Raw genomic sequence first — 72,089 nt, forward strand, 5'->3', positions numbered from 1 at the left:
GGAGAAAATATTTGCCAATCATATATCTGATGAGGAAATTATATCCAGAATGTATAAAGAACTCTTACAACTCAACAAAAAGACAGACAAACCAATTTAAAAATAGGTAAAAGGTCTGAATAGACATTTCTCTGACAAAGATATTCAAATAAACAATTAACGCCTGAAAGGATATTCAACATCATTAGTCATTAGGGAAATGCAAGTCAAAACCACAATGAAATATCACTTCACACCCATTAGAATAGCTCTAATCAAAAAGGCAGACAATAACAAGTATTGACAAAGATATGGAGGAACTGGACCACTCATAGATTGCTGGTGGGAATGTAATAGGGTGTCATGATCTTGGAAAGTAGTCTCACAATTCCTTAAAAAGTTAAACATAGAGTTACCATATGATCCAGCAATTTCATGCCAGGTATAGTATGCCCATGATAGTTGAAAATATATGTCCATATGAAAATTGGGACATATCAACATTATGTGTAATAGCCAAAAAGTCTGCCAGCTGATGAATGGATAAAGCATGGTATATCCATACAATGGAATAGTAGCCTTAACAAGGAACAAAGTACTGATACTGATAAACATGGATGAACCTTAAAAACATTATGCTAACTGGAAGAAGCCAGACCCAAAGGTCACATACTGTATAATTCCATCTACATGAAATGTCTATAATGGGTTAGTCTATAGAGACAGGAAGTAGATTAATGATTGCCTAGGGCTGGGGGTTGTGGTAACATGGGGCGTGACTGCCAATGCACGTGAGCTTTCTTTTTAGGGTGATGAAAATGTTCTGGAGTTAGATGATGGGGATGGTCACAAAATTTTGTAAATATACTAAACACTACTGCATTGTATACTTTAAAGTATGTGAATTATATGGTATGTGAAACAGATCTCAATCAAGCCATTAAAGAAAAAGGTGGAAAAAATTAACTGAGGAAATTGAAAATTTGGGCCACCAAGAGATATGGAGGCCAGTCAGAGTTTTTCTGTTGTTCCCTTTTTCTTGATACAAAATGATATTACATTAAAAATGATATTATACACTAGGTGCAGTGGCTCATGCCTGTAATCCCAGTACTTTGGGAGGCTGAGGTAGGTGGATCACCTGAGGTCAGGAGTTTGAGACCAGCCTGGCCAACATGGGGAAACCCCATCTCTACCAAAAATATAAAAATTAGACGGGCATGGTAGCGCGTGCCTGTAATCCCAACTACTCAGGAGGCTGAGGCAGGGGAATCACGTGAACTTGGGAGGTGGAGGATGCAATGAGCCGAGATCATGCCACTGCATTCCAGCCTGGGCAACAGAGTGACTTTGTGTCAAAAGAAGAGATATTATGCATTCTTAAATGTTGTTACACTAGTTTTAGCTCTCTAACTGGTAAGTGTATGATGATCAGTTTCTGAATGGATCGTGAATTATTTTTTCACACGTCTGACCAGCACTGAACACTTCCCTCTACCCTTTCAATATTTGGTTGTTTACTTCAGGAGGCTCCAAGGGAGAACTGTTTTTTGCCTTTTTCAGCTTCTAGCAGCCACCTATATTCCTTGGCACATGACTCCTTCCTCCATCTTCAAAGCCAGAAAAGCATCTTCCAATCTTCCACCATCTATCCCAGAATTCTGCCACCATATTGCCTTTTCTTCTTCTATAGTCAGCTCTCTCCCCCGACCCTCATATTTGTAAGTATCTTATAAGGATCCTTGTGATTCTATTTAGAGCCCACCCAGATAATCCAAGATAATCTCCCCATCTCAAAATCCTTACCTTAATCATGTCTGCAAAACTCCTTTTGTAATGTAAGGTATTAATAACAACTACAAGTTGTTCTAGAGGACAACCCTGAAAATCCATGTGAGTCATTATTCAGGCACCCACAGAGGTGATGATATCCAGTTGTAAGTCCAAAACCCCACTGAAGACCCGTGGAATGGGTGAATCCCTCTCTGAACTTTAGTTGCAATTCTACAACCAGCTGGCATTACCGTTGGACAAAGGTTTTCCTAGGAATTTTGCTTGTACTGTTGTTCTGTTTGTGGCAATCACATGAAATTCATTTTTGTGTGGCAGGTGCACACAGACCTTGCCTGGATCTTTGCGAAATCGGTGGTGGATGGCCAACATTCATTTCCATTTATTTCCCTTGCAAAAGGCAAAGTTGTCAGCTGTTTGGTGAATATTTCAGAGCTCTGGCCTAGAAGAATCTCCTGGAACCCTGGCTGCCTTGATAAGCCACAGTTGAACTGCTTCTCCACCCAGTGACTCCAGCTGCTGTCCTTTGATCTCTGATGTTTACTCTGTGCTGATTTTCTCTTGCCTCACTCGCTGTCTGCTGTCCACACATCTCGATGAGCCAGCTGTGCCTGCCTCTGTGAGGTCCCCACATTCCTCAAGTTTGTAGCTTTTATTGTGCTGTCAGGACAGGGAAGCAGCTTGTACCATTGTGGGGAAAATAGAAACAGATAAGCCTTACTGAAGGCCCAGGGAAAGGGCCTCTCCTTTTCTCTCCTTGCATATTGTAAGTATACCTTGAAATTTCTCTTTTGACGCCTGAGATATTTTGCAGACTTACTTCCACATTTTCTATAACCTTCCGGATACCTGAGGTTGCCAGATCGCTGGATTGTGAATAACTGAAGCATCCCAGCATCAATCATCCTCTAAGTGAACCCAATGCCCCGAGGCCTGCTTCTGTTTTCAGCTTGTTCTGGCTACAGAGGTAATAAGTCTCCTACTGCATCTTCATTATCAAGATCATTCTGAGCCAGGAAAAGAGAGACAAGAAGGGAATGGGAAGAGTTCTGTAGAATTTGAGCCTTACTTTTCTTGAGCTCTTTGTTCTGAACAAAACTAAAGCAGATGTTTTGCCATCTTTGTCGTCTGTTGTGGCTCCAGATGATGCATCTCAGAGGTTCCTGTGATATTTTCATGTGTGCTGAGCTCCTGCCTCCCACTGCCTGTGAAGGTTCTTCCACAGCAACACTCCTAGGCAGCAGCACACACTTCTGCAACCACCGTCCAAATTGGCGTGTACAAGACTTCATGGTCGGAACTCATTGCTGTGAACTTCCAAACCCTCTATCATCATAACAGCTGCCATCTCTGGAGTGCTCAGCATTGGGCTGAGGGTTAGCCACTCGTCTCTTCTACCTGTGAAAATAACCTTATGAGGAGGTTACTAATATTCCCATTTTAAAGATCAAAAAACTGAGGCTCAGAGAGTTTACTTTGTCAAGAATTCTAGTTATTGAGTGGCAGATCTGGGATGTGAATACACCTCTGTCTGGTTTCAAAGCTCATGCTCTTACATAAGCTGTATCTTTGGGTGAGACCGCTTCTTAGGACCAAGGGTAACTCTGGAGAGGGGCTCAGTAAGAGGCTACAGTAGTATTTACCTCTTGCGGCAGTTGGGGGAAGCAGCAATTACATACTATTTCATGCCCAGCAGGTGTAAGCCTGCCATTTGTGTGTAAACCTGGTGAGGTTTGCCATCGTAAATCTAGAACCCATGATTGCCTTCATTAGACTGCCTTTGCCAGCCTGGTATACCTACTCAGAAGATGTATCTGAGCCAACTGTGAACTGAATTTTGATCAGGACTTTATTTATTATCTGGGTCTCATATTCACCCCTTCTAATGGAGTGTTCAATCATGTTTCGGGTCCCCAGGTATCAATGTCAGCAACAACCCATGTCCAACATCTTCAAAATGTTAGCATTCACCCTTCCCCAGAGTCCAGTTACCCAAGGAAATGGCTGGAGGTCCCCCTGGAGGAAGGCCTGGGAGATTAGCTGCTTCTTCAGTCAGTCTTGCCCTCAGCTTCCTGATGAGCCATCCTTGATTTATTTCAGTTGTAGAGATTGAGCAATAATACTTTGTTGGCTGCCTGTTTTTTCCCTCGAAGGCAAATGTCTTTTTATCATTCCCATAGCTCTCTTTTGGTTAGATCCCACTAGCTATCACACCCACTTTGCTGCCCCTTATGATAATTACATTATGATAACTACAAACACTTTGCATTGAACAATAAGTGCTCCCTCGATCAGTCCCATTGTTACTAGGGAGCCCAGTTCTATATCAGCTACTTTGGATATCCTGCAATAGTCTTGACCTTCAGAGAAGAGGCCCCACTGAGCTTCTTCATGACGCGTGCCCTCTCACTGGCATATTCTTCTTGCTTTGGCAAATACAGAGTTCTTCTAGGCCCTCTTGTAAAAAAAACTTTTCAGCTGTTCAGTTCTCTGGCCTTGTGTGGTATATCCACTCTAGCTTGCCTATTTTCTGAGCCTTTCCATCCCTTCTTTCCCCATCCTCCATGATCTGACATCTCCATTAGACTTGGCATCACACTTTCTAAACTTTGAACTCCTGGGGTTCTTGCCAGGATGTTAAATATTGCATCAAAGGAGAGTGCTTCCATAGCAATACATTTTCCCCATCCAGCTTTGCATTTCATCCCACTTTGTCCAGCACTCTCTCTATTCCTTCCTGCACATGCGCTTGTGGCCCTTGTTGGACATGTTGGCTGGATCCCACAGCTCTCTGGGTTATAGTTCGTTTCTTCCCTTAGCAGGTTTACACTTTTCTGGCTAGATTATGTTGTGGCTTGACCTTACTTATGGGTCTGGTGGTCAAGAGTAGATTTATGGGGGGAGGAGGGAGTTGTCACGCATTGTCTTGCAAAACAGAACCTCATCATCATCATTTTCATGCAAAAGCAGGCATTAACCTTTAGGAGAAGAGTAGGATACTATTCCAGGCTTAGGGAATTCCAGAGGATCTGGGAACTGGAGAACTTGAGATGTTTTAATATAGCAACTCAAATGTCCCCAACCCACTCTTTCCTAATCATAGAACTGACTTTGGTCTAGCAGACCTGCCAGGACTAAACTTCAGTGTTGCTTTGAACATTTCTACTCTTATAATTAAACCTGGGGCCTGCTTCTCACCTGTATCTGCCCTGCAGTTGCGGAGGATAATAGTCTTTTCATAGGCTTCATATAAAAGCCAATAGGTCCTCTGGTATGTATACCTTGCCTTATATTGGTGTTTAATCACTTAGTCTTTTTAAAAATTTCTCTAATGAATTAACAGCTTCTAGCAACAGCCATCTGATTCCATAGTTCATACAATTACTATTTCTCCCAAAACTCTTAAACACCTGAGATCTCGCATCTGCCAGAGCAGTTTCTTCCCAGGTATCATGTCCTAGTTCACCACCAGTGAAAATTTTAACAAGAGAATCACAACCGCAAGTGCCTTCCACCAGTGATGAGGTCCTTATTGCAGCAGCTAGCAGATGACAGCTCCAACATGCTGCTGAGACCAGCGTTCATAGGTCAAGTTCCCCAGCAAACAGACTGTGTGTAGGAGGTTTCCTGGGAGTGGTCTCAGGACCAGCCCCTGCAAGGGGTGAGGGAAGCAGAAGTGGGCAGGGGGAATAAACTATGATCCAGTTGCAACAACAGACTCAGCCAGTCCTGTGGGGAGCTCTGGAACCGGACTCTTGCCAGTTGAGGCAAGAGGGCTGGAACCCTGTGCCCCTTCATCAATGAGTAATAGAATGCAGGCTGCCACCAGGTAAGGGGTGTATCTTTGGGTGAGACTGCTTCTTAGGACCAACAGTAATTCTGAAGAGGGGCTCAGCAAGAGGCTACAATACCTAGGTCTTGCAGCAGCTAGGGGAAGTAGTGCCCCTATTCTGATGGCACACCTGGGCAGCATGTCCCTTCACTTTTTCTTTCCAATGAGAGAGAGAAGAAAAGAGATTAAAAATAAAATAGCCCCTTTGTTTTATATTTGAAATGATTGCTCTTGTGATTATAATTTGCAACCTTAAAATGCACCGAATTAACCTCTACCACGTCAGGTACGTGGTTTGTTGTTGTTGCTTTTGACACGGAGTTTTGCTCTGTCCCCCAGGCTGGAGTGCAGTGGCGCCATCTCGGCTCACTGCAAGCTCGGCCTCCAGGGTTCACGCCATTCACCTGCCTCAGCCTCCCAAGTAGCTGGGACTACAGGCGCCCGCCACCATGCCTGGCTAATTTTTTTTTTTTTTCTATTTTTGGTAGATACGGGGTTTCACCGTGTTAGCCAGGATGGTCTCCATCTCCTGACCTTGTGACCCACCTGCCTTGGCCTCCAAAAGTGCTGGGATTACAGGCGTGAGCCACCGCGCCTGGCCCAGATACGAGGTTTTAATGGTATATTCAAATTTACCTCTTCTCCATCTTTGGTGCTACGATGCCATATATTTTACTTCTACACATGTTATAAACCCCATAAATCCCATAGCATATTGCTATTATTTTTGTCTTGAACAATTACCTTTCAAAGAAATTAAGCAATGACGAAAAACAGCCTTTCATAGTTACTCACATATTTGCCCTTTTGGGTGCTCTGCATTTCAATATCAGTGGAGATACCTTGTTGATCTTGTCAGTATTTCAGGTAAGAAGGCGTTAAGCTGCGATTCCAGATGCCCTTGGTTCCTTGTGAGGTAAACTCTGGGCTTCTGAATCCAAGCACCACAGGGCATGTTTTCCAGTTTCTCTTCCACTGCCACCTCCTCAACAAAATTTGGGACTGGGTGTGGTCTAGGCAGGCTGAATTACTGGGCTGAGTGCTTTGTTTGGGATGCCTCCAGATGCCATTCACCCCGCCAACTGGCACAGTCAGGCTCAGTTGAGCTCTCCCCATCCCTGCAGAGTGTCCTCGGCTCCAGGAGGACCCTTCTCCATCTTGTAATTCGGGGATCTGGCTCCCTCCCCCAGGTATGGAAGCTGCTCACCATAAAGGGCTCACTTCTCTCTGGAGTTCAGGTCATCCAAGATTTCTTGCATCCTACTGCTCTTAACCAGCCTGGTAGGGAAGCACACTTTTTATTTTGTTCCAGTTTTTCTTGCGGTTCTCTCAAAAACAAAGGTCCCTCCCATTCTCTTATATTCTAACCAGAAGCAGAGGTCCTCTGCCTGCTTGCTGGCCTTTGCTGTCTTCTCTCCTGCATCAGTGGATTGCTGTGAGGAGCTGATGTGGATCATATTATATTATGAGCCAGGAAGGTCACAGGGTTCTGGTTTACCCAAAGCCAGTAGCTGGGATCTCGATGGGTCACTACTACATCTCCCTTCATCTAAAGGGAAACAGCAGTGGAATCACCAGAGCACATGCAGCATTGTGGGTGAGGACAGCTGGGTCTTACCTGTATGTGTAACATACACATACACAAATCACTGCAGGGTCTAGAGTTCATCACAGACTCTGTAGACTTCCATGTTCTCATTTGCAAAGTGAGGAGTTCCTGCTATGCTACCTTAGGAAAGAATTCAGCTGGAGCACTTTAAGATTCTAGATCAGTTTTTGCATGAAAAAAAATGAAAAGGGGCTGGGCGCAGTGGCTCACGCCTGTAATCTCAGCACTTTGGGAGGCTGAGGCAGGCGGATCACTTGAGGTCAGGAGTTTGAGACCAGCCTGGCCAACATGGTGAAAACCTGTCTCTACTAAAAATACAAAAAGTAGCTGGGCATAGTGGTGCATGACTGTAGTCTCAGCTACCCGGGAGGCTGAGGCAGGAGAATCGCTTGAACTGAGGAGGCGGAAGTTGCAATGAGCTGAGATCATGTCACTGCTCTCCAACCTGGGTGACAGAGCAAGACTCTGTCTCAAAAAACAAAACAAAATAAAACAAAACAAAATAAAAAGAGAGAGACAAAAGAAAGGAAAAAAGAAAAAGAAAAAAGAAAAGGGCATTTGGTGATATCTGAATTCCGGTAACATGAGTGGTTTCAGTCATGCTACGTCCCTCATTAACTTGTGATGAAAATGTACGCACAAGGCACTAATTCTTTATTTTCACAAAATAAGGTGGTGGCTAATTTGATTTGAATGCTCCAGTCTGTGAGTGCGCTTAGTGATTTTTAATCCAATTAGTGTTGGAGATACTTCTGATTCTAAGGGTATCCGGTTTCTGCTTATGGTGTAAGTTCTATTTCCCAATGACTCATGTTTCAAGAAGGGAGAATTTGGGGCCTCTAGTCAATAAAAGGGGTCTGTTTATGTGATTGCTTTGTTTTCTGTTATTAATCCCAAGTGGCAGAAATCATAGGTCTTGCTTTTAGTTCAGATTTCAATAAGCAGCAGAAAACCCACAGACAATTTCAACTTGAAAGTTTGCCATACAAATTAGAATCATTTCTCAACCGGGTCTCAAAACATCCTGCTTGAAAGTAAACAAAAGCTGCCACCATGACCACCATGCTGGGGAACATTCTGGAAGTCTCAGTCCAGAGGTCAGCAGTCAGTAAGCAGTGGACCAGCTCTTGATTCTATCTGAGTTGTACAGGCAGATAAACTTCAGGGCCTGATTCAGCCCATCCTTGCAGCTTTTCTCCTTCTGTTAGAACACAAAGTCAGCCTGGACCACTATCCAAATAAGTAATAGTTTCACCGAGAAAATCATGCCCCAAATCAAATATTCAGCTCTGTTTTAGTTGGCACTACGTCCATTTAATACCCTGAAACTTCTGAAACGAAAGCGTGTTTGTAATAACATCGTGGTACAATTTTCACATTTAAATTTTTGTAATCGATAAAACTCTTCATCACTCTCAGGGTAATTTAGTAATAAGAAACTTTCTTCCGTCCTTGGCTGTTGTTGATAAAAGTCGCACAAAACCATCTCAGACATAACAGAAGTTGTGCCCTATTGCCCCTGAGATAAATCAGCCTATGATCCAATTTTTATGTGACAGGAAAGTGAAAAGAAAACAGAGAAAAGTGAAAATGATCTATAGGAAAACACTTTGCAAGAGCCCATCTGTTTGAGGACATGTGTTTTTGAGCTGTGATCTGGCTCATATGATTGGGGAATAAAGTTTGTCATGAAGCGCAGTCTTGCTGAGCATTGTTCGGGGGGAATGTCGCTAAATCCTTTTGGTGTTATTTTGCAAGATGGAACTTAATATCTCTGCTGCTCAGACTCTCAGGTGACCAGGAAAAAATTGGGAAGATGAATCTTTCATATTTCCAGCAGGAAAAAAATGCCTGGGACATCTTTACTCACATTGCTCTCTATAATGAATCTGGCTCTGTATGTTCAATTAATTATGAAACATACACGAGCCAATCATAATACTATACATAAATTAAAAACAAATACTGTCCCATCCGTGAAGAGTTGTTGTGCAGCATGAACAACACACCTCTGTTAAGAATGTGGAAAACAGGGTGACAGGGAGTGGCCTTGAAATCATTTTTTTTTTTTTTTTTTGGAAGGCTCTAGGAAAATAAAAAGAATATTGAACATTGGATCTGGGCTCATGACAAGGGGGTACTGACAAGATTATTTCTTCTTGGTGCTTCCAGGAAAGGGAGTTAATTGGATCTGTGGTTTTTAGATATAGTTGGTGCTTCTGGCATGGCTGCTGGATGGAGCGGGTTCTTGGGTTCATTTTCTTACTGGGTGCTGTGCCCAGTTCTACAGTATGAGAGGAAAAGATTCTGCAGTTCTTCAGTGCGCAGCATGTTTTGACAGCCTGATGCAATGAGACACACAATTATTTCAGCAACACAGAAAATGTAAATGCCACCAGGCACCAGGGGAAAGATCCTTTGGGAAGACCCAGATCTATACTGTTATCTACGCTATTATCTCAAGTCCAAAAGGCAAAGTGAGGAGGAGAGAAGATATGGTTAGAAAATGAAGAATACAGTCCAGGCACAGTGGCTCCTGCCTGTAATCCCAGCACTTTGGGAGGCCGAGGTAGGCGGATTACCTGAGGTCAGGAGTTCAAGACCAGCCTGGCCAACATGGTGAAACCTTGTCTCTACTAAAAATACAAAAATTAGCTGGGTGTGGTGGTGCACACCTGTAATCCCAGCTACTTGGGAGGCTGAGGCAGGAGAATTGCTTGAACCTGGGAAGCGGAGGTTGCAGTGAGCCGAGATGGTGCCACTACACTCCATCCTGGCCGACAGAGCAAGACTCTGTCTCAAAAAAAAAAAGAAAAGAAGAAGAAGACTATAAACTCCAACCACATAAGTCAGGTGACCTGAACTGGATCTTCATTTCCTTACTAATAAAGGGATACAGCTACAAGAGATCATCTCAAAAATTACAGTCTCCCCCTCCTGCAAATCTCCTAGTCTAGAAATTGATGAAATTTTTTTTATTAGAAAGTTAAGCTGCATGTTTATTAAATACCCTAATGTGCTAGCACACCTGTATTTATAAATTGTAGACTTTAATTGCCCTTTATAGGGCTAATTCAAAATTCATGATTCCAAAAAAATGTTATAATTCATTGAAAATATAAACAGCTAATGGGCATCTTGACTGCATCGAAATTCTTGGGTTAGTTGGAGAAATGAGAAAATTCTATTCGTATTGCTAGTTTACAATTTGCACAATTAGTACACTCTCTCCCAGGTGTGAGTGACTAACTTATCCAAACAGTTCAACCCTCTAAATTTCCAACACAAACCAAACCAACCAAATACAAGAAAAGAAACAAACAACAATAATAAAGCAAAACAAGGGGGAAACAAAACTGAAATTCTTGCCTCTTACATCACCTTTAAACAAGAGTATGCCTTCAGCTATTTCCTTTAAAAATTCAGACATTTCTAGTGTTTAGCATTTGATCACTGCAGATACTGGAGAGGAATAAGAATGGTAAAGATGGTTTCCCTCCAACTTATCTCTTTCAAGGAGATTCCAGCAGGGCACCTGGTGGAGTTTCAGCAAGAAGCTGACTTTCCATGACTCTTTCCCCTTTTTTTCCCTCCCATATCCTTGGTTTTACTGCAGAAAATAGAGTATGGCATGATTTATCTTTGAGGCAGCCATGAAGAAAATTTGGAGAAAATTGTAAGACTTAGGATCTAATTCCATTCAGGAGCTATGTGGCTTGGGGCAGAGATCTCTGAGACTCAGTTTCCCCACCTGTGAAAGGAAAAATGGAATTACTTGAACGATCCCCAAGGTTCCATCCAACTCCAAAATTCCTTGGCTCTGATTAATTTTCTATAATTTTTTAGCAAGTTTCTCAGAGATTTTATCTTGTTTGCAGAGCTAGAACCTTCTAGAAGGGTTAAGAAAAAAAAAAAAACCCAGAGATACCAATTTCATCTTATGTAAAACTATAAGTTTGGAGTAGTCTTTGGTATATCTCTTCCCCTCATAAATAAAAATCTTTAGAGATAATTATGATTTGAAATAAATTATTGAGCTAGTTTAACGTTAAGAAAAAAAAAACATATCGGTACTAAATATTTGCTAATTCCAAGATGACCGAGGTTTTAAATATTTAACTTGTAAATATAGTGATTCAGACAAACATAACTTTATTAACAAGGAAGTTTAGGAGATTAAAATCCAGGAACACCATGCTGCAGTCAGGTCACGTTACACATTGTGCAACCTCGTGAACTCATATTCATTGTTTGGGACAAGAGATTCCCAGTTAAGAATGCACGGCTTTGGATTGTGGTAGCCTGTTTCTTCAGATTGCCCTTCATTATTTTTCCTTCCTTTGCACTTTAAAAATTCTATACCTATCTTTGGAGAAGCTTCCCCAAATATCAACAAGTCCCTTGGGCCACTTTCAACAGGATTTGGAGTATTGATACAGATACTTTAGTTACCTTAGTAGCATGAGACTCTCACATTAAGTACAACTGTGTGTCATCCTGTGCCAGTTATTCATGCCTCTCAGCTCCAGATTCACCCTTCATTGCCTGCCCTTGGAGATTGGAGAGAGGCCTTTAAATATGTTGCCCTTTCCAGCTGTTATAATACAAGGCTGTGTTAGTGGAAGGTGCTGGAGAGACACTGTAGGAGGAAGAGGTTTTTCTTACTGGTTCTGGCAGCTCACTTGTCTCGTGCACCTGGCAGGGTTTCTCTAGCACCAGGTTTCTGGTGGTACAACGGCTTCAGCAGTGTCCAGCACCTGCAGTAATGGTGACTTTCCCAGTCCCAAGCCCCTCTGGGTACATGGTCAGCAGTACCCAGTGGCCAGGAGCTTTGCCTTGTCTCCCCACAGGGCAATCTCATAGTCTAGTGTCTTGTGTCATAGAGACACCACTCTGTGAACAGCTTTCCCTGGCACTCTCGAGGGCAGGTTTCCAGCAGGTTCTTCTTGCACAGCACCACAGCAGCTTCCCCGCCATCCAGTGAGCCATAGCCATGCCTTCTCCAACAAGGTCTGGAATTCAGCCCTGAGGCTGAGGTGGGTGGATCGGGGGCTCTACCTTGGGCTCTCTCCATAAGCCCTAGGTATGGTGACTGCTCCTTACACCTGCCATTCCTATGTTTCTTAGAGTTCTTTTTATCCAGTAGTAGCCCATTTCCCATAACTCCAATCTAATTTTATAGTTAATAAATCTCTACATTAAACTTTTCTTATTTAAATTACTGTGTGGTTTCTGTTTCCTGATTGGACCCTGACCGGTAAACATCCCAAGGTGAAGATTGGCTTGTATTTATGGGAAGCTTTAGAGAGAGAAATATTTTAAACCATAACAAATATAGTTAAATTCATTGTTCATTTTTTAATGTTGGGTGGTTAGTTTTGGTGTAAGCTCTCTTCATCTTGTATTACTGTCAATTAGTTTGCTAGGGCTGCCATAACAATAGACCACAGGCTGATGGGCAGGAGTGGGAGGTGAGTAGGGAGGCTTAAGCAATGGAAATTTATTCTCTCACAGTTCTGGAAGCTAGAAGTCCAAGGTTAAGGTGTCAGGAGGTTGGGTGTCTCCTGAGGCCCCTTTCCTTGGCTTGCAGATGTCTGCCTTCTTGATGTGGTCCTCACATGACCTTCTTTGTGTGCCCACATCCCTAGTGTCTTTCTGTGTATTGAAGTTTTCTTTTATAAGGACACCAGTCAGATTAAGGTCAACTGTTTCAGCCTCATTTTAACTTAATCACATCTTTAAGGGCCCTGTCCAAATACAGTCATATTCTAAAGTACTAGGGGATTAGAGCTTCAACACACAAATGTTGGAGGGACACAATTCAGCCCGTATCATACTGTTTTTCCTTTTCTAACTTTGGTATTAGATGTCAATCATGCAGAAGTAACTCTGCAGTAGTGAGAAGATCATCAGACTTGGCCTTGGAAGACCTGATTTTGGGCCAAAGTTCCACTACTCACCAGCTGGGCAAGTGGTTGAATCTCTTGAATCTCTGTTTTCTCTTCAGTTAAAGAGGCTTAAAGGGGCATAACAGGGATTCAATGAGGTCATGCCAATGAAAGTGTTTTAGAACCTACAGAGGACTTTATAAAATGCAAGGCATTCCTTGGTAGGTGTATGAAATCACACATTTTCTAAAAACTCTCCCATTACATTTCATACTTGATACTTATGAAAAGGCATCGCCAACCTATTAAACAAGTGTTAAATATAAATGATTTGTATAGCCAAAACGTCTTTGGTTTAATGACCATAGGAAAAATTTCTTTGGTCTCACAATTGTCTCTGTACATTCCAGGTCATCTTAATCAAGCCCAAATTTTGAATTAGTTATTGCATTATCTCTTGTTTTCTCGTTCTTTTGCAGAAGTAATAAGTAATACTTTTAAAGCCTCATGAACTTATTTAATTGACTTAGCCTTAGTTTTTGGAAAATATAGAAACTACATGGTCTTTAGAATGACAGCCAGCAACATTTTTGGCAATTACAATATTCACTATAACCTGGTGTTCATTTTACCCAATATCATGGCATACCCCTCACCAAGTAATTCAGTGCCTGCAGTCAGCCATCTTGCACAGTGAGAAACTGAGGCACCAGGTGTCATTGTCTTGTTCAGGTCCCAAAGAAAAGGGAAACTCTCATTTGTTGAGGAGTTTTATGTGCAAGGCATATTGCACAGATATATAATTTAATCCTTACAACAGCCCTAGGAAGCAAGTATTATTATTAAACCCATTGTACAGATAAGGAAACTGAGCTTCAGAGAGAGTAAACAATTTGCCCAGAGTCACGTGGCTAATAAGTAATAGATCAGAGATTAGAGCTCCGACCGGCCTGACTCTGCTCTGTTACTATGGGTCTTATCTCTTCCTTTAGTAGCCAGAAGTTATTTACAATGGTCTCAATTTAATAGCACTACTAGTGGTATAATTGTCACTGGATTCAAAGCAATTAGCAATTTTATCTAATTGAGTTTGAATTATACAATTCTCCAGTGATTAGCTTCATAAGCGTTCTCAGGCTATGTCACAAATATTAAAAGTTAAGTGCTGAATCAAAAAAATGTTGGCAAATATTCAATCATGTGCTATAATAGCACCAGTTGGCCATTTGACTCTTGTACATACATAATCATTATCTACAGTAATATTTGTTTTGTTGCCTTTACAATTTTCCCTCTGCCATCTGTGTATGCGTTAACTTCATCTGTAGAGCAAGTTGTGTTCATACATTTACCTAGTAAAGGAAAAGGCACTTATGATAACTATTTGTTTTCCTTTTCAACTTTTATATCAGACTCAGCAGCTGAGAAATAGCATACTTTTGAAAAATTTAGTCTCTTTCAAGTTTGTGCTAGATCTTTAAAAGGCTTGACATTTAACCCTCCATAGCTTTACTTTGAAATCTTGTTGGAACAATCTGAAAGAGCGATCTAATTTCAAAAGGAAAACAGGAAAAAAAAAAAAACCAAATCAAACTTCACTGAAATTGCAGAGACAAGTCATGAGGCTCAAAGAGAAACTGAATGAGACTGTCATTGCTTTAATAATGAGAGGGAGGAAATGATGTCAATTTAGTAGGACCATTCATGGGGAACCATTCTCCTTTGAGGTGTCTCTCTTGGAGTTCTTCCCTTACAGGGCTTTGCAGTTCAGTTATTTCAGCACTAACTTCACTCCTTGATAGATAGGCTCCTTAAGATCAGGAATTGTTTAACTCAACCATATCTCCTATTCATTATCTTGTCTCAATTGCCTTAATATGGGTAATCACTACCTCTAAATGGACTATTACAGTGGCTTCTAGAAGAGCTTCCTGCCTCCAGTATCTTCAGCATCACCTCCTGTCCACACTGCAATATGATCCACTCCTAAAACTGCCCCAACTGATGCCAGATTTCTCCCCAGATACCATCTGAACTCCATCACTGACACTCAAGTCCTTACAAAATTTGGCCCAAACCAAATACTTTGTTAACCATGCTTCCCACCATTTCTGCTCTTTTCCTGATGCTGCCCCCTGCAACCTGAGAAGTAAACAAACAAGAGGATGTGATATTGAGGAACATCCAATGGCCTGGTGGGAACTTCTCTGGGCTGAGTGCTCAGAGGAGACCTCTTTGAGGAGGTAGCATTTGTATTGAGATGTTTGGGAGCTGACCACATGCAGAAGTGGGTAAAGAACATAAATAGGCAGGCAGAAGTTCAAATGCAAAGACTGTGTGAGAAGACAGAGTCTGGTCTTTTTATATGGACATGATGGAGACCAGTGTTCCTGGAGTATATTAAGAATAGGAGCTGCAGATTAGGCAGGAGACAGGTTCTGGAGGAGCTTTTCAGCCTCAAGGAAAGGACAGTGGGGAGACCTTCAAAGTGGGACAGTGAGATGACACAATCCACATTTAGAAAAGACCATCTTGGCTGCTGGGCAGAGTGAAACACAGGGGGCTCCAGTTCCAAACAGCTGTTTGCCTAAGTCACCTTCCTGAACACGATTGGTGTATACATGAGGGATTATTTCTTGTTAGTAAATTGTGAGGAGGATCACGGTATCTTTCTTTGGGTCTGCATTTTGAAATTTCCATGGAGTAGGCAGGTGTCAAGGTACTTCTTCAAAACTATGTTGTAGTTTTGCTAACATTTTACTTAATAAAGTCATAAAGCCATTACTAGCACTTTGCAATCCAGAATTAAACATGCATTAAGTACCTACTGTGGACCAGACATGGTGCTTGGAGGATACAGAAACAAAGGTGATTCTTATCCTAGAGAGTCTTAGAGTGTAGTAGGTTAGCGTTGTTCCCAGAGGCCCATGTTAAAAGTTCTGTTGATACCTCATCTTAAGACTCTTAATGAACCATGCATTTTAGCACTTCGTAACATTATGAGATTATATTATTCATATCAGCTTATAAAATACTATGACCACCAGATGATATTTTCACAGCACAGTCACATATTTTTCCATATTTTCCAATCCAATCTATACAGTTGGTTTTTCGTTTCTCATACTTGGCCTCAATGACTCATTCTTCTTGGTTTTGGTGACATTTCTAAGGATATTCATAAAATTGAATCTTAGCTGAAAACAGCTTAGGATCGCTTTAGAGAAGTGTTTCACCACATAATGAAAAATGCTGTTGATTAAGTAGTTCCATGAGTGTGATTGACTGTGGTGTCTCTGTAGTAGTATGATAGGTTTCTTCTCCATCTTTGCAGAACTATAGTTAGAAAGTGATCAACTTTAGTCTATTTCTTTAAAGTGGGACTGTACTTGGGTTTGAGAACAGACTCAAGATTTGCAAGGACTTTGGAAATTCTGAGGTATGTGCCCCACAGTTAAAAAACCATACCTTAGCTGAATCTTAAATTCAGCTGATGAAAGAAAAAAAAATAAAAAATAAAATTATACCTCATACAAGTAGCCTATTTTTAAGGAGAACACATAGCCTTCTATTCACAACCACATTTGTTGCATTTGGCTGTAGTTGGAAAAATTAAAATCTGTGTTTGTCAGCAGTGAGGCCAGGATGCCTATACCCCAAGTTTAAATATCCAGGAATCATCCAGTGGTTTGCTTTTATTGTTCATAAAGTCAGCAGAGACAAACCACCTGAGTAGTTCCAGATGTTGAATCAACAAGGCCCTACTCCACAGATCTACATGTAAAAAGTACATTTATAGGCCCAAGAAAAGGCTGGGAGGACTGTGCTGTTTAAGGATAGACAGACACTTTCATTCTTAAAACAGATTAAATGTGGGATGTCTACCCTTGCTGATGGCAGGGGTAGGTGACATTTACCTTTCTTTGGTCACTTGAGGCTTCATGGTGTAATGCACTCCTCTCTGCTCTGTTTGTTAAGGAGAAAGCCCACCGATTGGTGGGCCAACTCTGGAGGACAGGGCTGTTTTAAGATAGCAAGGCTCTCTAAAATTTTAACAAGATTACTTGAGGGTAACACGGCAAAGGAAAATTTCTCCACATTGGCTCAAATGCTGGAGAATATAGAGACATAAATGTGACTTACATTTATTAAAGTCTTTTCCATTTCACTGGTATTTTGGCAATGAAGCTAACATCATTCCAGGCACCTTGCTTTGTGAGTTGGCTACCGAGGGTAACATTATATAGAAGTAAGAAACGTAACTTGCGTGGGCCTGGGGCTGGGGGTTAGAATTTGATGCCATAAATCTTAAAACCACTGAAGGTATCTTATATTTAGGTTTATCTGGCACAGCCAAAAAGTGAAAGTTCTGATATCCAGAGTTCCTACATGGCTATAATACATAACTTTACTGAGTGGCAAAGAATTTTTATGGCCACTGGCAAGAATCCAAACAAAGATTCAACTATCTCCCCACAAGATATTTCAGCGGAGTGACCTAAGTTATTCAAGGAAGGTTCTGGCTCATAAATCTGAGGTTGGAATAATAACATTATTCTATGTCCTACATATTACATTACAATTAGCAGAAGATGGAAGCATCTATATTATTTGTACAAAATGTTACTCCATTGTCAATCGATGAGTTATCATGATGATCAGGTAATCTCATGTACTGTGCAGTAGCTAAAATCTAACATTTCTTGAGAGGTGATGATGCGTCAAGCATGGTGGTGAGTGAGCTTTAAACATTATCTTGTTTAAGCCTCCCAAGTCACATTATGAAGTAGGTGCTCTTGATAAATGAGGAACCTAAGGCATAGAACAGTTTTAAGCAATTGCCCAGGGTAACGAAGTGATGGAGTTCTCATTCAGACCAGCCCCATGTTTTCAACCTACACACTGTATTCCACACTCAAGGCCTCTGTCAACAATGATAGCAATTAAAAAAATCTTGAGCATTTATAAATATTAAAGACATTTAAAGAATCTATCAAGAATAATGGAAGGCGTCTCACATAGCCACCCTCCACAGTTAAGAAATAAGTATTGCCAGCACAGTTAAATCCATCATGTATACCTTCCTCAATCACCTTCCCTGCCCTCCTCCTCTTCCAGAGGTAACTCTTAACCTGAACTAGATTCTTATCATTCTCATGCATTGCTTTCTACTCTCACTACATCAATGTATATCCTTACGCTATACATATAGTATGGTTTTATATGTTTGTATGAATGATATATCATACCTTATGTGTTCTTTTACAACTTTTTTTTTTGCCCAATATTGTATATGATAGTTAATTTTATGTATCAACTTGACTGGATGAAAGATGCCCAGATATTTGGTTAAACATTATTTCTGCGTGTGTCTCTGAGGATATTTCCAGATGAGATGAGCATTTACATTGGGGGACTCATAAAATAGACTGCCCTCCCCAGAGTGGGTGGTCATCATCTAACCTGTTGAGAGCCTGGATAGAACAAAAAATGGAGGAAGGAGAAATTTGCTCCTCCTTTTTTCCCCTGCCTCACTACTTAAGCTAGGACATCTCATCTCATTTTCTGCTCTGGGAATGGGGTTTACACCATCAGCTCCCCCAGTTCTCAGGCCTTCAGATTCAGACTGATACTATACCACTGTTTTTTCCCACTGGGTCTCCAGCTTGCAAATGGTAGGTGTATTAGTCTGTTCTCATGCTGCTGATGAAGACATACCCAAGACTGGGTAACTTATAAAGAAAAAGGGGTTTACTGGACTCACAGTTCCACCTAGCTGGGGAAGCCTCACAATCATGGGAGAAGGCAAAAGGCACGTCTTACATGGCAGCAGGCAAGAGAGAATGAGAGCCAAGTGAAAGGGGAAACCCTTTATAAAACCATCAGATCTCATGAGACTTATTCACTGCCACGAGAACAGTATGGGGGAAACTACCCCCATGATTCAATTATCTCCCACCAAGTCCCTCCCACAACACATGGGAATTATGGGAGCTATGATTCAAGATGAGATTTGGGTGAGGACATAGCCAAACTGTATCAGTGGTTCATGGGACTTCTCAGCCTCCATAATTGTGTGAGTCAATTTCTCATAATACATTTTATACGTACACACACACACACACACACACACAATATGAATATACATATATAATACATGTGTATTATATTCATGTGTGTATATGCTATGTGATATACATTATATGTATGTAATGCATATATGTATTATGTATGTAATTATACATGTATATATTACATGAGTAATTATATAATGTTACATAGCACATATATAATATATGTATTAACAATAAAGAGAGCCAATATGGTATATATACACATGTAATATTTCATACATATATATCATATACATATAGAACGTATTGGTTCTCTTTCCTTGTTTCCATAGAGAAATCTGATTAATACATTGTATTATTTGTATTTGGGGGGTTTCTTCATGTTGATGTGTGTGGCTGTAGCTCTATCTACTTTCACTATATGAGGACACCCTCTTTTCTTCATTTCTCCTATTATAAAAGACACCTTCCCATGAAGCAGATCAGTGACCTTCACACCACCTTCTGTATTTACCGGGATTGATACCAATGTCACTGTTTTATTGACAGAGAAACTCGAGCTTAGTTCAGCGCCTTCTCCAAGGCCTCATAGCCAGAAAGTGGCAGGACCAACCCTTGAACTCAGTTCTCCATGGTCTGAGGCTTTCTCTTCCACTGAATGCCGACCTTTCTTGGATGGTGCTCTAAAAGCCCACACTAATGCCCCTCTGCTAGAGCTTTTTCTGGCTGTCTTTGAGTATATTTTTCTTTCTGAGGTTAGAACAATATAAGGAATCCCACTTGGGGCCCAGGTCCCATGATGCCTCCTCTCCTATGCTCTTGAAGGATGCTGAAGGTAGAAGCAGCATGTAGTATCTTATCCCAGTCATTACACCTGAAGATCTTAATAGCTGTGTAGCAGTAAAGACAACACCTTCCTACCTTCCCTCAGGTGGATCTGGGGCAGGGCACTCCATTTGTATTTGTAAAAGATTCCTTTAAAAAATCCAAAAACTATATATATATAATATATATGTATATGTATGTGTGTATATATAGTTTTTGTATATACATAGACATAGTTTATGTATATATGTGTGTATATACACACACACACACACACACACACACACATATGGCTAGGACATCTCATTTATCTTCTGCTCTTGGTACTATAATACAATAGTACTAGTCTGAATCTGAAGGCCTGAAAAACAGGGGCACCGACAGTGTAAACCCTAGTAAACACATATGATGTAAATATGTATTTCTATATATGTATACATATATAGATACATAGATCTTGACAGGGAAGGTCTGCAGAGTGCTTCCAGTTGGCTGTAGTGCCGGGATGAGGGGTGTGGGGGTGAAGTTTGAGAAATTTGTTACATTTGGTCCTAATGTTCAATACTTGAGCCTTTGGAGGACATGTAAACCGATCAAAACAACAACAACAACAATAAGAAGACACTGACAGCCAGAAAATATCATGGGAGTCTTTGTTTTGAAGAGGGTAGAGACTGATTAATAAAACTAGAAGCCAATTATTTCCACTGGTCACTTTCCTTTCTCACAACAGGTAGCACCTCGGCAATGAGGATCATTTAGAAACAGAAAGATCATCATTGTTTTGTTTTTCATAGTAAGCATTTCTAGAGAAATGCAGTTGAATATTTTGGGAGGAATAAAATTTAAAATGTTTTATTATTTAAAATTTGAGCAAAGTGGTAAAGTCCAAATCAGATTGTAGTTTAATAGTATCGTACCAATGTCAGTTTTCTGGTTTTGATATTATACTATAGTTATGTAAGATGCTGTCACTGAGGGAAAGCAGGGTGAAGTTACTGTCTACTATGTTAGAAACTATATGTTCAGTTCAACAACATTTCAAAGTAAAAAAGAAAAGGTTTTTATTTTTCTCTTTTAAAAAGAGAAAACTTGAGCAGCACTGTTTAGATTTTGAGCCAGGCAAGCCTCATCAATAAGGCATTTTATAGCAATGTGCTTAGGATAAGTGGAGAGTCAGAATTTTGAAACAATGTTTAGCAGTCAGTAAACTGACTGGAAGGCAAGGTTAGTGTTTGCATAGCACTTTAAAAAGTTTACAGTCATCCAGCCTGTTAGGACTTATGCTGTCCCAATCCCTCCTCCCAAATGTACTGTACCTTAGGGTTTCTGAACCATGGTACTGTTGGCATTTTGGAATAAGCGATTCTTTGTTGAGGGGGGCTGTCCTGTGCATGGAAGGATACATACATATATATTGGTTTCATGATTTCTACCCTCTAGATACCAACAGTACCCTGCTCCTCCCAGTTGTAACAACCAAAAAATATCTATGGGCATTGTTAATGTCCCCTGGGGGGCAAAATTGTCCTGGTTGAGAATCTCTGCTATACTCATAAAACAAATCTTTTATCTGCACTTTTAAAAGAAAATGAAGGGCAGGCATGATGCCTCACACCTGTAATCCCAGCACTTTGGGAGGCCGAGGCGAGTGGATCAAGAGGTCAGGAGTTTGAGACCAGCCTGACCAATATGGTGAAACCCCATCTCTATTAAAAGTACAAAAATTAGCCGGGCGTGGTGGTGCGTACCTGTAATCCCAGCTCTTCAGGAAGCTGAGGCGGGAGAATCACTTGAACCCGGGAAAGGGAGGTTGCAGTGAGCAGAGAGCCGAGATCGCGCCACTGCACTCTAGCCTGGGCGACAGAGGGACTCCGTCTCAAAAAAAAAAGAAAGAAAGAAAATTAAAACTTGGTGATTTTATAGATTACAATGACAGTACCCTCCCACCCATCCTTCTGTTGGCCTTAAGGCACAAACTCCTTGAGTAGATATTCTGAATGTTTTGTTTTGTTTTGTTTTCTGAGATGGAGTCTTGCTCTGTCACCCAGGCTGGAGTGCACTAGCACTATCTTAGCTCACTGCAATCTTTGCCTCCCGAGTTCAAGCAATTCTCCTGCCTCAGCCTCCCAAGTAGCTGGGATTATAGGCACCTGTCACCATGCCCAGCTAATTTTGGTATTTTTAGTTGAGATGGAGTTTCACCATGTTGGCCAGGCTGGTCTCGAACTCCTGACCTTGTGATCTGCCCACCTCAGCTTCCCAAAGTGCTGGGATTATAGGCATGAGCCACCGTGCCCAGCCAAGATTCTGAATTTTTTTAAATGTGCAGTCTCACCCATTCTTTAGTGTCATGAACATGTATGGTGGTATTCAAATAGAGATATTTTCTGTTCTTAAAAAACTGTCTGAAACAGATATGTCAGGAGAAATGTACATAAGATCCCAAAAGAACAGAGTGTGTACAATGTTGGCCTTATTGAGTATCATGTAGACTCGTAATTTCACACGTGAAGGTAACTTGTTACATTAAAACCTTCACAGGCTTTCGTTTATTTAAGCCTCTGGGGTGAACACAGCACATTTCTAAATATTATGGGTTTTGTAAAGGTGCATGGTGAACAAGCAGCCTGCCGGTGCACTGGAAAAGTGATAAAAATCTGCGCAGAGCTTAATCACGGCTTTCTCGGGAGTGTATATTTATGCGGTGATGTCAGCATGGTATCCTGTAACTGGCTGGAGGTCATGTTCTGTGTTCATCTGCACGGGATTTAGAAACTCTCAAACAGACTTGCTGAAGAAAAATGGCCAGCCTAGTTGGAGCATGGTGGCCCCTTCCCAGTTTGTGTTCTCCTCGAGCAAAGGAACTGAACAAAGAAATCCATCTTTAAATGAATTCAAAACCACAGCGGCTCCATCTTTTGTCACATGAATTATTTGAGTTATTGAGGCTGGCTCCAGTGTCAAGCGTGTATGTTGCCTTAATATATTTATGTAACCCAGGACTGCCGCAGAGAAGGCAGACCCACCTCAGCACGTGAAGGTCTACGACAAAGGGAACATTCAGACCAGATCCTGTGTAACAAACACATCAGGAACTCTGGACGGGGAAAGATGTTGCAAGCCCAGCACAATGCTGGGCTTTATTCCCCTTGTGGAGTCAGGCTGTAGTCAGCCAAACTGTAAACTGCTGTTGACTGAGCAGACCCAGCCGGATGGCTGACCTGGAGGGAGAGGGGGCTCCAGTCCGGCTGCTCAGAGCCCTGATGGGGGTGCAGACACCAAGTCTGGGGCTGTCAGCGGCTTTGTATTTCCTGTTTGGGCTCAGTATTGACTGCAGGCAGGGAGGTGGAGTGAAAGAATCTAGAAGCCCATTATCATCACACTCTGTTCCATAAACCCACACAGCAATCTGGCCCACTCGGCCAGGTCCTGGACTCAGGCAAACCTCACTCTGTATCTGGAAGGGGAGCACTCAGGTCTCTGAACATTGCTGGCATGTACAACGTCCTGTGGTTATGATGACTCTGTGGATGACACACTCACCACGCCAGTCACAGATTAGGGTAATTCCCATGGAAGGTATTGGGTTTGTTTTTTCTTGGTTGGTAGATTTGCCAATTGGGATGCAGTTCAATGCCTTTGGGTGAAAGTAGGAGCCCAGCTCCCATGAGAGATAGTTTTGTCTTTCCATCAAATCCACCTGAGATGCCACCCATGAAATCCAAACTATTGACAGGGACGCAATTCAAACTAATGTCAGCAAAAAATAATTACCACACATTTATTAATATATGCCAGGCACTGTTCTAAGTCCTTCCCAATATCAATATATTTGATCTTCACAACAGCTCTGAGAGGTAAGATTATCATTATCCTCATCTTATAGATGAAAAAACTGAGGCACAAAGAAATGAGGCAACTTGCCTCCAAGCCACACAGTTCTTCAGCCACAGCTGGGATTTGTACCCAGGTAGACTGGCTGCAGCATTCACTCTTGAGTACCACCTGATATAGCAAACAGGAAAATGCACTAGCTCAGGGGCTGGTCTGGGTGCTGGAGTGACCTGCAGACACACTGGAAGAGCTGCAGGGACTTTATAGCACCTGGCTCTTTCTTTCTGCATGTGTCGGATCCACCCCCTCCTCTTCTTTTTGAATACCTATTCCCTCCTGCAGCAAGTAGTGAAAAACATGGCTCCCTGAAGCCTCAGTTGGTCAACCCAGTGGAAAGTGAGCTTCCTCCCCACTTTCTAAGCCTAGATCACTGTCCCCTGTGGTGAGTTGTGGCGCTCACACTTCCCTGTACCCACAGCCTTTTCCATGTGATTTTGCAATCCTCCCACAAGTTCACCTCTCCACCTTTTCATTCTGAGTGTGGCCATGTGATTCCTCTGGTCCATCAGACATTAATAGATGTGACACAAACTGAGGTTTAAGAAGGCATCTTTATACTTCTGCTTCTACTCCCAGAGCTGTGTCATACCATGAGAACATGCCAGGCCAGCATACTAAAGGTTGAGGGACCTGTGGGACAGGACCAAGATACCCAAAGGCCCCTACAATGGCCAGACAGCCCCTAGATTGGGAGAGAACCTAGCCAAGAATAGAACTGTGTGGCCAAGCTCAGACGGAATGATCTACCTGTAGACACATGAGCTAAAGGAATGTCCTTAAGCCTCTGCATTTTGGTGTGGTTTGTTGTGCAGCAGCATTCAAGGCAGAAGGAATGGGGCATGGTCATTGATGCCCCTACCAGGACTATGAAGAGTCAGGGAGTTGATCCTCAGAGGAAAAGGGGAGCTCTTACCAGACAAAGGGCCCTAGGAATGCATTCTAGACAGAGAGCATCAGAGCTTTGTTCTCCAAAGCCCCTACTTTTTCTTTCATTTTAGGAATCTTGTTGAGATACTATCTGAAGTCCCTTCTGCAATAAACCTTATGAATTTTCCTTAGATTTAAAAGCCAAAAATCTTTTGATTTTCTTTTCTTTAACAACGTACATTTTAAAATTGATTGTATTTTCCTTTTTGCTTTGACCTCTAAGAAGCTTAAGGCCAAAACTGTGGACCAAAATTAGTAAATTTTTGGACCTGAAGATATGATTTTGTTTCGCTAAACTTCCCTCTTATTTCATTTTACCATTTTGCCTTTACTTTCTGTTCTCTTGATTTTAAAAATGGTGTTTCTGTCTCTCTCATTGTTTTGTGTGTTTATCAAGTTATCTCAAGTTCACTCTGAGATCGGCAGTGATATAAAAATAAAAACTAATAACACTGTTATTTTTAACTTCAGGTGAACAGTAGTTCAGATAAACTCAAAATTTATGATCCCAGTACCTTTGACATGACAGGAATTACGGTTTCTTTACATCAAACTGGATTATTAAGAAGTAAATAAGATCTCTTAATAAGATAAGGGAACATAAAAATTGCAATGAGATTAGCATAGATCAAAAAAATTGGGTAAGTCAGTCATCTTGACCACAGGAGAAAGTTTCTGTCATGCATTGCTATAGGAGTGCAAATTAGCACAACTGCTGTGGAGAGCAATTGGGCTATGTCATTTACCTTCAATGCATCTTATTTACCTTAAATGCATCTTATTTATCTTAAAATGCATATATCCTTTAGCCAGCACTTCTGGGAATTTATTCAATTTTATTTATTACAATAATACATTTTAAATTTAAATTTTAAAAGTGAAATAAATGTATTTACATTTTACGTCTGGGAATTTATCTCACAGCTGTTATAGAGGGTAAAATGATATATGGATAAGGAAATTTACTGTGACTTTGTTAGTAATAAAACAAACATTTGGAAACAACATAAATGTGCCTTAATGGAGGATTGGATAAGATAGTACAATTCATATAATAGTCATTTAAAAACGAGAATAATATCTATGTCATAACATGAAAAGGTCTTTAGGGCATAGCATTAAATGAACAAAGCAAAGTGTAAAACATTGTGCGAAATGTAGCAACTTCTGTGTGGGGCAGTGTGTGTAGACATGCATAGAAGTACACATTTATTCTTATGTGCCTACAGAAGATCTCTGGAATCATATTCAAGAAGTCTGGTAATAGCTGTGAGTTCTAGGGATGAGAGCTGGGTGCCTAGAACCAGAAGTGGGAGACTTATTTTTAATTTTACATCCTTTTGTAAGTTTTTAAAAGTTTGTACCATATTTGTGTGTAATTTAGTTTTTTAAAAAATTTTTAAATTGAATTAGTTCTTACTGGTTTATTGCATAAGGAATTACCACAATTGCTTCTTAGTGTGATAAAAGAAAATAAATCTAGCTCCTCTAGCAATTTTCTACATCAAGGCAGTTGTGCCATTTATTGAATGACAGCTCAATGATCTGAAAAAAAATAAGTAATATGCATGTCCCCAAAAGAATGGCTGTGGCTCATGGAACATAGCCTAATATATAGCACTCATCATTACATTAGACACCACATCAATCCAATACGGCCAACATTTACTGAGGGCCTCTCATCAGCCAGGTCTTTTGTTGGGAGCTAGAAACAAACACAAAAATCATACAACTCTCTCTGTCCTTAAGGTAGTCACATAGGTGACTAATATACTGTGGTGAATTCTAGTGTCCTTGAAGGCAGGAGCTGTTGGACTCATTTTTGTATCTCTAGCATGTAGCATATGGTAGATACTTCCAGAAAATTTGTAGAATGAATGAATGAATGAATAGGTGCTGCATTGAATAGGCTGAAGGAGACAAACTCTAGTTGGGGAGGCAACTCGGAAGTAGCAAGTTGGGTCATGAAGAGTTGCCAAAGTCCACAGCTTCATTATCCAGCACCAAGGCTATTGCAGTTAAGTGTCCATGCAAAGGGTTAATCTTTATTGATATAATGAACTATAGTGAGTTGGCAGGTGGATGACTTCATGGTTTTCTGGAAAAAGCATGAGTTTGGGGCCAGAAAGACCTTTGTTAGGAACCAGAATCTACCATTTATCAGCTAAATGACCATGGTAATCTTTCTGAGCCTTAGCCTTCTCATTTATAAATTGGAAATAATTATCCCTAACTTCCAGATTCATTGTGAGTGTTGGGAATCATTTCTTTATTGAAGAACTTCAATTTATTGAAGAATTTGTGGGTGCCCGACACCATGCTAGCCACTGAGTAATGAACAAAGTCAAACACTGTGGTTAGCACCCAGGAGGTATTCATGCATGGAACCCCTTAAGATTACTAATTTTGTTTGGTGTGATTGGACAATGCTTCTTCCCTCTGATCAGGGTGAATTAAGGACACTTCCATTAGGGTGGCATGAATGGAATGGGGCATCACAAAGAAGATGAAGATGAATGAAGGGATAAATCTGTGTCTGGACCAATAAGTTCAGAATTACTCAGAGAGATTCTGACTCTCAAAGGATTCAACAGGCTCTTTCAGCAGAAGTCTCATGCTCCTGGTATAAGTTGTGTTTTTCTTTCTTTCTTTTTTTTTTTTTTTTCAATTTTCCAGACATAGTAAGGGGCACCAAAGGAAAAATCAGGAAGGGCACAACGAGGAGTAAATGATCATCTTCACCAGCCACACACAGCTTCCTGACCCAAAGCTCTCCCTTCCTTCACCTGGCTGAGGAGGGAAGGGCTTTCTTCACTCAACACTGAGCCGGGGATGCTGCAAGTACCAACAGGACAAGCCACTTGCTGACTTTTGTCTGGGGGTGAGACTAGCCAGAATAAGAAGGGATGTGGGGACATGTGAGAGGAAGAGAGTTAAGCAGGCAGAAATTCTGGAGGGGAGAGAGAGTAGAGAGGTGTTGGGGAGAGGGGTTCCCTACTAGCAGAGGGAAGGCCTCTGAGATGACATCCTGAAGGCTGGTTGATGATACCTTTCTCTGTGTTATAAATGGTGATAAGACAGACCAAACAGAGGATGTCTGATTTTTTCTAACTCCCACACCCAACCAGTAGTGTAGGTTTGGATGAATGACTGTAGTCATTAAATAATGATCTGTTTGAAACTTCTGTGTGGAGGCCCGCATGTGTGTGCATGTGCTTTGGGAAGTGTGAAACAGACGGTCATAACATGCAGGGGAAGAGTGTTCATGTCCATAGAGGTATCTTCAGAGATGCTACAGCTACAAGGAGACACATACATAGATGCCTCCCAGTGCTGAGATGCTCCCAGGGACCAAAGGTGTGGGACTTATCACAGGGGTAACACTATCATAAATCAGCATTGTGCCCTGACCCCCACAGCCCCAACAATACATCTCCTATCTCCTGTCTCACTCCTTCACCTTTGTACAGGCTGCTCCTTCTGTCTTAAACGTTTTGCTAACCCCATCATGTCCTTCAAAGTTCAGATTGGGGTTTCTTCCTACAGGAAGCCATCTTTGGTCATCACTTCTTTTCCTACCCCTAGGCCAGTCCCCCAGTGTCCTGAGCATAGCTGATCACATGACCTTCAAGTTGTCTATTTCTCTTCCTCTTCTGCTAGACTATGGACTTGAGTACGGGTATAGTAGTTCATCTATATGTGATTTTGCTTTCCATGGTTTCAGTTACCTGCAATCAACCACGGTCTGAAAGTACTGAGTGGAAAATTCCAGAAATAAGCAATTCATAAGCTTTCAAGTGCATGCTGTTCTGACTCAGTTCACTGCAACCTCCACCTCCTGGGTTCAAGTGATTCTCCAGTGTCAGCCTCCCAAGTAGCTGGGATTACAGGCACCAGCCACCACACCTGGCTAACTTTTGTATTTTTAATAGAGATGGGGTTTCACCATGTTAGCCAGGCTGATCTCAAACTCCTGATCTCAGGTGATCCACCTGCCTCGGCCTCCCAAAGTACTGGGATTACAGGCATGAGCCACCGCACCCGGCCCTGTCACTTCATCTTATTATGTAGGCTTTTTGTCATCTCACAAGAGCAGTAGGTACATTACAATAAGATACTTGGAGAGGGAGAGAGACTACATTCACAGAGCATTTATTAAAGTGTACTTACAATTATTCTTATTAGTTATTATTGTCAATCTCTTACTTTGTCTAATTTATAAATTAAGCTATCATGGGTATGAATGAAGAGGAGGAATGTGGTACATATAAGATTCGGTGCTGTCTGTGATTTTAGGCATCCACCAGGGGTCTTGGCGTGTATTCCTGAGGATGAGGGGGATGACTGTAATGGACGTTATATCTTCAACTCCTCACCCTACAGCAGCATTTGGCATATAGTAGGGACTCAAAAAATGGTTGATTAAATGAATGAACTAGCTATTGAATGAATTTAGAAAACTCAATTACTGTGGGAATATTGACAATTCTAATAGGTTTCCTTTCTTTTTCTTTCTTTATTTTTATTGTTTTCAAGTTTAAAATGTTCCAGTGAGGTGACAGAGTATCATCTAGGCTTAACCTCTAGCAGGGTGTAAATGAGGGCACAAAGGGATCCCTCTTGCTTTTCTGAGGAACTCAGGGGTGTGAGAATGTGCCTGTCATCTAAAGCAAGGACAGAGCCAAAAGGGGTCCATAGAGTAATCGGTGGTTTTATGAATTGTTCCCTAGAAGTGATATTTTCATATGCCAGTTCCCAATTCTGGTATATCCTCTTTGGAATGCTTCTTGAAAAGCTTTTGTTCAATAAAAGAGAAGTTACCCCAGTTAGAAACACAGGACTTCACTGACAGGAAGCGTTTCTTCTGTTCTTCACCACGTTTAAAGAATAGAAAATTCAACTCCATTCGTCTTGAAGATTTAGAAACAGATGTGGCTCTCATGGCTCATCCACAGTCGCTGAGCAAGAGCCAGCTTCTGGGTGGTTCACAAGGAGCAGCTTGTCTATCAGGAACCTACCCCCAGCCCCTCCTAGGGCAGGAGCCCAACCAGTTTTCCTACATGAGGTCATCACTTTACAATGGGGTTTAAAGCTATTTGTTTTTTTAAACAGCTGGTTCAAACCTTGCACTAGAATCAAAATGTAAAATTGCAAAGCAAGTACTAGCATTTCACGTCTGATAAGTGCAAATAATGGGGTCAGATCACAGGCTCAGACATGGATTTGACTTGCCCTGGTCATCACCACTGCTGAACTGAGAGGCCAGACAAAGATGGGGCAGAGAAGCTCTGATGGAGATTGGGGGGTTTGTTCTTGGAGTGGTTTTGCCCAGACCTCAAGAAAAGGATTCCCATGGATGGGTCTGGAAGGCTGCAGTAGAGTGATTATGCATCGAGAAGGCTGGATTCCTTCTGATGACGTCACCTCAAGGATTAGGCTTGTAATGACGCTGAGGCTGCTTAATTTAGGAATAACAGATAAAGATAAAATCAGGCTAATTTTTTTCAAGATCAGGTTGACAAAAATACATTTTGGTCAGCTATTGATAATGAGGAGAAGAAACAAAGTATTTGGCATTGTCGGGCTTAGTTTCCAAACTCCAGTTCTATCACATAGAACTGTATGAACTGGGTAAATTATCTAACAAGACAGAGCCTTAGTTTCCTCCCATTTAAAATGGTGACTATGAGACCTACCTTGGAGAGTTATTGTGAGGAGTCAAGATAATGTCCACAATGCACAGCAAGGATGGGGCATAAATAGTGATATTAGTAATGCAGTATTTTGCTTTGAAAAACAGTCTCTTTTCAGGTAACCCAGCAACCCACTCCAAGTATAGGAAAGAGAGAAAAGAGGCGGAGGCAAGATAAAAATACTGACAGGGCCAAGGTAATGAAATCCCATTTTATTAAAGAAATGACAAGGTGCAGATGGCCTGGTCTAGTGCCTTCTTCTCTGTGGGTTCCTGCCAGGATTATGTACTTTTTCATGTGTTGGCTAAGGTGGGGCTAAAGGTCTGTCCATATTCGTAGCCCAAGAAAACTGGATCATTTCACTGTCAGATGGAAGGACAGCCTACTCAGAAGGGAGGCTTATTTGATCTATACTCCCTGAAGCTTCAACTTCTCAAGGGAATTCCATTCCATTCCCTTCCTCCCAGAGCATGGAGCTTGGTCCACACAATCAGTCTATCTTTTGGCACCTGAGAGATGCCTGAAAGGCAGGTGTATCTGCTTAGTATCCAACCTGTTTTTATTGCCAATCCCAATGACACAAGTGAGTTCAACTGGCCATGACTTTAGAGGAGTCAGAGGTTGTCATTGTTCCAAGAATACAGTTTCACAACAGCCATAAAATGAGGACTGTTTAGCCCAAGGATAATGAAATGGGCTGAGGATTTCCAGCTGTGAAACTGAAAACGATGAACTTTCCCACAAATTGGCAAGAGTATTGTTATACCCATCTTTTGTCTTTGGGGAGGTCATAAAAGACATCACTGCACTTCAGTTACACAGAAATGAAGATCTCCCATCCCCTGACCCTTGCCTCAGGGATGCCTTCTCTGTGTCTCCCAATACTCAGACTAATAGTCTCAGAAAGTTTAAAAAGGGCATTTTATAAAATCCTTTTGATGTAAAATGCTGAAAGGACAAATTGAAAGATGTTAACAATAAGCTGTGGCCCCAATGTCCTGAGGACCAGTCATTTGCTGCCTGGTCCAGTCTGGGTTCAGCACAAACCAATACAGCCACCTCTACTGTGGGCATGAAAACAAAGACCCCTAAAACTACTTCAGGAGTGACATGGATGCTACAGAGATTCACCCAAAACGGCTGGCAGAGTTGTGGAGCCACCTCCCTTCAGGGACAAAGAGCATCTTTTGTTTACTGCCACCCAGGAGTTCCCATTAGGGAATCACTCCTTTACTTAATGTCAGTCCACGTGGTTCTGGGGAAAGCTGATTTCATCCTTGATTCTGAAGGTTGAGGGATCCAGGCTTAAAACAATCAACATGTTGCATTTTCTGTGGCCACTTTGATTGGTTGAGACATGAGCATGTGACTCAAACAGAACCAATGAGATGAGATGAAATTTTCACGGGCGGGGGGTGAATTCTGACAAACTCTCACAGCCTCTGAAGCGGGAAGGAGGTGAGTGAGGCCTGGGCTACTGCAGGGGGAAAGCCAGGTAGTGAGCTGAGAGAGAGAGGGAATGGGGCGTGAGGTCACCGTGGAAGCCCTGCCCCAAGCCGAGCCTCGGTCATCCCTCTAGCGCTTTTGGCGGTGCGAGTCAATGACTTCTCTTTTCTGTTCCAGTGACTTTCGGTAGGAAATGTTGCCATTTAAACTCCTTTATTGCCCCCATTGTGTCTTCTTTTGCTTCTCTGTCACTTCCTCTTTTACTATTTGTAGTTTTCTGATTAGTTTTTTTCTCATTCTAAAAACAATCCCTACTTATTTCAGAAAAAATCATAAAGACAAAAAAGAAAACAATGTGACTTTCCCAAGATCAAGCAGCTCTCAGGTGGCTGATGCCAGAGGCAGAGTTCCTGATCCTACTAGCTACTTTTAGCTTCTCACAGACCTTTGCAGCATTCTGATGTAAAGCTTTCAGTCTTTTCCCCCCGTGGTGTTTTTTGTTTTGTTTTGTTTGTTTTTGTTTGTTTTGTTTTTATTTTGTTTTCTAGATGGAGTCGTGCTTATTTTTAGTAGAAATGGGGTTTCACCACGTTGGCCAGGCTGATCTCAAACTCCTGCCCGCCTCAGTCTCCCAAACTGTTGGGATTACAGGCGTGAGGCACGCGCCCGGCCCCTTTGAGTATTTTTTATGAACATATATTATTATTTGAATAATAATAGGCCGGGAGCGGTGGCTCATGCCTGTAATCCCAACACTTTGGGAGGTCGAGGCGGGCAGATCACGAGGTCCGGAGATCGAGACCATCCTCGCTAACACGGTGAAACCCCGCCTCTACTAAAAGTATAAAAAATTAGCCGGGCGTGGTGGCGGGCGCCTGTAGTCCCAGCTACCCAGGAGGCTGAGGCAGGAGACTGGCGTGAACCCGGGAGGTGGAGCTTGCAGTGAGCCGAGATCGCGCCACTGCACTCCAGTCTGGGTGACAGAGCGAGACTCCGTCTCAAAAATAAATTAAAAAAATAAAATAAAATAAATATAAAGCTCAGATGATATTACAAATGCAGTTCGTATTCTTTTTTAAAACTTAGTAATATATCATTGACATTTCCCCCAAGTCAATTAAATATTTTGCGGGAACATGATTTTTAATGGTTGCATAATATTTTAGTTGAATTAAATATATCATAATTTATGTAAACATGCTCATATTGTTGGAACTTTCTATTTTTTTTCTATTTAAAAAGACAGATGGAGCGCAAGGAATTTTCAGGACACTGTTCTGAATGATGCGGTCATGGGCTGTACATGTCACAGATTTGGGAAAACCCATAGAATGTACAACATAAAGAGTGGGTCCTAATGTAAACTATGGACTTTAGTTACTAATAATGTATTAAGATTGGGTCATCAATTGTAACAAATATACCACACCAATACAAGATGTTAGTAATAAGGCAAACGTTGGGAAGGGAGGAGCATATGGGAACACTTTATTTTCTGCTGAATTTTTCCATAAACCTAAAGCTTTTCCAAAAATGTCTATTCATCAAAAACAAACAACAGAGTAAACAAAAAACAACGTAAATATAATTTTTAAACCAATTCTGATTATTTCCTTAGAATGAATGTCTAGAGGTGGAATTATCAAAACAGAGGTAAAGATATTTTAGACATATTGCCATAAGTTCTTTTCAGGAAAAAATGTAACATTTTACATTCTCACCACCACTGTATGAGAGTGTCTTGCTCGTTGTATTTTTGCCAACACTGAAAATTATTGAGTTTTTACATTTTTGTAAATTTAATAGGAAAAACAATACCTAATTCCAATTTGCCTGCCTTTGATTATTAACTATAAAAATTAAAACAGTGTGATACAGGTTAATGGTGTAGAATGAATAGCTTATAAAGATAATTAAGTTATTGAAAAGGGGAACATCACAAACAAATGGGACTGGGGAGAGTAATTTTTCAGGACAAAGGAAGACAAAATGAGATCCACATCCCATGCCTTCTCCTAGTGTACTCGAATGTGAGTGTGCGGAGCTTCTGAAAACACAGACTGCTAGTGCCGGCCCCAGTTTCTAATTCACAGGACTAGGGTAGGGCCCAAGATTTTGCATTTCTAAGGAGGTGATGCTGATGCTTGCTGGTCCAGGGACCACACTTTGAGAACCATTCCCTTGTACAATAAACTAGATCAATGAAAGGGGCAAGTGAGAAAAAGAATCAAGCTCTAACCTCTCTCAGTCCTTGACAGATGCCATATATGCATATTACATGTGTTACATTATCACATTAGAGAATGTATGCTCTTTTCAAGTACTTATGAAACAATTACAGATCTTAACGGTGTACTCAGCATAAAATCCATATCATTCCATAAAGGCAACCTCAACATAGCTTAAAATGTAGGAAGAGGAAAGATCACATTTTCTGACCAAAATGCAATAAAGCTAGAAATAAATAAGTAGAAACAAGCAAACATTAACTTCCCAACCATTTGGGAAATATACTAGTCTCTTTAAAATACCCGTTTTGCCAAAACAACAATAAGACTACTGTACACTAAAATGTATGTGTTGAAGCTAAACTTGTCCTTAGGCAAAAACTTACACCTGTAAGTTCTGTCATTACTTAACAGAATGAAATAGAATAAACACAAAACTCCAGGATGCAGGAAAAGATTATCCACCCTAAAGCAGCAGAAAGAAAGAATAAATATGAAATGTGAAATAGAATTTAAACTGGAAAACCCAAAAGCAATAGAATTGTTTAATTAATTCAAGAGATTTAAAAAAATAAAATAAGAAAACAAATCATATCCTATGTTAGTCAAAAAAGGGAAAAAGGTGGGAAAATACAAATGCCCAGAACTAGTCAAAAGAAAAGATAGACAACCACAGACGCAGGAGAAAGTTTTTAAAGTATTAAAGACAACTTTGTGAAACTGTGCAAATAAATTTTAAAACATGGGTGATATAGATGATTATTTTAGAAAAATAAGTTCTCTATATGAAGTAGAAATAGGAAACCTAAAATAGGCTATAAGATGATTGTGAAGAACCTTATCCCAAAAGCGGCCAGGCCCATATAGTCTACACAGATCAAACCATCAATGCATAGATAACATAGGAATTATTTACATTATTTCAGAACTCAGAGAAAAAAGAGCTACTCCTTTATGCTTTTCTTGTTTTTATAAAGCCAGCGAAGCATTATAACAAAATCTATCAAAATTATACTAAAAAGAAAACTACGGCCCTCATTTCATTTATAAACCCTAAACAAAATATTAGCAAATAGAACCCAGCACTATTAGTGGATCATTATCATCACTGATACATAATGTCTGTCCAAGCCAGCACAATAAACCAAACTAAGTGGTGTAAATATTGGAAATGAGCAAGCAAAATTGTCATTATTTGCAGATAAAATGATTATATGCCAGAGAAAATCCGAGACAATAAACTGAGAAAACTATTAGAAACTATATGAAACAGTGGTAATATGACTCTAGTTCCAAAATAAATGTACAAAGAAGCAATAACTTTCTTTCATACTAACAATAACCAGTAAGAAAATATAATGAATAAAAATTCTACTCATAATAACAATTTATATATAATAACCAAAAGACATGCGCTATACAGAGAAAACAACAAAATTCTATTCATGGGCAGAAAAAGAGATTTGAGAAAATGGAGAGCTGTACCTTTTAGATATGCTCTCTTAACTTTATGAAGTGGGAGAAAATTATTGTTAGTTTTTGAACTACAGTTCTTTTATATTCTTCTATAGTCTAAAGAGAAGATAAGCTCTTTTTTGGAGCCTAAAATGGTTTTGTTTAGCCAAACAAATGATGAGCTGGTTAAGTATTGGAAAGATAAGTCCTCATGCATTGGAAACTATAATGGACTAATTAAGATACTGAGATTTGACTAGAGTTGAAAAACAGGGAGGAGAAGGGACGAGATCAAAGTTAGGGGCCCAGCTGGGCTTAAAGAAAGAGAAGGGACCATCCTTTTGTAATAAGACAAGTAGAAGGAGTTTCAAGAGTACACTTCCAATATTCAGTTTATAGTCATTTGTTGTGGTGTGTTATTAGGTAACCCATTTCCATAGCCTCCAAACCTTCAATGATAATGATAACAGCTCGTGTTTATTGAGCACCTACTTGCCAGACACTGCACTGAGCACTTTAACTCTTTAACACTTTAACTTTCTATATTTAATTATCACAAAAATCCTATTTTCCTACCTTATAGATGAGGAATTAAGGCAGAGAGACATTAAGTAACTTGATCAAGTGCATAGCTTCCAAGTGTGAAGTCGAGCTGTTGACCCAGACATTCTGACTCCAGGGCTCAGATTTGTAACACTACCCTGATGTTGTCTATCTACCATGCACATGGCCTTGAGTTAGTGCCAGTGAAAAGATCAGATGGTTTCCAGTGGAGTGTTGTGGACTGGAGAAAGGACAGATGTGCAGGGGTCAGAGCCAGACTGGAGATCAAGAATTCCATGGAAGCAGGAATATGGAACTGACTCCGGGAAAAATAAACACCAACCCCCTCGACTGCCGTGATACCCCAGAGAGCCTGGAAATCGTGCTGAGACTTCTATCAGGTGTGACTTGGGATGTTGAGACAATTTTATTACATCTTAAAGTAAATGATTACTTCAGCTGACTGGATAACTTAGATCCATCCCAGGAGTTGAACTATGGCTTTTAATGCATTAAAATGCTAATGCTCCCTAAATGAATCGAAAAACAATGCAGACATACCCAAATTGAAGTGAGAATTTTTGATTTGGCCAAACTTCAAAATTTTATTTAATAGAAAAAATTATACCAAGAAATAATTTTAAAAGACTTATCAAGAAGAACTTAACCTATGAAATAATAAAACCTATTATAAAGCTATACAAGTTAACACAGTGTATATTTCAAATATTACTCTCCCTCCAAAACCCCTCTAAACAAACTGTAAAGAGATTTAATTTTTCCTAACACATAAACCCACAGGGACAAACAGACTGGGGAAAGGGCAACTGTAACAAAATTCTGGATTCTGGAAACAGATGGACCAGTGGCAACTGACCCAAGAAAACTGACTCCTAAAGATGAAATGGGAAAAGGCAGGAAACAACCTGACTTACAGGGAAAAATGTGCCAAACTTGGCAGTGTCAGGTACCTCTGGGAAGGAGGGATGAAGACAGCACAAAACACTGAGTATTTAAGAAGCGATTAGTTTCCTAGAGCCATTGCCACCATCGCTACCGCCATAGCAGAAATCTTGAGCTCTAGCTAGGATGGAAAGTGGGGGAACACAAGAGAGAGTTGAAGGCTGGAGTGGCATTCAGGGAAGTTAAGTAAACATTTACCTAAATGAATGAAAAATTGGAATCAGTCTCTAGAACTCTGGTGGGCAGAACTATTACCTCCAGGCAGAAGATGGAAGATCCTTCTCTAGAGAGTGTGAGTGGCCCAAGAGAAAAGACCTGAGCACCTTGCAAGAAACCTGTCACTTTCAAACCTCATTCCCAGGCTTAGAGCTTCCAATCAACATCTTTTTCCTATTCCCAGAACAGTGCTTCATCTCTCCACTCCCTTCCTCCCCGACAGCTCCCGGATATCCCATCAGCTCCCTCCTTTGGAGTCAGGGACACTGGCCCAGGGGAACTGGCTTCTCGGCCCCGAGAGCCTCCCTGTTCCCCTCCACACACCGACTCCCAGCTTAGCAGCAGGCAGCTGTGGGATTTACAGCTGTCTTTCCAGCCTTGGCCTCTGCCCTTGAAGGTGGGGGATGAGCCTGGCCTTGCTGCTGGCCAGCGCTGCTCCATGGGGAGTTCCCGCTGCCTCCCACTTTGCTGCTGAGCCACTTCCTAAAAACCCACAGAAGCTGAGGAGCTGTCAAGTCCTCCAGGAAAGGCTGCGGCAGGTGGTACCTGGGCTGGCAGGGTGACATGGTGGCTGTACACACGTGCTTTTGAAGTCCTGGATCCAAATCTCAGCATTGCCCTTCTAAGTCCCAGGACCTTGGACAAGTCACTCACCATCTCAGAACCTCTGTTTCCCAGCTGTAAAACTGGGAAAATACTAGCACTGTCTCCCTGGACTGATGATTGTGGAATGACATGATACTTGTCCACAGCCCAGTGACTGGCCTATGTCAAGGCACTATAAATGTCTTCTTAAAATGATCAAAACCAAAATTTTAAGGCACACAATTAGACCAAAGCCACTGTTCAAATGGTATTGTGTGTGGGTTGACTGTGGTTTTCAGTTGCTTTCCTCCAGTGACTAATGATCTCAGGACCTTCCAGGGCCTTCTACTGAGTTTATGGCCTCTTTATATATCTTCTTCTGTGCAGAGTCTGTTCAGGCCTTTGCTCAATTTTTTTTTCAAATTACTTACATTTCTCTTCATTAAGCATCTATATCTCAAGTAGAATGTCATTGAGTAATGGTGGAGTATATAAAATAAATAAAGTTGCTCAATTTCCATGCTACTGGGTTTCTGGACATCCCAGAAAATGTTATGAAAAAAGCAGAAGCAGCGGCAAGAACACCTTTCTCCATTTTTAAATTAGATTATTTGTCTTTTTATTACTGACTTGTAAGAATTCTTTATGTATTCTGTGTCTAAATCCTTTGTCAGATATATTTGTTGTGAATATTTTCTTCTAGTGTGTATTTGCATTTTACTTATTAATGGTGTTTTTAAAAGAGCTGAAGTTTTTTATTTTGAGGAAATTGATTTATTAACTTTTTATGGTTCATGCCTTTGGTGTCCTATTTAAGAAGTTTTTCCAAGATCAAAAAGATTTCCTTCTATGATTATAGCAGTTTTATTATATAATTTTAGATTTTATGATTACGTCGATGATCCACTTAAAGTTAGCTTTTGCATATGTGGGCAAGTAAAGGCTGAGGTTCATTTTGTTTTCCTGTATGGATATTTAGTTATTCCAGCATCTTTATTTTGCATAGACTACGCTTTCCCCCTTTGAATTACCTTGGCATTTCGTCAAAAATTAATTGACCGTGTATGTGTGGCTCAATTTCCGTATTATCTTTTTCATTTGTCAGTGTTTCTAAATAATACCACACTGTCTTAATTGCTGTGGCTTTATAGGAAGTTTTGAAATCAGGCAGTGTAGTCCTTCCGATTTGTTGCTCCGTTTCAAAGTTATGTTGTCCAATCAACTATTTTGAAACAAAGTTTTGCTCCTGTTGCCCAGGCTGGAGTGCAATGGCACAATCTCGGCTCACTGCAACCTCCGCCTCCTGGGTTCAAGCAATCCTCCTGCCTCAGCCTCCTGAGTAGCTGGGATTACAAGCACGCGCCACCACACCTGGCTAATTTTGTATTTTTAGTAGAGATGGGGTTTCTCCATGTTGATCAGGCAGATCTCGAACTCCTGACCTCAGGTTATCTGCCCACCTTGGCCTCCCATTAAAAAGCCAATCAACTTTTAATGCCCTACTCTTAGTTGTGAGAAGAAAACTAGAATCACCAGACATATAAGGAAAACCTGTAACATAAAAAGAAGTTGACTTCATGAAGTAGAGAGTAAAATGGTGATTGCCAAAGGCTGGGGAAGGGAGGTAAGGGAGAATAAGGAGGGGGAGAGGTTGGTCAATGGGTACAAAGTTAGTCAGATAGTAGGAATAAGTTCTGGTGTTCTACTGCTGTAGGGTGACTAGGGACTATGGTTAACAGTATTGGACTCTATACTTCACAATAGCTAGAAGAGAGGATTTTGAATGTTCTCATCACAAAGAAATGACAAATCTATGAGGTGATGGATATGCTAAATATCCTGATTTGATTTTTACACAAGATATACATATATGGAAACATCACACTATATACTGCAAGTATGTACAATTGTTATGTGCCAGTTTTCAAAAGTCAAAATAAAAAACAGCAAAACAAATGAGAGGAAATAGAAAAAATTCAGGTAGAAGACTTCAAAAGTAACATTAATATCCCCAGAAATATGATAAGATATTGAATCCATGAATGAAAAACAGGAGAAAATTTAAAAATAATATCCAGAGAATTAAAAGAGCTCTTAAATATTTACACACACACACACACGCACACACGCACACACACATACACAAGATTTCTGAAACCCAATAGAAAGGTTGGAAAAAAAACTTAAGGAAAACTTCCAGAATATAGAGCAAAATGCAGGAAGATAGAAAATATAAAAGAGACTAGAAAATTAAAGACTGGTTCAAATAATTCTTCATCCAAGTTTCAAAAATAGAAAATAAAAGCAAAGAAATTAAATATAAAATAATTCAAGGATATTCCTTATAATAAAGAATATAAATTTCTACATTGTCATGATTCCATAAGTCTCCAACACAATGGTTTAAAATAAGCCCAGATTGATTATTTTGAAATATCAGAATACAAAAGAAAGTTTCCCTAAGATTTCCGAAGGGCGAGGAGAATATTCCTGCAAAGGATCAGGAATCAGAATGGCTTCAATCTTCCAAATAGCAACATTGGAAACAAGAAGGCAATGTAGCAACACCTTTAAAATCTTGAAGAAAAGCTATGGGCATCCTAAAATCCCATATTCAACCAAAATATCAAACAGATGCGTTAATAGAATAAAGAGACTTTTCAGATCTCTGAGATTCCCCAACTATTGACCTGCCGTGCGTCCTTTCTCAGATACTTACTGAAGATGTGCTTCACTAAAATGGAAAGTAAACAAAAAAAAAAAAGAGGAAGTTATGGGATAAGACAGCAGAATCCAACACAAGAAAGCAGCAAAGGGAATTTCCAGATACAGTTGGAGGGAGGTCCCAGTATGGCAACTGTGTACCAGGACTGGAAAGGCAGCCAGTCCAGATGGGTACAGGTCAGGAGCTCTAGAGGAAATTTCTTCAAGATGGAATTGATAAAATATCTCATGCATCCATTCATATTGAGGACATGTTTAGATGGTAGGAAGTCTGGGGTCTCAATAATGATAACTTCTTAGAAAAGCAAACAGAGTATAAAAGAAAAAACTAACAGTAGTGGAAACAAAAGCTACAACAGATAACAGCAATCATAGTGTACTACTGTTTATGGCTCAGTTGTGCATGGTATTTACATGGTCATCTTAATGACAGCACCATATGTTTAGCTAAGTAAAATGTAAAAACCACATTTCAAAGAGCAGGGAACAGAGAGGATGTGAGTATGTTTGTTGTGTGTATTGTGTTGTGTGTAAATTATGGGACTATAGGTAGGGTAGGTTGAAAGAGAGATTAAGCCCTCATATTTTAGAGTGTGAATTCTATAGGTACTGTAATGCCTGAAATTGTGGAGAAAATCAAGAAATACCAATATAAGCAAGTTATGTAGATATAAGGTAATAAGTGCCAAAAGAATGATCTTAAAACAGTTGCCTTTTACTGGTCAAGAAGTCAAAGGGTGGGCACTGGGCACTGCTCTTTTTGTGACATGGCTTCTAGTCTTATTTGAGTCTTCAAACTATTATGTAGATGTAATTTTGACAAAAGTTTAAACTCAAAAAGGAGAACAGATAACTTGTAAATTGAGATGAAAAGCTACTGGCAGCACATGTCCCTCAAAACAATTTGCTCTTCAGTTGACCTGGCCTTCATCACCAGAGGCATGGTGCAGTTCACAGAAAGAGCATGGAGAGATAGGGGCCCGGAGGATCACAGATACAAAACTTAAATTGCAACCAAGAAACCCATTGAAGAAAACCAATACTATGAAAGAGAAACCACAAACTCAATAACAAAAAGCTAAAAACTAAATAAATTGAGCTAATAGAACAAACAGAAGAAGACTTTTTAAAAATATGTACTATTCAGAGGAGTAGGAGAGGACATTACATCTTTAAAACAAGAACACACTGTAGAATAAAACAATTGGAGCTCTTGGGAGTTAAACCATGATGATCATAATTAAAAGGTTTAACTGACATTTTACTCTTTAAATAGTAAGCTGGAAGATCAAATGGAAGGACTTTTTTTTCAGAACACAGTTCAAAAGGACAAAGAGACAGAAGGCACGAGAAAGGAAAGAATCTTTGAGGATAGATTCTTAGATCTCCAAAGGAGACCCACTCTTTCTAATAAGAGACCCACAAAAGAGAAGACAAACCTTTCAGTTTGGAAATATTTTATATTTCCCAGGGCTAGAGAAAGACATTAGTTTTCAGACTGAAAGGGCCCATTGATTTCTACTCATGCTACGGTTTCTCTAAAGATTTACAAGGCATCTTAAACTCTTTGAAAGAACTGGCCCTATATCTACCCTATTTCTTCATATATTTAAGTTGTAATTACTAAAATCTTTTATGAGTTCTCTTGTACATCTTCTATCTCCTGGCCATTCTACTGTCTGTCCTCTCTTGTCTTGCTTCCTGACTTCATGTGTAGAACTCTGAATTGCTGTGATTTGCCCCTTAGGCTTTGCCTTTCCAGTTACCACTGCAGATTGAACAGCTGCAATTTCATGTCTTTGCATTTTAGTCTGTGCAAAGCACACTGATATGAGTTTGAGGAGAGACACATGACCAACAGGATGCTCTTTCTAACTGTGTACCTTTGCACTGGAATGTTCTTCTGGAATCTTAGAGTATCCATTACATGGATCATTTCTGCCAGTCTCTGATGTGCCTCTCAGGAAATTATCATTGCCCATCTCATGACCGTTGATTTGGTACATAGCAGTAGGAGTCCATGTGTGTGCATATGTACACATACATCTCTGAAAAACAAGATAGTGTGAACTTCATCTACACAGTATACTCATTTCCAAATTCGAACCATATATTCAACTTCTTGCAGGATAGATTTGCTCTGTGGGTTCAATACAGGTCCCAGAATTTTTTTTTTTTTTTTTTGGCCACCATAGCATTTTAAAAAGGTTTTAATTGGTTGTGGAAAACCAAGGCCAAGTGCCTCTAAGACAATAGTAATGACTATTCCCTTTGACAGGGTATATGCTTATCCTAACCATCATGCACCAACAGAAGGGGGAGCAAAGCACTTCTAACTACATTGTCTTTAATGAGAATAGTAGCAAACTACCCCACACTCACCTACTCAAGATATTTATTAAGTATCTGCTATGTGTCAAGTACAGTGCTTATCAAAAGAGATGCAGAGATGGATAAGACCACAGGATATTTGAGCAGGAAGGGACTTAAGAGATCACCTTCATCTATTTCCTGATAGAGAAGTCAAGGCTCAGAGCTGTCAAAAGCCTTACCCATGGTCAAATATCAAATTATGTCAATGCTAGAACAGAAAGCCAGTGCCCTTAACATACTCTAATATTGTTATATGTGGTTCATTTATTTGCACTTATTCTAGTCTTGTCTTTAAAAAGCACAGTGAGAAAAAAAAGGCAAGCTGATATTATAAAGAAAATGTAAAAAGTAAAAGTAAAAAGGTGGGGGCGATTTTTTAATAAATAGTACTTTTTGTGACCTCAGTTCCTTGTAAAATGTCTTGTGGAGATTACTATTCTACTGCTAAAAAAGATATTCTATGTACATAGAAACTTGAGTATTTATTTCTTTCAAATTATATCTTTTTTAAAGGACAGGTGAAATTTACAAACATCAAGGAACTCAATATCGAGGAGGAATTTGGATTCTCTATGGCCCCTTCTCACCACTTGGAAACAGAATACTCCTTCCAGTCCGAGGATCCCTGGCTCGAGACACTTAGGGCCTCTGCCATGTGTCAAGTCCTTGATTCCTGAGCTCTCTCTTGAGTTACAGAAAACGAAGGAGTTTGTGGAGGTGGCAGCCACTTAAGGATCTAGGAGGTAAGGCTTCGGATTGTTGTGGTAGAGCCCAGTCTACTAATTGGGTATTTGTGTTACACAGGATAAAGAATTAATGTTAGTTTTCCTTATTCCTTTAACCATAACCTTTTCTCGCAGCCAGTCCACTTTGCTCCTGTCCTTCAGAGATATCTTATAAATCCTCACCTCCACCCCCAGTGTTTCCCTGCTCCCCTTATTTCAGCCTCACTGGGTATTCATAGTTTCCTAAAGCCACCATGCACACTCATACCTTTCAGCCGTTACGCATACTTATCCTTGCTAGTGTTCTTTGTTTGGTGTGGTGTTCCCGACCCTCTACCTACAGGGAGACTTGATCTTTCCTCGCTTTGTGCTTTCACAATGCAAGCTTCCTTCCAGGTTACTTATAACACAGCATTCTGGACTCTGCTGGTCTGTAACTATGCTGGTCTATAACTATAGACCAGAGTAGGAGCTTCTTGAAGCCAGGGACTATTTTATCAATTTTTGAATCTTCAGTACTGGCATATATAAAGTCTCATTTTTAAATAAATAAGAATATGATTAGCAAGAAGTGAAAATATAGTCTAGAGGTTGTTCATAGGAATTTCCAGTTGACTTGTTTTCCAGTTGACTTCTTTTCTGAAAACTTTTCTGATTTCTAGGGGTCAATCCTTAAATTTAAGAGATATTTCTTACCCCAAATCATTGTCAATTTTCACAATTTCACTAATTTCCCATCATTAGAGCAAAAAGAGGAATTTACAGTTTTACTATCTAGCATCTGCCTCTCACTGGATTTTTTTTGTTATGGCCTTTAATTTTTATTCAACAACATTACTCAAGTAGTAGTAGGCAGAACATTGGAGAATATAAAACTAGCTTGAGAAAATGTTCAATTATGTTTTCATCTTGATTTTATTTCACATATGAATGTCTTTCAATATTGCTACTGGTCTCTGATTTAGGATTTCTGATGGAATTCTAATGCATTCACTTTTAAACAATATTGGTATATAGAATCACACAGTTTAAGACTTGGGATATTTGAGTTTATTTAGTTCACAATCTTTATTTTGAAAGGAAACTGAGATGGAATGAAGTTAAGATTTGAACAAAGTTATCTAGATAGTGAAATAAGTAAATGTAGAATCTGAACTTTGCAAATCACTATCCAGTTTCCTCCCTTTGGTTTTGGACTTCTCTAGCTATTCTTTAATCAATGACATTAATTTTTAAGAGTAGTTGTAGGTCCACAGCAAAACTGGGCAGAAAGTACAGAAGTTCCTATATATTCACTTACCCACACATGCATAACCTTCTCAGTATCAACATCCATACTACAGTAGTACATTTATACAACCAGTGAACCTACATTGACATGTCATTATCATAAGTACATAGTTTATATTAAGGTTCACACTTGGTGTTGTACATTCTATGGGTTTTGACAAATGAATGGCATGTATCCACCACTGTAGTGTTACACAGATTAGTTTAACTGGCCTGAAAACCTCTGTGCTCTGCCTATTCATCTTCCCTAACCACTGGCAACCACTCTTCTTTTCACTGTCTCAGTAGGTTTATCTGTTCTGTAATATCATATGGTTGGAATCATAGAGTATGTAGCCTTTCAGATCGGCTTCTTTCATTAGCAATATGCAATAATTATTACTTTGCATTATTTGATTAAGTTTTCTCCATGTCTTTACATGGCTTGTTAGCTCATTCCTCTTTAATGTGAGATAATATTCCATTGTCTAGATGTACCACAGTTTACCCATTCACTTACTGAGGGACATTTTGGTTTTGACAGCTATGAATAAAGCTGCCATAAATATCCATGTGTAGGTTTTTGTATGGGCATATGTTTTAAATTTACTTGGGAAAATATAAAGGAGTGCAATCACTGGATTGTATGGTAAGAGTATTTTTAGTTTTCTTAGCAATTGCCAAGCTATCTTCCAAAATGGCTATACCATTTATACATTCCCGCCAACAACGCATGAGAGTTCCTGTTGCTCCACATCCTCATTGCATTTGGTGATGTCAACATTCTGGATTTTGGCCATTCTAATCAATACATTGTGGTATATCATTGTTGCTTTAACTTGCAATTCCCTGATGACATATGATGCTGAATAGCTTTTCATAAGTTTATTTCCCATCTGAGTATCTTCTTGGGTGAGGTGTCTGTTCAGGTGTCTGTTCAGGCCTATCATTTAACTGGTTTGTTCATTTCCTTCTTTGTAAGTTTTAGTTGTTCTTTGAATATTTTGGATAGTATGCCTTTAACACATGTGTCATTTGCAAATGTTTTCACCCTGTGGCTTGTCTTTTCATTCTCTTGACATTGTCTTTCACAGAAGTTTTTAATTTTAGTGAAGTCCGGCTTACCATTTATTTCTTTCAAGGACTGTGTCATTGGTGTCGTATCTAAAAAGTCATTGTCACACCCAAGGTCATCTAGATTTTCATCTATGTTATCTTTTAGGAGTTTCATAGTTTTGTTTTTAAATTTAGGCCTATGTTTTATTTTGAGTTAATTTTTATAAGGGTGTAAGGTCTGTGTCTAGATTCATTATTTTTACAAGTGGATATCCAATTGTTCTATCACAATTTGTTGAAAATTCTATCTTTGATCCATTGGTTTTCCTTTGCTGTTGGCCAGCTGTATTTATATGGGCCTATTTCTGGATCTTTTCTTTTCTGTTTTATTGATTGGTTTGACTGTATTTATGTGGGTCTATTTCTGGATAATTTTTTTTCTGTTTCATTGATTGGTTTACCCGTTCTTTCACCAATAACACCCTGCCTTGATTCCTAGAGCTTTACAAAAGGTCTTGAAGCCTTGTAGTGTCAAAGCCATCTTTGTTCTCTTTCAATATTAAGTTGGCTCTTCTGGGTTTTTTGCCTCTTCATATAAACTTTAGAACCAGTTTGTCAATATCCACAAAATAACTAGCTGCAATTTCAATTAGTATTGTGGTGAATTCACAGATCTACAGAACTGGGAAGAACCAACATATAGAAAATATTGAGACTTCCTTTTCATGAACTGAACATCTCCCATTTATTTAGTTCTTTGGTATCTTTCATCAGTTTTGTGGTTTTCTTAATGTAGATCTTTTATTTTGTTATATTTATACCTAAGTACTTTGGGGGATTGCTAATGTAAACAGCAGTGTGTTTTTAATTTCAACTTCTACTTGTTCATTGCTGCTATATAGAAAAGTCATTGACTTTTGTACATTATCTTTGTACCCTGCAACCTTGCTATAACTACTTATTAGTTCCAGGAGTTTTTTTGTCCATTCTTTAAAATTTTCTACATAGATGATCATGTCATCTGCAAACAAAAATAGTTTTCTTTCTTCTTTCCTAATCTTCATACCTATTTCCTTTCTTATTTTATTGCACTAGCTAGAATTTCCAGTATGATGTTGAAAAGCAGGGGAGAGGTAATATCCTTTTCTTGTTTCTGATCTTAGAGAGAAGTTTCTTGTCAATGTTATTTATTAAGTTAAGGAAGGTTCCCTTCTTCCTACTTTGCTGAGTTTTTATTATAAATGGGTGTCAGGTTTTGTCAAATACTTTTTCTGTATCTGTTGATATGATTGTGTGATTTCTTTCTTCTTTGGGATGTTCTGTGATGAATTATGTTAATTGATTTTCAAATGTGGAACCAGCCTTGCATATCTGGAATAAATCCCACTTGGTCATGGTGTATAATTCTTCTTACAAATATTTGGATTTGATTTTCTAATATTTTGTTAAGGGTTTTGCATCTGTGTTCTAGAGAGATACTGGTATACAGTTTTGTTTTCTTGTAATGTCTTTGGTTTTGGTATTAAGGTAACACTGGGCTCACAGAATGAGTTAGGAAGTATTCTCTCTGCTTCCATCCTCTGAAAAATATTGTAGAGAATTAGTATAATTTCTTAAGTGTTTGGTAAAATTTACCAGTAAACCCATCTGGGCCTGGTGCTTTATGTTTTAAAATGTTATTAATTATTGATTTAATGTATGTAACAGTAGGTCTAATCAGATTGTCTATTTTTCTTGTGTGAATTTTGGCAGATTGTGTCTTTCAAGGAATGCTGTGGTTTAGATTTTTGTCCCCTCTGTATTGAAGGTCCCTCTGTATTGAAATTTGATCCCCAGTATTGGAGGTGGGGCCTCATGGGAGGTGTTTGGATCATGGAGTTAGGTCCTTCATAAATAGATTAATGCCTTCCTTCAGGAGTGAGTTCTCCCTCTATTATTTACTGTGAGAGGTGGTTGTTAAAAAGAGCCTGGCAACTCTCCCCTCTCTCTTGCTTCCTCTTTCACCATGTGATTTTTTCATATGATCAATCTTGAACTTTCCAGCCATCAGAATCATGAGCCAAATAAATTCTTTTTTTTTTTTTTTCTTTTAACAAATTACCAGTCCCTGGTATTCTGCTATAGCAACACAAAATAGACTGAGACAAAGGAATTAGTTCACTTTACATAGGTTATCAAATTTGTGGATATGAAATTATTCATCATATCACTTTATTATCCTATTAATATCTATGAGATATAAGGTAATGTCCCCTCTTTAATTTCTTTTGTATTTTATTATTATTTTTAATTTTTTATTTTATTTAAAGTTCCAGGATACATGTGAAGAAGGTGCAGGTTTGTTACATAGGTAAGCTTTTTATTATTATTATTTTTTTAGAGACAGGGTCTCACTCTGTTGCCAAGGCTGGAGTTCAATGGCATGATCATAGTTTACTGAAACCTGGAACTCCTGGGATCAAGTGATCCTCCTGTCTCAGCCTCCCAAGTAGCTGGGACTACAGGCATGTGCCAACATGCCCAGCTTAATTTCTAATATGATTAATTTCTGTCTTCTTTATTTTATTCTTAGTTAGCTTAGCTAGAAATTTATTGATTTTGTTGATCTGTTCAAAGAATGAGTTTTGGGTTTTGTTAACTTTCTCTGTTGATTTATTGTTTTCAATTTCATTGATTTCTGCTCTAGTTTTTAGTATTTCGTTTCTTCTGCTTACTTTGGATTTAATTTGTTCTTTATTTCATTTCCTAAGATGAAAGGTTAAATTATTATTAATGTCAGATTTTTCTTATTTTCTGCTATATACATTTAATGTAATTTTCCTCTGAATGCTGCTTGTGCTATATTCCACAAGTTTTGCTAAGTTGTATTTTCTTTTTGCTTCAAAATGTTTTTTTAATTTCTCATGCAATTTCTTCTTTGATCCATATGTTATTTGATGGCCGGGTGCGGTGGCTCAAGCCTGTGCTTCCAGCACTTTCGGAGACTGAGGAGAGTGGATCACGAGGTCAGGAGATTGAGACCATCCTGGCTAACATGGTGAAACTCCATCTCTACTAAAAATATAAAAAATTAGCAAGCGTGGTGGTGGGCACCTGTAGTCCCAGCTACTCAGGAGGCTGAGGCAGGAGAATGGTGTGAACCCGGGAGGCGGAGCTTGCAGCGCGCAGAGATAACACCACTGCACTCGACCTGGGCAAAAGAGTGAGACTCTGTCTCAAAAAAAAAAAAAAAAAAGAAAGAAAAGACAAAAGACTAAAAAAAAAAGTCTTGCTTCATCTCCAAGTATTTTGAGATTTTTTTCAACTTTCTATTATTGACTTGTAGTTTAATTCCTTTGTGAACTGAAAGCAGAGATTGTATGATTTTTACTGTTTATATATGTTAAGATGGGTTTTATGGCTCCAGAATGTGGTCTGTCTCAGTGAAGGTCCCATATGAGCTTGAGAAAATATATAATTTGATGGTTTTAGATGAAGTAGTCTATAGCTTTCCTTTATATCCAGTGTTTTGGGGTGGTATTATGTTTAGCTATGTCCTTACTGATTTTCTGCCTGCTGGATCTGTCCATTTCTGATAGAAGAGTGTAGAAGTGGCTGGGCGCGGTGGCTCAAGCCTGTAATCCCAGCACTTTGGGAGGCCGAGACAGGCGGATCATGAGGTCAGGAGATCAAGACCATCCTGGCTAACCCGGTGAAACCCCGTCTCTACTAAAAAATACAAAAAAAAAAAAAAAACTAGCCGGGCGAGGTGGCGGGCGCCTATAGTCCCAGCTACTCGGGAGGCTGAGGCAGGAGAATGGCGTGAACCCGAAAGGCGGAGCTTGCAGTGAACTGAGATCCGGCCACTGCACTCCAGTTTGGGCAACAGAGCGAGACTCCGTCTCAAAAAAAAAAAAAGAAGAGTGTAGAAGTATCCAACTGTAGTTTCTCTTTATAGTTCTGTCACTTTTTGCCTCATGGAGTTTGACACTCTGTTTTTGTTAGGTACATACACATTAAAGATTGTTATGTCTTCCTGGAATATTGATCTTTTATCCCTATGTAATGCTCCTCTTTTTCCTGCTTGATTACTTTTCTTGTGCTAAAGTTGGATCTGTCTGAAATTAATAAGCTGTTCTTACTTTCTTTTGATTAGTGTTAGCATGGTATATCTTTCCATTCCTTTACTTTTAATATATATGTGTCTTCATAGCTAAAGTGGGTTTCTTGTAGACATCATATAGTTGAGTTTTGTTTTGGATTCACTCTGACAATCTTTTAATTGCTGTATTAGACATTGATATTTGAAATGATTATTGATATAGTTGAATTATCATCTACTATCTTTATTACTGTTTTCTATTTAGTACCCTTGTTCTTCACTCCTTTTTTTGTCTTCTAAACTTTTTCTGCCTTTTGTAATTTTAACTGAGCATTCCATATGATCCCATTTTCTTTCTTTTCTTAGTATATCAATTATACTTCTTTTTTTGTGGTTGCCCTAGAGTTTGCCCTATCCATTTACAACTAATCCAGGTCAACTTTCGAATAACACTATACCACTTCATAGGTAGTGTAAGTATCTTATAATAACAAAATATTCCTAATTCTTGCTGGGCGTGGTGGCTCACGCCTGTAATCCCAGCACTGTGGGAGGCCAAGGCAGGCAGATCACAAGGTCAGGAGATCGAGACCATCCTGGCTAACACGGTGAAACCCCGTCTCTACTAAAAATACAAAAAATTAGCCGGGCGTGGTGGCAGGCGCCTGTAGTCCCAGCTACTCAGGAGGCTGAGGCAGGAGAATGGCATGAACCCAGGAGGCGGAGCTTGCAGTGAGTGGAGATTGCACCACTGAACTCCAATCTAGGTGACAGAGTGAGACTCCATCTCAAAAAAGAAAAAAAAAATTCATAATTCTTGCTTTCCATCTCTTGTATCATTGCTGTCATTCTTCTCACTTATACATAAGCATACATAGGAATATATATATATTATAATATAATGTAAACATACATTGGAATATATATTATATAATGTAAGCATACATTATTGAGTAGATTGGTGATATATTGAATAAACTGTTATCTGTTAGATCAATTAAGGATTAGAGGCTGAGGGGGGCGGATCACCTGAAGTCAGGAGTTCAAGACCAGCCTGACCAATATGGAGAAACTCCGTCTCTACTAAAAATACAAAATTAGCAGGGCATGGTGGCACATGCCTGTAATCCCAGCTACTTGGGAGGCTGAGGCAGGAGAATTGCTTGAACCCAGGAGGCAGAGGTTGTGGTGAGCTGAGATCGCACCATTACACTCCAACCTGAGCAACAAGAGCAAAACTCCATCTCAAAAAAAAAAAAAAAAAAGAATTAGAAAAACAAGTTTTCATTTTACCTTCACTTAATTCTTTTCTGATGCTCTTCGTTTATTGAGATCCGTGTTTCTGACTTACATGATTTCCCTTCTCTCTGAAGAATTCCTTTTAACATTTCCTGCAAGGCAGGTCTACTGGCAACAAATTCCCTAAATTTTTGTTTATCTGAGAAAATCCTTATTTCTACTTTACTATTGAAGAATAATTTTGCAGGATGTAGAATTCTTAGTTGGTGAGTGTTTTCTTTCAACACTTTCAATTACAATTAAGTTTTCCTATCCTTGCACTTGTTCACAGAGAGGTTTCTGCTTGTGAGTTTCTGCTCTGATAAGTTGTGATTCTCTATATCCACCTGCCTGTCTCTCCAATCTGGGGGACAGCTTTTTGCCCTGTGCACTTACTTTTCTGACAGATCTAAGATTCATTGACTTTTCAAGTTGTTTAGCTTTTTTATGTGTTAGTATCAGGTGGTTTACTCCAATCTCTTTACATGTTAGACTAGAAACCAGAAGTCTCTCATTGCATTTTCAGAGTAATAACTTTATTTACTTTATTTAACCTTAATTACAATGGATTAAACATGTGCAAACAGAAGAATACATGGAGTCTCTTATTTATCCTATGAGAAAGAGTGGTCATAATACTTCTCTTATTGTTACTGGGATCTGATTTTCTTTGCCATTTGGGCTACTAAGAACTTGTAAAGTGACAGAATTAAATATTGCTTCACTGAACTAGCTGGTTCAGTGAGAACGTCAGGTTGTATAATCTATTTGTACTATGCACAAAATCAGGCAATAATGAGGATACAATTTAGAACACAGCAAACCTCAGATCAAAGTTATTAAGATGAAGAGAGGCTATTCATACTTTCCTCCCCACCACCATTCCTTTGCCCACCCAACATAGTCCTATATTTGCCACCTCAGTGCAGGGCTGGTGTGAAGAAAAGCACAGCAGACCTATGGAGAGAGAGATGCTCCAGAAACCTGGCAAGTGGGTGCAGGGAACTGGCGAGAGAAGAAATTGTTGCTGTAGACCAAATTTGGATCCCTGTTCCAGTTTTGAGGAGGCCTGGTAGGGTTTCGAATTCCTTTTTAATTACTTTTTTTTGGCCACAAGACTATGGCTTCTTGAATGCAATGGTGCCCTGACATTTAACTATGTGTGTCCTGGGATTTAGAAGGCTTGCAGAAACAACTCTGCTGTATAGCTGGGTTGGCTTGCGGGGCTTATCTGCCTCAACATGCCTACTGTATGCTGTGCTAACATTTTCTTAAAGGAAGATGATTACTACAAAAATAAAAAAGAAAGTAGAAAATGACATGTAATCTATAAAATAGTTTCTGAGGAGAAATATATTCCTGCCTGGCACAAATAAAAGGACTTTTATATTGTTGTTACTAGAAGAGAGTCAAGGCTACTTTTCAAAACTGAAAACCTCAAAGTTTTGCCTGGAGAAATTTCTTTTTGCAGGAGGATTTTGAAAACTTCGACTTTGATCTACTTTGATCCATGGGAAGTAATATTGGTAATATCTCAGGGTTCAGCAGAGTAACCCCATTAACTTGCCATGATCATGAAATGATTACTTCTGTTTAACAAAGGCATATTAAAAATAAGACAGACCCTCCAACCAAAGGCATTTCATGTGTCCTAACTAGCCCCATATGATGGACACATAACCATTCTCAATAAACCAAATAATCCAGCTTGTCTTCAGAAGTTCAAGCTGATAATACTATGAGGTAAGTCTTATACCATGCTTGGCAGGACTCTGGTGAGGGGTGCAGGCTCTAGGCCACCTCTACCACCTCTTCCTCAACTGTACTTGCTCATTGCAGAACCTGTTTTATATCTTAGGTTAATGTATAAGATGTCATTTGAACAAAGGATTCTGTGCACCCCCCGACCCCGCTGCAATGGTTTGAAAGCCATGGAGTATTCATAGCTACAAATGGGCTTTGTTTTCAAACAATGTATGAGTCAGTTACTTGGAACTCAGAACACACTTCTACTCCAGTAGAAATAATATTAAAGATTGTAGGTAGGATCCTCAATTGGTCCATAGATGCCTGATTTGTAACCCACTGTGTCCTGGAAAAGCAGGACAGCTACTGGAACTTCTACAGCAGGTGGGTATTTTAGAAGTAGTAGGTTCAGTATTGTTCTAATAAAGGTCAGAAAATATTAGTAATAACAAAGAATAGTACTTATTGAACACACTGTATGTGCCAGTCTCTCTTCTGTGTGGTTTATGAGTGCCATCTCATGTAGGATTAATTAAAGTTGACCCTACAGAATTGTGTGTCAGGCACTCCACAGATTTTCTCATTTAGGCTGCTTTTTATTTATTTATTTATTATTTTTTATTTTTTTGAGATGGAGTCTCGCTATGTTGCCCAGGCTGGAGTGCAGTGGCATGATCTCAGCCCACTGCAAGCTCTGCCTCCCGGGTTCATGCCATTCTCCTGCCTCAGCTTCTGGAGTAGCTGGGACTATAGGTGCCCACCACCACATCAGGCTAATTTTTTGTATTTTTAGTAGAGACGGGGTTTCACTGTGTTAGACAGGATGGTCTCGATCTCCGGACCTCGTGATCTGCCCGCCTTGGCCTCCCAAAGTGCTGGGATTACAGGCATGAGCTACCACACGCCTGGCCTCATTTAGGCTTCTTAACAACCTATTTTACAAACAGAAAAGCTAAGTCAGAGAAAATGATTAACTTGCTTTGATTTGTTCACATTTTGATCAGATTTTCTGATATCTGGCAGAGTGATTTCTTTCAAGTCATTGGTCCCATCTGGTCCTGATACCTGCAGAAGCGCACTTGTGGCCACAATGGGAGAGGACATAGGCCAGAGGGTGTGACAAACTGGGCAGCAAGTCAGCAGGACCGGGGGAGAGAACAAGTTTGTAACCTGAGTCTCCACTCATCACCTGTGGGACTCCAGCACGTTGCGTTAACTCTCTCGGCCCTGTTGTCCTCATCGTTTTACAAGCATAGTCATAGGATCTACTTCATGGGTTTCAGTAAAGGATTAAGTGGGAACCCATTAAATGTCTGAGCAAAGTGTCAGGTGCCCAGTAGCTATAACTCATATCTGTTCCATGTTCCCCTGAGTCACTGAACTAAAAGCCAAATGTCTTACTTCTTTCTGTCTACCATGAACTCCTGACCCACATAAGACTTCAGGCATTTCTGGCAATGTCTAGGGAGACCCAATTATATAATCGAACATTACAATGGGAAAATCCTGTGGTACCCAGGATAATAAAAATGGTAGGTGGCAGACATCTCACCTCAGATTCAGCTCCGTGATAGTATTATTAGTCCTGTACACCTTGAACCTTCTCAGTCTTTTCTAGAAAGGTCTTGAAACTTCTGAAAGAAGTGAGTTGGACCTTGAAGCAAACAATACAGGAGAGGGATAGCCCCTCAGGCTTTCCCAGTGGAAAGTCTGAAAGAAGATGGCAGACACAGAGGCCCAGGAATGGTGTCTGGGCCACAGTGCCAGTATTCCAGAATTCCCAGCCAGTATACTTCAGAGTCAGGGACAAAGGCTGGCCATGAAGGGCCTGCAGCCAGGACACTTCAGATTTGCTGTTAGCCATGGGGCTTCTCCATTATTTACCTATATTTTATTTTATTTAAATGTTGTGAGTGGAGGAAGGGAAGGTTTACCTTTAAAATGAAAACTGGTTTGTGAACCCATGAAGGAAAATGTTAGAAATGGATAGAGATCTGCCTGGGCAGAGAAGTAGCTCCTCAAGCAACATAATTGGGTAGAATTCTCCAAACACCTCAGGCTACAGGAGAGAAAACAGGGCAGAAGGGCTAAGAACAACCCAGTTTTTGAAAAAAGAAAGTATACCTACATATGAACATAAGTTTATCGTAAATTGAAGTCACATAAAGAATTGTAGGCCAGGTGCCGTGGCTCACACCTGTAATCCCAGCACTTTGGGAGGCCAAGGTGGGTGGATCACTTGAGGCCAGGAGTTTGAGACCAACCTTACCATCATGGCCAAACCCCGTCTCTACTAAGAACACAAAAATTAGCCGAGCGTGGTGGCATGCGCTTGTAGTCTCAGCTACTTGGGAGGCTGAGGCAGGAGCATCACTTGAACCTGGGAGGTGGAGGTTGCAGTGAGCCAAGGTCATGCCACTGCACTCAAGCCTGGGTGAAAGAGTCAGACTCTGTCTCAAAAAAAAAAAAAAAAAAAAAAGAATTGCAGCACAGAATTTATAAACAATAAAAATATCCAATAATCTTAATTGAAAATTCTATATACCTATATAAAGTCATAACTTCAGTGTGACTTCCTATTTCATGGAAAATTTATGGTTTTTATAATTTGCAACTCCATACTGTGACAAAATCAGACAATGAATAAATGCCTGATGACTATTGTAATGAGCAAAATCAGTCATGTCTTTGAAAAATTCCAGTGAATATACAACTAATGAATGTTGGTTGGTTGGTATTTTCATGAGACAAAGATGAAATAGTGAAGATGTATGTTGAAATTTCACTCAATTATGTGAGCAACTTCTTTGCTGAATCCGGTAATAGTTGTCTAATGCTAGAAAACTGCTATATAGAACACCTTTTAAGTTTAATTATATAATTTAATTATATTATTAGATTTTTCTCAATCACTTTGTTAAATTGAGACAATAAACAAAACAACTTACACCAATTCCTGTGGTATAAATACTCCCATCATGGCCATTTGAAGCCATTAAGTTCATGTCACTGAATGCTGAATTGGGAAGAGATGCACAGTACCACTGTTACATATACCGCTGTACACATACCGTTGTTACATACTATACAGATACAACAGATGTAAATTCCCTCCAGAACATAAATAATAGGAGTAAAATACTTAGGACATAATGAGTTTTGAGTATTTATGACCTTTGACTTTAATATAATATAGTATGATTTATTTAATTGCATGTCTAACTTAATTTTTAATATAGCTTTGTTTAGCCAGCTCACAAAAATCCTTGAAAGCTTAGCAATCAGTGACAGGGAAGTGGACCATGTTCCTGCTTGCTCAGGCTGTGGATCTGGGGTAGCCTCCTTACACCCACCATGGAGACCGTGGTGCATTTCACCAGGAGCTCCCCCACCACCCCCATCAGGGCTAGTGCTTGTGCTCACCATTGGAGTATCCAAGTGGTAGACTTCGCAGTCCAGCTCCACTCAGCTTTATTCCCCTCTCTCTGCATCTGGGGCTGAGCAGGGAATTCAGGCCACTTTACATTCCACAGATCAGCCCATTGCCTGAGGCAACAGAGAGACTTTCCCAGTAAACAAAATCAAGCATATACCATCTGTTTCTCTTGAAGCCAGCTTTTACCCACAAAATCTTACCATATACAGAAGCTGCTGACCCATGTGCACTGGAGAACAGATATACTTCCTGAGACCTCTGCCACCCTGGCTCTGCAAGAGGCTGTGAGCCTGCTCACATGTCCAGTACATTACTACTACAACCAGAATATGAGAAAGCCACCACACAATAGCTATCTATAACCAGGGAACTCGTACAGAGTCATGGCCACTGAAAGCACTCAGAACCAAAGCCAAATGACCCTGCACAACATCAAGGGGGGAAGAATCCTATCCAAATGAAAGTAAATTAAAAAATAATAAAAAGAGATAGTTTATTCAAATGAGAAGGGCAGAGAAACAATTGTGAAAGTATGAAAAAACTGTTACAACACCCACAAAGGAACACCCTGTGTCTTTAACAATGGATCCTAAGCAAAATGAAATATTTGAAATACCAAGTAAATAAATTAAAATATTGATTTTAAAGAAGCTCAGTGAGATCCGAGAGAAACTTGAAAATAATATAAAGAAATCAGAAAAGCAATTCAGAATATAAATGAAAAATTAAACAAAGTCATAGATATTTTAAAAGACAAAAACAAATAGAACTTATGGAAATGAAAAATTCATTGAAGGAACTACAAAATACAGTTGAAAGCTTTAATAATAGACTAGACGAAGCAGAAAAAAAATCTCCAAGCTTGAAAACAAGTCTTTTGAATTAACCCAGTCAGACACAAATAAAGCAAAAGTTTTAAAAAATGAACAAAGCCTTCAAGAAGTATGGGATTATGTAAAACGTCCAAACCTACAAGTCATAGGTATACCTGAGTCAGAAGAAAAAAATGCTAGAAAAACCTATTTGAGGAAATAACTGAGGAACATTTCCCTAGTCTTGTTAGAGATTTAGTATCCTGATACAAGAGGCTCAGAAAACTCCAAGAAAATACATTGTAAGATATACTTCATGAAGACATATAGTCATTATACTATCTGAAGTCAAAGTAAGGGAAAAATTCTAAAGTCACCAAGAGAAAAGTGTCTGATCACCTATAAAGGAAACTCCATGAGACTAACAGCAGATTTCTCAGCAGAAACCTTACAAACCAGAAGAAATTGGGGTTCAATTTTCAGACTTAAAGAAAAAACTCTCAACCATGAATTTTGTATTCTGTTAAATCAAGCTTCATAAATGAAGAAGAAATAAAGTATCTCCCAGCAAGTTGACACTAAGATAATTTGTTATCATTAGACCAGTCCTTCAAGAAATGCTCGAGGAAGTTCTAAACATGTAAACAAAAGGTTGATACTTAACATTATAAAAACACACAAAAGTATAAAAATCGCAGGTCTTATAAAACAATTACACAAATGAGACTACAAAGCAGTTAGGTGACAACATTATGACAAGAGCAAAACCTTGTACATCGATATTAACTTTGATTGTGAATGGATTAAATGCACTTAAAATATATAGATTGTTGGAATTAAAAAATAGATCTAAACATATGTTGCCTACAAGAAACCCACCCAACTGGTAAAGGCATATAGACACAAAGTAAAGGGGTAGAAAAAGATATTCCATGAAAACAGAAACCAAAATCAATCAGTAGCTATACTTACATCAGATAAAATAAACCTTAAATCAACAACAGTAAGAAAAAAAAAAGATGGTCATTATATAATGATAAAAGAATGTATTCACCAGGAAGTTATAACAATCACAGATATATGTGCACCCAACACCAATGCAGCCAGATTCATGAAACAAATACTATTAAATATTAAACCCAAGAAAAGAGATAGATGGAAATACAATAATAGTCGGGCACTTCAACACCCCACTGACAACACTAGACAGATCATTGAGATAGAAATTCAACAAAGAAACACTGGACTTAATTAGGCATCTAGACCAAATTGACCTAGCAGACATTTACAGAACATTCTATCCAATGACTACAGAATATACAGCGCATAGAACTGTATAGATAGAGCATATGTCAGACCACAAAACAAGTCTCAATAAATTTTAAAAAATTGAAATCATATCAAGTATCTTCTCAGACCACAGTGAAATAAAACTAGAAATCAATTCCCAGAGAAACTATGAAAACAATACAAATACACGGAAATTAAACAACCTGCTCCTGAATGATCTTTGGGTCAACAACGAAATTAAGATGAAAATTTAAAAATTTTTGAAACAAATGGAAATGGAGACACGACATATCAAAACCTCTGGGAAACACCAAAGGCAGTGCTTAGGGGAAAGTTTATAGCAGTAAATGTCTACAGAACAAAAATAAAAAAGATCACAAATTAACAACCTAATGTCACACCACAAGGAACAAAAAAAAAACAAGAACAAACCAAACACAGTGCTAGCAGAAGGAAAGGAATTACAAAGAGAAGGAATAAATGAAATTGAGACAAAAAATACAAAGAATCAATGAAGCAAAAAGTTGGTTATTTGAAAAAATAAACAAAATTGATAGACCACTAGCTAGACTAATCAGGAAGAGAGAAGATTCAAATAAGCACCATCAGAGATGAAAAAGGAGACATTACAACTGATACCACAGAAATACAAAAGAGCATCAGGGACTGTCATGAACATCTCTATCTTCACAAACTGGAAAACTAGGGGAAATGGATAAATATCTACAAACATACAACCTCACAAGAATGAATCAGGAAGAAATAGAAAGCAAATAACAGGCTGATAACACGTAGTGAGATTGAATCAGTAATAACAATAATAGAAAAAAAATCCCTCAAGCAAAAAAAAAAAGAAAAAAAAAAATGCCCAGGGTCAGATGGATTCACAGCTGAATTCTATCATGTATACAAAGAACTGGTACCAATCCTACTGAAACTGTCCCAAAAAAATCAAGGAGGAGGGAATTATCTTTAACTCATTCTGTGAAGCCAGTATCACTATGATACCTAAATGAGGCAAGGACACTACAAGAAAAAGAAAACTACAGACCAATATCCTTAACACAGATCCTCAAAAATCCTCAAAAAACAAAACAAAACAAAACAAAAACAAACAAATAAAACTAACAAAGTGAATCCAACAGCACATCAAAGAGATAATAAGCCACAATCAAGTGGGTTTTATTTCAGGGATGCAAGGATGGTTCAACATACACAAATCAATAAATGTGATTCATCACATAAACAAAATATGAGGAAAAACCATATGATCATCTCAAAAGATACAGAAAAAGCATTTGATGAAATTATGCATCCCTTCATCATAAAAACTCAACAAAGTAGGCATCAAAGAAACATAACTTAAAATAATGAAAGCCATATACAACAAACCCGTGGCCAACATCATACACACACACACCACAAAATACTATGCAGCTATAAAAAGAATGAAATCATGTCTTTTGCAGCAATATGGATGGAACTGGAGTCCATTATCTTAAGTGAAATAACTAAGAAACAGAAAATAAAATACTGCATATTCTCACCTATAAGTGGGAGCTAAACTGTGTACACATGGACATAGAAAGTGGAATAATAGACATTGGAAACTCAGAAAGGTGGGAGGTGGTGGGGAATGAGAAGCTACCTAATAGCTACCATGTACACTATTTGGGTGATGGTTACACTAATAGCCCAGACTTCATTCACTACACACTATCTCCATGTAACAAAACTGCACTTTTACTTTCAAACTCTATAAAAATAATTTTCACAAAAAAGAAAAAAATGTTTAGCAATCAACTGCCGAGGCCACTACAAGGAGGCTTCAGCAGACACTGGCTGAAGGCAACTGGGAGAGGCAGCAGGAGGCCTGAGTGAAAAGTGCAGGGCTTGGCCATTATTGCTGGAGGAAAAACCCTGATAATGCAGGAGAGTAGAAGCAGAGAGAAAGCAAAGCTTGACCATGGATAATGGCCTGTGGAAAGCCATTTTGAGCAGGGGCAAGAAACACAAAAACAAGCACCTTTTTGCTCTGGAATAGTTGTGATGTGAAGAGAGGAAGGCGGCTCCCCTAGCTTCAAGAACTCCTGGCTAGCTCCTCATTGCTCAGGTCCCAGCCTGCAGGGTGTGTCCTCAGGAAGGTTTGTTGTGACTGCTTGGCCTCATGCTTCTTCCTTTCCGTATCACTCATCCCATTTGTAATTATTTCTTTAATATCCACTTTCCTTCCCCAGTAGATTGTAAGACATTCAAGGGCAGGGACTGTCTGGTTTCCTGCCTTATCCTCGGGGCCTGGCACAGAGCTTGGCACTTAGGAGGTGCTCAACAGATTACTTATGGCAACAAACTAATTTCAGCCTTGTAATGACTCCAGGCATTGCCTTCCTTGATCTTATCTCAGCCTTGGCTTCCTGTTTGGATTCAGGTTGCTGCTAACAGGTGCAGGTGAGCTGCATGGCCTTATCAACTGGGCAAATTTAGTGGAGTCACTTTTCAGATTAAAGAAACACTGGAAGAGGAAGTTTGAGCATGAGGTCACAGAGGGAACCTCTTGGGCTACTACTTTCCATGATCTCAAAGGAGTTTTGTTATTTCATTTTCTCATTCATTCACTCGTTCTTCATTCATCTAGCAGGTATGTTTTGAAAGCTGACTCTGTGCCCAGCCCTATATAAAAGCATCTGGTAACTGGTACCTTCTGAGTCATCAGTGGGGCAAGGTAGCTTGTGAAAGCTTCTGGAATCAGGCAGATGTAGCTTCAAATTTCAGGTCTTTACTGACAGTCCATGAAAACTTGGGTATGTCTCTTAACCTCCTTGAACTTTTGCTTCCCTCTTTTGTGAAAAGGGCAAATAAGGTCTCTGTTGCAAGGCTATTGTAGGGCCCAAAGGTGATGAGATATCCAAAGTAACCAGCTCCTAGCTGGAGCTCCATGTATGTTCATTCCCAGCACCCTCCCACCCCCCACATCCTTGCCCACCCCCACCACATCTCTAAGTATATTTTCCACTTCCTTTTTCACTTAAAAAGTTTGTATTCGTTCTGCATTGGTTTCATTCAGAGCTTCTCCAAGTGCAATGCCCAGACCACCAGCATCAGAATTCCCTGGGGAGCCTGTTAAGATGCAAATTCCTGGGCCCTGATATAGTTCCCAAGAATCAGAACCTCTGGGTGTAGAGCTCAGCAGATGTGACTGCAGACATGTTCCTGAGGCAAAGACATCAAACTTGGTGCTTCTAGTCTCTGAGAAGCCCCCTGGCAGCAATGATTGGTGCCAGAGACCTAAATTTGGCTTGAAGAGAACCAGAATTGAGAGAATATCTGGAAACATGTGTGTAATTTGTGAGGAAAACAGAGGGGAGGGAGGATATATGTGAATGATGTTGGTGGGAATGAGTAGGGGTGAGATGGGAATGAAGGAGATGTCAGCTAGCAATGTCCTGGCTGGGCAAAAGCTAGGAGATGCCACCTGAGCCTGAGGGGGAAATCTGCCCCACACTGTAGATGGCTCCACCTGCTGGCTCCTCCAGGAGTCACAGGGAGGTTCAGGACCTCCACCAATCCCTGCAGGTGGCCTCCTGACACTGAAATTCTCCAGGTCAGTCCTGGTTTCAAATATTTTGTCCCCTTACTAGATTGCATGTCCTCATGACATTTATAGTTGCTAGCATTGCAGAGAGCTTCTTGTCAAATGTCTGGAAAAGAGAAGCAGTGTTAGGGTCAAAATTGCACTCAAATCCTGCCTCTGTCCCTGGTAAGGAGGATGGCATTGGGAAAGTCATGTGACTTCTTGGAGCATCTGCTTGTTCATCTGTAAAGTGGGAATAACAGAGTCCGCCTTTCAGGATGGTGGCGAGGGATCAATGGCATAGATGATGTGTTTAAAGCCCAGAATGACAAGGCATAGAATACATACTCCTTCCCTTTTCCCCACCCATTGTCCCAGAACAGGAGCCCAGGAGGCAGGCTGCTCCTCCCTAGAGTGGAAGTTCACAGTCTCCACTGACTCAGGCAGCTCCGGCAGCCACATGCTTCTGAAGCCACCTACTGCGGTGATTCTTTTGTCTGTGAGTTGCACTTTGATTGACAGGCCTTTGCTCAACACGGAAGGTTTGCATTTTCCATGAAATGGGAAGAAAAGACAGGAAGTAGGGAGCTTGGGAGGCGAATGATGTAGAGCTGATGGCCAGGAGGCAAGCCCAGAAATGTTCAAGCAGGGAGTCAGAAGTGGAAGTGGAAGTTGCCAGTGAAGGACAAGGGGAACTTGTTTAAGACCAGCTCCTTGGCATTTCTCTTGAAACAAGCTAAACCTTTTGTCATTGCAAGCTATAAAAAGGGTTGTGTGGATGGGAAGGACCCTAGTGGGTTAAGCAGTGATATGTGAGTCCACGTAATTCCACACTCAGAGGAGGGGCTGCTGCTCACAGAGTGGGGCCACATTATGGATTCCAGAAAGGGGCCAGCCTGAAGGCTGTGGGCTCTTCTCTAAGTGGATTCAGTGACTCTATGGGCAACACTCCTGGTTGTCTCCATCTCTGAACTCACTCCCCTTTCATCCCCTTTCCCTGCCTTGATCATCATATTTGATACCAACAGCAGTAGAAGGCAGTGCAGGGGGAGTACAGGAGCTCTCCCCCATTCCACTGGGCTTCCTAGAGGTGCTGGCGGGAACTGAAAGCTAACAAGGTTCAGCTTTCTGTGGGTCTTGCAGGGACTTGCTGTGGCTTCCGGTGGCAGGGAGGTGTGTGCTCTGCTGGCAGTGAACACAAAGTCACTGGAGGGGAGATTAACTGGGCCCCCAAAGGCACCAAGGGCATTTGGCCAGCATCCTTCTCCTTTATGCTTCTGCTTTGGGTGATCAGAATCTGGGCCAAGTTGGAACTCCAGAGTGGCAGAGTGAAACTCTGGTGAAAATCTGTTTCTCTGAGTTGTTTTAGAATTGCGGTGGCTTCAAGTACACATTCCTTATCATGACTGCTCCATGTCTCTGTCCCTTCAGCCCCACTCCCTTCTGTATAATGGCACTACCCAGCTAATGAATGGACACATGCTGTGACTTCCAGCTGTGTCACCCGTCCTCACGAACTGGCTCTTCTGTGTTGGCTTTAGGGTCTGGAAGAGTCTCCCATCTCCTCTCTGGTGGGCCATGCCCCACTCTCCAAGGCCCCTCCCTGTTTCAGCTAACCCATAACAGTGGCCTCCAAACTTGTCTCCTGGTCTCCAGTCTCTCCCCTGCTCTGCTGCCAGGTTACACTTTGCAGGACATAACTCTGCCCGTGTCAAAAAATTGCTGTTTCCTTCTCCCTCGCCACCCCAGCCCAAATGTCAAATGCTTTCAGCAACACATGTCTAGGCCTTTCTCTGAAGCTTTTTGGCCCTCTTTGCCCCCTAGTGGCATGTCAAGTATACCATAGAGAATAAGTACACCAGGCCCCTTCCTTCCAGAAGCTTCTATTCTAGAGAACAAAGGAGCAAATTGATATGTAATTACAAATAGTAATTAGCACCATGGAAGAAACAGATAGTGCTGGTTGTAGGGAAACCTGGGGCAGGGAGGCTTCTATGAGGAGGCGGCATTCAGTAGTGACTCAAAGGGTAAGGAGGCCATAGCCCTCTCATCCTTGAAGCCTCAAAACTCCCAGACCTCCTGTTGGTCTCCTGTGCCAGCAGCACACTTTCTGTCACTCAGAATCATGTCTGTAGTGGAAGCAAATTGGCCAAGACCTGGGATGTGAACCCCCTGCAGCCTTAACCAGCTGTTCTCCCACTATGAGGGAGCTATGCAGGGGAGTCCCTCCCAGGGGCTTCATCCTAAGACCCTTGGGTGGTCCCTAAGAACTGAGGCTTCCTTTCTTCTCCCTGATGTGGAATCTACCCTTGTTCTTTCTTTACCTTCAGGTTCCAGTTGAGAAAGCTAGTGTCTACTCACCACAAAAAAATCACACGAAAGAGGAAAAGAGCATCTCTCCCAGTGTGAAAGCCCAAACAGAGGAACTACCTCATGGAGGGAAGCAGTTCTAATCACTCCAGTGCTCCAAAAAACACTTCATGCCCAGCAAGACAGCCCCTGGGTTCCCCTCGCCATTTCAGTCGTGTTTCCTCCCTCTACCCGCTGGAGTCCAACCGAATGGCAGCTCCAGCCACAGTGCATTCAGTACCAATCTGGCTTCTGGCAAGTTGTTCCTGGGGACTCCACAGACCAGCTGGGTCCCCAGCCACATCACTCAGATAAGAAGGCGCCATCTGGCCACCCTCAGTGCCCCTCTGCTCTGCATCACTGCAGGGCTGAGCATCAGGGATCCCCCCATCCAAGGAAAACCCACTACCAGGCCCTTTCTCTGTGCTGAGTGCACAGACCCCCTCTGCAGGGCCTTCCCAGGAGTGGGTATTTCCCCTTCTCCCCTCCCTGGGTCCTTTAGGACCTGCACCCCACATTTGCACCCCTTGCTCCTCCTGCAGGCCCAGGTAGCATCTCCTCTGGTCTGTTTACTGTCTCTCACCTTCCTGGGTACCCAAGTCAAGCTGTAAAGATGGCCACTTGTGATTCAGGAGGTGGCCCATTTTGTGCATTCTTTGCTTCTGGAACTTGAGTGGCAGCTTTAGGCTTGATAGCACAGTCTTTTTTAAGAAGACATTCATTGTGCCTTGACATAGGCACTGGGCTGAAGGCAAATATCATGTATGCCACAATCATCAGCCCCAAGGGACAGCACTACTATTTTCCCACTTTTATAGCTAGGAAACAGCAGCTCTGAGAGGCTGAGTGACTTGTCCAAAGTTCTGGGACTTGGAAAGGCAATGCTGAGATTTGGATCCAAGACTCCAAAAGTACATGTGTGCAGACACCATGCCACCCTGCCAGCCCAGGTACTACCTGCCTCAGCCTTTCCTGGAGGACTTGGCAGCTCCTCAGCCTCTGTGTGTTTTAGGAAGTGGCTCAGCAGCAAAGTGGAAGGCAGTGGGAACTCCCCATGGAGCAGCGCTGGCCAGCAGCAAGGCCAGGCTCATCCTCCACCTTCAAAAGCAGAGGCCAAGGCTGGAAAGACAACTGTAAATCCCACAGCTGCCTGCTGCCAAGCTGGGAGTTGGTGTGTGGAGGGGGCCAGGGAGGCTCTCGGGGCCCAGAGGCCAGTTCCCCTGGGCCAGTGTCCATGACTCCAAAGCAGGGAGCTGATGGGAGATCTGGGAGCTGTGGTTAGTCGTTGGGGGAGGAGGGCAGTGAGGAGTTAGATCATTGTTCTGGGAAAGTTCCAAGAGCCTTAGTCGGTCACTTCACAGGAGACCCGAGTCCTCCTAGGCACCAACCTGAGGTTGCATAGCCAGGGCAGGACTCACCCCTAAGACCTGGACTTTAAATGGGAGCTTTTATTTGGTGTGTCCTGGGGCCTCCAGAATGCCAGCCAGGGCATTGGCACAGTGGCTGTGAGAGCTTTAGAATACCATCAAGAATAATAGCTACCATTTATTTAATACTTTCTGTGTGCCAGGCATTTGCTGAATACTCTGCACGTGTGCATCACTTGACAGTCACCACAAGAACCCTGGAGGCTGATGCCATAGTTATCTACATCTCATGGTTGAAGAAGCACAGCTGCGAAGGGGCAGAGCCTGAGCTGGACCCCAAGCTCTGGATGAAGCGTGAGGCTTCAATGGCTGTGCTGGAGACATTGCCATGATATTTGCTCAACAAGCTTTAATGGAGGGTGCTCTGGGGACAGCACAGAGGGTAGAAGGAGAGTATAAATCTCTCCCTGTCTCTTTACACACACACACACACACACACACACACACACACACACACACAGTCTGGTCATGCCAGGGAGACAGATGAACACACTGCTACACAGAGCAGCATACACCAGGGTCCACACCAGGGAGTGGTACAGAGAAATCTGTGTTGAGTTTGGAGGTGAGAAGGTGCAGGGAAGAAGGATTTCCTCAAGGTGGTGTTGCATCCATCCCCTCTGCGGACAATGCCCTCAAGTCCCTCTGCTTGGTCAACTCACCACTCTGCTCAGGTCTCTCCTCCTTCAGGAAACCTTCCCTGATTGCCTCCCTACTCTCCAGGCAATTTTTCAGGCTGTGCCCCATTGTCTTGGCCCTTAGTGCCTTCAATCATATTAGTCTGTATAAGTCTCTGACTTCTCCCTTGGAATGTGAGGTCTGGGGGTGCTGGTACTGCATCTTCCCTATCTCAGGGTCCCCATTACCCAGCACTGCACCAGGAAGACCACAGTGTCAGGGGGCCGGCAGGGGTTGTGGAACTGCACAGAGAGGAAGGGGTCAGCAGAACCAAAGGGAAGGCAGAAGGCCAGCCCTGTGGGTGATGACAGGTGCCTGTCTGCTTGGAGGTTTGCTTTTAAACAGGTTTGCTTGGAGCTGAGGGTCCCTACTGGAGCAAAATGGCAGGTGGCTCTGGAGAGGTGGCGTGTCCCTATCCCAGTCCCCACAGCCATGAGTGCTGTGTTTGCAGGAACTCTGGGGAGAGTGCGGTGGCTTCTCCCACATTTCTTCGAATAAAATCTGGGCCCAAACGCCCCTAGGCAGCTCTTCTCTGCAGAATTGCCCTGTGTGTTTGTTCTGCCACCTCGGACTGAGCTGACTGCAAGGGCTCAGAACACAGCCCGGGCAGACACTGGGTGTGCAAAGGTAGGGCATGTTTGTGTCAGAGCTGAGCTGTTGGCTTTAATTCTGCATTTCTTGCTCCTGAGGCTTTGAAAAATAAAGCACGCTCTGGGCGGGCTCACTTGGGGAAAAGACGGGAGCTCTGGTCTTATCTTGAAGCAGCACAGTGTGCTTAGAGAAGAGTTATGGACTCTTACAATGCTGGTGAGTTCTGGAGTTGGTGCTATCTTCCAAGCCTGGGAGGCTGGCAGTGTTGTGGTTCTTAGCTTCTTAGCTCAGCTAGTTCCGAGGTCTTGTCTTAAAACCAGGAAGAATTAGGTGTGCGGACACCAGAGAGTAAGTGGAGTAGAATTTATTAAGCAAGATGAAAGCTTTGGGTAAAGAAGGGACTGGGGGCGGGTGGTTCCCCTACCTGAAAGTGGGAAAGTCCCCACTGTGTGGCTGGTCTGGGGCCTTTTATGGACTGAGAATGGAGACTGCAAGCTGATTGGTTTGTGAGTATGCAAAAAAGGTTAAAGTGAAGACACCACTCAAAGGTGGGTATGGCAGCATAGAAAACCAGTTAGGAAAGAGCAGGTATATGTAAAATAGGTGAAGGGTGGGGATCAATCAAAGGAAAGCATGCCAAACAGGAAGACAAGTTCTCAATCTGGATCTGAGGGGTTGACTTGTAGCTTGGCTTTCAGGCTTTAAACTGTCTTTGGCTTGGAGGTGGGGATTCACTGGGGACCTGCACCTGTCAGCCTAGGCATTTGGCTGCCTCCTGCCATTCTCATGTCCCCCCTCTGAAGAGGTACATCTCACTGCCATTAGAATAGGGACAAAGACCAATCTTAACTGCTTCCTGCTGACAGGGGGCGCTGTTTTGGGAAAACAGCAGTCAGATCTCCCTCAGAGGCTTATCTAAAGGAACTCAGTGAATGGGAGCCATTATCCAAGGCTCCGATTGCATGACCTTTTGGAGTTCGATGGCCTGAAGTCAAGAAGAGACAAACTGGGTTATTAGAAGACATGTATCAAAATGAAACAAGGGGTAAGGACAGCTTAGAAATCCTGAGGCTGTTGGAATGCCCAGATAACTGGTGGCTATAGTTATGCTTGCTAAGAGTTCCATGCATGGGGCTTGGCTTTGGTTAGCTCTATTGGTCTTATTTTCCCAAAGAAACCTCCAGGTAATGGACACCCTATTTATTCCTATCACCTGGCAGGATTAGCAGGATAATTGCTCAGAACTAGAATATTGATCCAGATTTTTACATTACCCATCCCTTCTGTTTCTTCTAAGCTGCAGCCAGAGACCACTGGAAGAAGGAGTGTTAGTCTAAAAGGTAAGCAAACACTTAAAACAGCTGAGATGAGAATTCAATGACAAGTGTATGATAAGTTTTGAGACATAATTTTTGTCTCTCCAGTCCATATTTTTGTCAAAACAAATCATGATAGGACTGAGTTGTTTTCAAAATAAACTTTAGTCTTATACTTGGCTCGATCATTTGCATAAAGTGCAACAAGAATAATTATCCTTCACGTAGGCTTTTTAAATTGGCTTTGATGGAACTCCATTCCATAAGGAATCACAGATAAGACCTTTTAAAGCCAAGCCTAGACATGGGTTTGTACCCTCAAATACTTATGAGTTGGATAAATTCCTCTCTTCTTCAGGTCCCAAGACAACATGGGGCTCCTAGGCCTGTTAGAAAATGACATTGTTTACTCACCACAGCTTAGGAACCCTGTACAGGAACTATTTTGACAGGGTATGAGGTCAGTTTTCCCAAGGGGATTTTATTGGCTCTGCAAGTCAAGCTCTTTTCCTTAAAGGGAAGCACACACTTCAGTCAAAGCCTTGGTAAAACAACCTGTTTCTCCAATTGCATCCTGTTGCAAAAGAAAATGGATTCTTATTGCATTGATCCAAATAACTGTATTCCCATAACTTAAAAATACTCACAGTTTCCAAATCTAGCGAAACCAAGCAGAAAGAAAAAAATATGCTCCAAATTTTGTTTACAAGAGTATACCTTACTCATGTTAGAAGCTGTAGATAGCTCAAAAATGTTTCCTTGGCTTGGAAAAAAATAAAGATCAGCAATGTTTTAAGCAAAAAATTTAAAAAATTACTTCAGTTTTCTGATACTTCAGTCTCTTCAGTTTACTCTTATTCTGCTTGATATTCATAAGCATTTCAGTTCTTCATGAGTCCTGTATGTTTCCCTCTATTCCAATGTCACGATCTCCAAAGCTATCAGAAACCTGCATCTGAGAGCACCTGTCAAAGTCCTATAGCTTTTGAAAAGGATCAAAGCATGACAACAATTGTCTGTGAATGACAAAATATCTAGCGTAGTTACAGTCAAAAACATGATTGACAAAGAAATTTGGTTATTTCTGTGGTTTACAATAGCTTAACATAATAACCTTAATTATGATCAATAGCATATACTCAGACATTAGACTTTTAGAAATCCCATACAATTTTGGAACATATATTAACATTATTCGCTAAAATATAACCTGAAGAAGGTTAAACATTATTTTTATTCTGGCAATCCCACATGACTAAACATGTCAAATAATCCTGTTTACCTTTCCTTTAGATGCTCCAGAGGCCCCCTGTAGCATCCAAAAGTTAGGGGTCAGGAAAGACAACCTTGAAACTGAAGTTTGATTTTGGGAAGACTGTTAAATATGTTAGAGGTTCAAAGCACTTGATATTGTGAAGTAGAATTCCAGATTACCATAAGTCAGTTTAGTCAAAATGATGACTCAATAATTTTTTAAAAGACAAAACCTTTCATTATTGTTTACTATTTTTCTTAAACAGCCAGTCAGTTCCTTAATAAAACCTTGCTGTGCTTTTATTTCAATGCTTAATTTATGGAAAATCCATATAATACCTTTTTGAGGTTAGTCAGTATGTTCACACACAGAGTTTCTTTTTGCAAGATCGATTTTTACAAACCTTCCACCATTTGCTTAAACTTTCAGCTTTATCTTATCTAATTCAAAACAATCCTTTAACCCTCTAAACTAGGCAAAACTTTACACTCCCATGTCTTCTTATAATATTTTACTCAAAACACATTTTACTTTCCTTGCACATTTTGCATGTAAATCTCTTTTCAGTAGTTTCAATTGCATGTTATAATGGCAACTCTTAGCAATTTTTAATTTTAATTTAAAACCTGGTGAGTTATTTTAATTATGTACTCAGCGCACATAGAATCTGACTCTTTCCAGCATAGTTAAGGGCATGGTTAATTTCATATGTCCCCAGGCCTTACCAAATTGTAAAACAGGCAAGTCAAACAGTTCTCAAAAGCCAAAGAAGCAGGTTATAATCTTAAAATACTTAGCAAATCTAGTATCTAATCCTCATAATTTATGCCACATATTTACATTTTGAAGACATTTGTATTTTACCAATTATCTTTAAAACTGTTTTTATTTCTCAAAGATTAAAGTCACATGAACTAAAAGGCATTGCAACTTTTATTTTTCCTTCAAAAAATATTTGATCTAAGCACTTAATTTTATTTAAGCCAATTTACTAGAGCTATTTTTAATATAACCAAATCACACATAACACATACATGGTTACACAGATGGACAGAACAAGATCCAGTAGTTGTAAACTTTTTCATTTGCCAATCTCCTAATTGGATTACTGGCCTCAGGGTGGAGCCCTTCAAGAAACAGGGCTAGGAAAACATGCAGTTTCTAGGGCCTAATAACAAGCATAGCTGAAAGGCAAAACAGGCTTTAAGAGGGATTTACCTGCTTTTAATTCCTGGGGTTCCAGAAGGAAAACAGAGGGTTTTTCCCCAAAATGGGGTCTGTGGCACCTTCTCTGTTTTTGCAAAGGAGTCCCATGCTCTCAGAAGTTATCTTAGGGCCTCTCATATGTGTACTGAGAGTGGCAAGACAAAATGGAGAAAAATAATTCAGTCGACTGAGAAAAAAATCTTTTCCAGAAAAACAAGATGCATGAAGAGAAAAACATAAAGGCTTTTAAAATATACCTATGGCTTGGATAGCCACTTTTAATTAAGCTGACTTTTAACCATAGTGCTCTTTAAGAAAATCCTTTTAAATTCTTTGTTACCAGACTTTAGCCACACCAAGTGGCCAATATTTCCAGCCTTTGAACTTTACCAAAAGTAACTTTCACCAAAAGTGAAACCAAGAAGCCTCAACTAAGGTTATGACTTAACCATGAGTGTACAAGGTATTTTTAAAAAGGTGGTAAGTAGTTTTTACAAAATCTAGAATCTTTGAAGTAGCTCAGAGAAACCTCCGCCTCCTGGGTTCAAGCAATTCTCCTACCTCCGCCTACTGAGTAGCTGGGACTACAGGTGTGCACGACCATGCCTGGCTATTTTTTGTATTTTAGTCAGGCTGGTCTCGGACTCCTGACCTTGTGATCTTCCCGCCTTGGCCTCCCAAAGTGCTGGGATTACAGGCATGAGTCACCATTCCTGGCCGAGAAAGGAAGATTTAAGAAAGGAAGCTAGAAGTTGTTCATGGAAGGTAAGAGAATCAGTAAATGGTAAAAGTTACACATATTAAGCAGAAAGTCCTCATTCCCTAAGCCAAGATTGAACCCTGGCCACCACTGTAAAATGGTGGCGACCAAAAGAAAGAACTGCCACGTTGTTACAAGGTCAAGCTTCCAAGGACATAAGACAAGATGGAGACCTGCAGCAAAGTTTGTTACTGA

The sequence above is a fragment of the Colobus angolensis genome, unplaced genomic scaffold (genome assembly GCF_000951035.1).
Source record: "Colobus angolensis palliatus isolate OR3802 unplaced genomic scaffold, Cang.pa_1.0 Scaffold85, whole genome shotgun sequence".
Classification (NCBI taxonomy): Eukaryota; Metazoa; Chordata; class Mammalia; order Primates; family Cercopithecidae; genus Colobus; species Colobus angolensis.